This window comes from Oryctolagus cuniculus, chromosome 1 (genome assembly GCF_051225735.1).
Source record: "Oryctolagus cuniculus isolate XC-2025 breed Fujian yellow rabbit chromosome 1, ASM5122573v1, whole genome shotgun sequence".
Classification (NCBI taxonomy): domain Eukaryota; kingdom Metazoa; phylum Chordata; class Mammalia; order Lagomorpha; family Leporidae; genus Oryctolagus; species Oryctolagus cuniculus.
The window spans coordinates 135,101,517-135,173,356 of NC_142867.1; the positions used below are offsets into that span (position 1 = coordinate 135,101,517).

At 45.6% G+C, this 71,840-nt stretch overlaps 1 long non-coding RNA gene across 2 annotated transcripts; it reads left to right on the top strand.

Moving 5' to 3' along the window:
- Positions 1–30,698: 30,698 nt before the first annotated feature.
- On the top strand, positions 30,699–56,925 carry LOC149128648 (uncharacterized). 2 transcript variants are annotated; one of them, XR_016222623.1, is made up of 5 exons: positions 30,699–30,836; positions 37,386–37,516; positions 52,345–52,464; positions 53,230–53,353; positions 56,640–56,925. It is a non-coding gene; the product is annotated as an uncharacterized LOC149128648 (long non-coding RNA). The 2 variants fall into 2 exon arrangements; XR_016222624.1 differs by lacking the exons at positions 52,345–52,464; positions 53,230–53,353; positions 56,640–56,925 and adding an exon at positions 45,493–45,871.
- Positions 56,926–71,840: the final 14,915 nt, after the last annotated feature.

Here is a 71,840-nt window from a genome sequence, read left to right on the forward strand (position 1 = left end):
TGGAGTGATAGGACTTAATGACTCTTTGGACCGCGGGATTGGGAGAGTGGTAGTATTAACTTGAGAGTGTTTCAAGGCAAGAACAGCATTGTCATGAGAGGAGCCAGGAGGCACTACTGCTTGTGGGGAAAGGCACCATCAACGGACAGGAGCAGCCATGGGAATGATAACAGCTACCACTGAGTGCTTGAATCATGCCGAGTGCTTATCCTATATTGCTCACTTAATAATCTGGTGAGGTGACTTCTATTAGTCTCAATTTATAGGTAATCAAAAGGGGTACTCAGAGAGATTAAGCAAATTGCTCAAGGGAATACATCTTGCAAGCTGCAAAGCTGAGCTTCAAACTCAAGTTTGACTCCAAAACTTGTGTCCTGCCTGGTGAGCGATCAGAGGCCAGTTCCTTGTTGATTCTGCAGGACAGAATTTCCTGCACAGAGTTGGCCATTCGCTGTGCAGACCCTGGAGCGCTGGGAAGCTGTCAGAGTGGAGCTCACAACATGCAAGAGAGGCTCCAGCGCAAGCTGTTTGCAGAAGTTCCCAGAGCTTCTAGCCTTGTTCTGAACACCTATAACCTTGGCCAGAGACAATCGCAGGAAAGCTAGGAGATGTCTCCTCCTCCGTTTATTCAGTATAGACAGGGCAGACAAGGTCGCAAAATAGCTTGTCACAGCCAGCCGTAAACAAATGTCTTCATCAACAGCAGCATCAACAATTTCTATTGCCAAGTGGGTGTGGGTCAGACAACTGCTCGAGGGCCCACAGTGGACAACCGCTAAGGTTCTGGTTATTGAAGTGGGCACGTATGCCTAGTAACACAAGAGTTTGGATTGTGGAAATGTTTCAAGTCTGTCAGTGGTAATACTTATGGTAGCTTTCTATCCTGGAGAAACAGAACGGACTGACAGGACTTGCAAAACAGCACATAATTCGCAGAATTCCGTTGGTAGTATTTACTGGCTCAATATGGTTGTATTTTAAAGTCATGGAAGGACATGAACTGGGGCTTATAGGTAGAAGCAGCAGTAGAAGGGGTCCAGCAGAAGTGAGGAGGAATTTCAGCATACTGCAGTAGATAATGGTGGAAGAGTTGGGGGATACGTCTTTTCCAAAGTGAAGAGGTTTATCTGTTTACGCTGGCAAGTCAAAAGGAGAGCAGGCGACTGTGCCGTTCTTTCTGCCGTCATTGAAGGGGTTCACGCTAAATGCCTAGAAGGAGGATTGTGGATGAAGACAGGAGAGCAGCAGAACAAAGCGGAAGACACCCGTTCCTGGCAAGTCTTTAAAGAACAGAGTACATGGCAGGCCATGTTTCCCAGATTAGTGAACTCTTAGCTCTGATTTTATGGAAGTTGTGGGTGTTCTTTAATCTTGTGCTTGTGTCATTTTCAGATGGGACAACATTAACCACTCCTGGCTACTACTTTGCTGGAGAATAATTTAACATTCCCCCTTCAATGTGAAATATGAGCTTTCATAAAAATCCTTCCCCACTGTTGTTGCAGCATTTTGATGTGCTTTTATAGTTTAATAATTTTTTAATGTCAGATATTAATTCTGATCATAAATGTTCCCCCACACAATACCCGCTGGTGATAACAGTCTGTGTTTACCTTCTCATTTGTATATTTTTTGGGGAGTAATGCATTCTGATAACTCATTAGGATACATGGCTGGAAAATTCTCATTTTAAAGTAGAATGGTTTTAAGCAACATTAAAATTTAATTAGAACTCGTCACTGCATTTCATTATGGGGTTATTCTGTAATTACTCAGTAGGTCCTGGTGTTTACTAATGCAGAAGTGACGGCACATGATACTACTACATTATTGCCACATCACAGGAGAAACAATTGGAAATCGGGCAAGAGATAAAGGCATTGTTTCAAGAGCCACAGGGGAAAAACAGCCTCAGCCTACAACCCTCACTTTCCTTTAATCACCTTTTTCCACGTCCATTTAGGGCAACACATAGCATGTAGATTACCCCTCCTGTCTCCACAAAGGCTCCAGCTGCAATTTTCATAGTTTGCATCAAACCTTTCTCTCCGCGAAAGCAGGAGTGAGGTGGAGCCTGTTAGAGATAGTTCTAAATTACTCAGCTACATTATATGTGGGGAGAAGATAAACCCGCAAATCACAGCCATGAAGTGAGGTTTCTAAGAAGCTTTTGAAATTGCTATGTTTGATTCCCCTTTCATTAGGATACAGAGATTTCGTCCTGAAGAGGGAACATCACGTTAGAGAGGTGCGTCCTGTCCATCATGGCAGGGACGGGCGAGTTGTAATTTTTCTATATGAATGCATCAAAATTCTTAATTCCTTTGCAAGTTTTCCTGTATGCAGACCTCATGTTGTTGACTGTTAATCTGACTCTTTGCACCCATTCCTCATTATGCCCAAGACTACATTCCAAGTGAATGATGCAACCATCTTGATAATTTAGGTGAAAATTAGTTTAACTAAGACCTACAGATAGCAGCTGTGATTGTGTGTGTGTGTGTGTGTGTGTAGTTAATGTGAAAGGGAATTGAGGTGCAGGAAGGAGGTAACATCTTTGAAATAGATTACCTTGATAGATAAATAACCTAAGCTTTCCTCTTCATATGCACTTTTGCGTCAGAGGGATGACCATAGGCATTCCCGCTTTGTTCCTGATTTTAGTGGGGGCAAGCATTTAGGTTTTCACCCTCAAATGCAGTGTGAGCTGTCAGTGTTCTGTAGGTGCCTGCGTTAGTTTCCCAGGGCTGCCCTGACAAAGTGCTGCAGACCGGCTGGCTGCCATCACAACAGCTTCTCTCTCACAGTCGGGAGCCTGAAGTCCACGACTGAGGGTGGCAGTCCTGCTTCTCCTGGGGCTTCTCCTCTCTGCGTCCTTTCCCGGTCTTGTCCAGACTCCCTTGCCTTATAAAAGGACTCTGAGAGACAGACTGAGTCAGGGTCCACCACAACATGCACTTTCATTTTAATCTAATCATTTTTTTTTTTAATTTTATTTTTTTATTTTTTATTTGACAGGGTTAGACAGTGAGAGAGAGAGAGAAAGGTCTTCCTTCCATTGGTTCACCCTCCAATGGCCACTGCGGCCGGCACGCATGCTGATCCGGCACGCATGCTGATCCGAAGGCAAGAGCCAGGTGCTTCTCCTGGTCTCCCATGGGGTGCAGGGCCCAAGCACTTGGGCCATCCTCCACTGCACTCCCTGGCTACAGCAGAGAGCTGGCCTGGAAGAGGGGCAACCGGGACAGAATCTGGCGCCCCGACCGGGACTAGAACCCAGTGTGCTGGAGCTGCAAGCGGAGGATTAGCCTAGTGAGCCGCAGCGCTGGCCCCAATTTAATCACTTCTTTAAAGGCCCTATGTAAATTTTGGTGGGAAGTTGGAGACACAATTTAACCCCTTCAACAACACTTAAAAAAACCCCTCAGATTAAGGAAATTCCATTCTATTTCATTTTGCTGAGAGTTTTTACCATGAATGAATGTTGAATTTTGTCAAGAGATTTTTTTTTGCATAAATTGATAATATGTATTTGTTTTTCTTTAGACTGTCATAATGATGAAATGTATCAATTGACTTTTGCCCTTTAAACCAGTATATATACTTTTTGATACATGGCTAGATTTAACTTACTAATATTTTGTTGAGTATTTTTGCAAAAATATTCATAAGGTATAATGTTCTCTTTTTCTTGCCAAGTTTTTGCCTGACTTTATTTTCAGGGTAATGTTAACCTCATACAATGAGTTGATAAATATTCCCTTCTCTTATTTTCCAGAAAAGAGTCCATAGAATTTGTATTATTTCTTCTTTAATTATTTTGGTAGAATTCATCAGTGAGACCCTCTGAGCTTAGAGATTTATTTTTCAGAAGATTTTCAACCATGAATTCCATTTATTTATAGGTTATCTATTTCACCTTGAATGCATTTTGATAGGGCGTGGTTTTTGCAAAAGCGCTCCATTCATATAAGTTATTGAATTTATGTGTGTACTCTGTAGCATCTACTTATTAACCTTTTAATTTCTACAGAGTCTTTAGTAATATCTCCCTTTTCATTCTTGATATTGGTAATTTGTGAATTCTTTGCTTTTTTCTTGCTAGTCTTGTTAGAGGCTGATCCTTTTTTTTTTGCTGATCCATTTTTATTAATCTTCTTTGTTAGACTTATTGGAGACTTATCAATTTTATTGATTTAAAAAAAACTCATTTTTCATTGATTTTCCCCATTGTTTTTCTGCTTTCAATTTCACTGATTGCTGCTTTTATCTTCACGATCTCCTTTTTGCTTGCACTGGTTTATTTTGTTTCAGACAGAAGCTTAGATTATTAATTTGAGAACTTTTCTAATATGAGCATGTAATGCTTTTAATTTTCCTCTCTATAGTGCTTTGAGTTTATCCCACATTTTTTTTCTGTTGAAAAATATTTTCTAATTTCTCTTCATAAATCCTCTTTGACTATGGATTATTATAAGTACACTGCTTAATTTCCAACTGTTTGTAGACTTTCTTGTTATCTTTCTACTATTGACTTCCAGCTTAATTCTGTTACAAGGGAATGTACTGTGCAAGATTCAGTTCTTTGAGATTTATTACAGTTTATTTTATGACCCAGAACATACTCTGTCTTGGTGAATAAATATTTGAAAGGAATGTACAATCTGTTGTTGGGTGGAATGTTCTGTAAATGTCAATTAGATTTAGTTGGTTGAGGGTGCGGTGTTCAGTTCTATACCCTTTTTCATTTCTTTTTCTTTTCTTTCTTTCTTTCTTTCTTTCTTTCTTTTTTTTTTTTTTTTTGTTTGACAGGCAGAGTTAGACAGTGAGAGACAGAGACAGAGAGAGAGAGAAAGGTCTTCCTTCCATTGGTTCACTCCCCAAATGGCTGCTATGGCCGATGCTGTGCCAATCTGAAGCCAGGAGCCAGGTGCTTCTCCTGGTCTCCCATGGGGTGCAGGGCCCAAGCACTTGGGCCATCCTCCACTGCCTTCCCAGGCCACAGCAGAGAGCTGGACTAGAAGAGAACAACTGGGACAGAACCGGCACCCCAACCGGGACTAGAACCTGGGGTACCGGTGCCGCAGGCAGAAGATTAGCCTAGTGAGCCGCGGTGCCAGCCCCTTTTTCATTTCTTGTCTACTAGTTCTTTTGATTAATGAGAGAGGAGTAGTCTCCAACTTTCCTTTTGGTTGTATTTATTTCTCCTTTCTGTTTGTAGTTCATTAAGCTTTATTTGTAGATGGATACGCATTTAGGATTATTTATTATATGTTTTTGGTGAGTTGACTCTTCTATCACTTGAATTCTCTCTTTAGCTTTTGTAATTTGAAGTTTATTTTGATTTTAATATAGCCACATCAGGTTTGTTTTGATTAGTATTTGCATGGTTTTTCCTTATATTATTCTAATCTACTTGTATCATTATATTTAGGTGAATTTCTTACAGGTGACATATCATCTCATTTTTTTAAAAGATTTACTTATCTATTTGAAAAAGTCAGAGTTACACAGAGAGAGAAGGAGAGACAGAGGCAGAGAGAGAGAGAGAGAGAGGTCTTCCATCCACTGGTTCACTCCCCAGATGGCCACTATGGTTGGAGCTGCACTGATCCGAAGCCAGGGGCCAGGAGCCAAGAGCTTCTTCTGGATCTCCCACGTGGGTGCAGGGGCCCAAGCACTTGGTTCATCTTCCACTGCTTTCCCAGGTCATAGCAGAGAACTGGATTGGAAGTGGGGCAGCCGGGACTTGAACCAGCTTCCCTATGGGATGCCAGCCCTGCAGCCGGCAGCCTTACCCGCCATGCCACAGCGCCAGCCCCTCATATTTTATTGATCTCTAAATTCATTTTTTTTAAGATTTATTTATTTGAAAGACAAGAGTTACCGAGAGAGAGGTAGGGACAGAGAGAGAGAGAGAAAGAGGTAATTAATTTTATTTTTAATTAATTCTTGTATTTAGATAATTTAAAGTTTTAAAAAGTTTCTTTTTCATTTACTTCAACAGCAGAGAGAGAGAGAGAGAGAGAGAGAGAGAGAGACAGCCAGCACACCCCAGCCACTGTTCACTTCCCCAACGCCTGAGGCAGCTAGAGCTAAGTCTAGGCAGAAGCCGGGAGCCAGGAACTCCATGCAGGCTTGCACAGGGGTGGCAGGGACGGAGCTGAGCCACCAGCTCTGCCTCCTACGGTCTGCACTGCCCGGAGGCTGGAACTGAGGGTGGAGTGAGGACTCGAACCTGTGCACTACAACACGGGATGCAGGTGTCTCAGCCCCCAGGCCGCATGCCTGCACCAGGACATTTACGTTTACTTATGACGTGTTTGGATTTGGGCCCACTATCTTATTATTTGTGTTCTGTTTCTCTCCTCTGACATGTTTAGTCTTATAGTTCCCTTTCAGCTTCTTTCTTTTTGGGGTTATTTGAACAAATTCTAGTATTCTATTTATCTATTGTATCTTTGACTATGTTCTTTGCATTTCTTTTTAGTGATTGCCCTAGGGATAATAATACATGTACATAGCTTGTTACATTCTACTTAGAATAAATATTTTCCCACTTCAAGTGTGTGTAGTAAGCAATTAACTCAGCAGGCTTGAAGTGTTCATGCCCTGCACGTTAAAAAAAGGGGGTGGGGGCCCCTTGACTAGCTTCTTGGAGACAATCTCTAAATCCTTGGAATATTTTGTTTAATAAAGCTGTTTGGTATAACTGGGGCCTTGGACCTTGCCAGCTAGTTTATGCTGACAGTGTAATTTATGGTGGAGGTTTGTGTCTACATTAAATCAGTTTGACCCCTGGAGGGGCTGACCCTGAATCTTAGGCAAGGCTTGCTGGTTGACAATACTCCATACATGTCACATCTCATTGCTGGGAGAATTCAGAGGACAAGTAAAAGCTTGTCTCAGATCTGTCCTGCAGTCTGCCCACACTCATTGCAGCTATAATCCTTTCACTCTTATGAGTAATAACCTTGAGTATAACAGCTTTTCTTATTTTTAAAATGTATTTGTTTGGGGAAAGAGAGAGAGAGAGAGAGAGAGAGAGAGAGAGAGATCTTCCATGTGATGGTTCACTCTCCAGATGACCACACTGGCCGGAGCTGAGCCGATCCGAAGCCAGGAGCCAGGAGCTTCTTCCGGGTCTCCCACGTGGGTGCAGGGGCCCAAGGACTTGAGCCATCTTCTACTGCCTTCCCAGGCCATAGCAGAGAGCTGAATCAGAAGTGGAGCAGCCGGGACTCCAACCGGTGCCCATATGGGATGCCGGCACTGCAGGTAGCGATACCACAGTGCCGGTCCCTGATGTCACACATTTTAAAGAACTCAAGACAACTGTTACTACATTTAACCAGACACCATTTCTGCGGCTCTTTCTTCATTACTTTCCATCTGCTGGTTTAGTCCTCAAATGTCTGCAACAGCCAGGGCTGGGCCAGGTCAAAGCCAAGAGCTGGGAGCCCAATCTGGTTTCCCCTGTTGGTGGAAGAGACCCACACTGGCTGCCCGCCTGAGTGCACATTAGCGGGAAGTTGAATCGGAAGCGAGGGAGCCAGGACTCGAACCCAGAGCTCCAGTGTGGTATATGAGCATCCCCGAGCCTTGACTTAACTGCTATGCCAAAAGCCTGTCCTTTTTTTCTTCATCCCCGATGCTCTGGATTGCTTCCTGGTATCATTTCCCTTCTGTCTGAAGAATTTTCAGCCATTCTTTCAGTGTAGGTCTGCATGTAATGAATGATAATGTCCCCTACCTGGTAGTCCTTTTTCAAAACTGTAATTTCCGAAGGATGTTTTCATTAGATACATCATTCTGTGTGGACAGTTCCTTTCTTTCAGCATTTAAAAAAATGGTATTTCTTCTGGCCTCCACGGTTTACAGAGAGAAATCTGCAAGCATTGGAATCTGCAGTCATTTGAATATAAGTAATGCACTCTTTTCTTCTTTCATTTTTAACATTTACTTCCATGTACTTGGGCTTGATTGGAGGCTTACTCGTTCTCGAATTTGTCAATTTATATATCACTTTTTTGCCCAATGAGGGAGGTTGTTAGCTGCTGTTTCTTTTCTCAACCCTCCATTCTTTTTCCTTTCCTTTCCTTCTGAGACTCATATGACACAAATGTTAGACTCTTGGCATTTCCCATGGGTTCCAAAGGCTCTATTCAATTATATTTTTAGTCATTTCCCCTCTATTATCCAGTTCAGAAAATTTGTTACGGATCTATCTTCTAGTTCATCAGCATTCTCCTTTGCCATTTTGATTTTTAAATTTTATGTTGTTTTTGATGGTTTAAAGAAATAAAAAAGAGACAAAAATTAATATTTACCAGCACACAAGGAAATAGCATTACTCATAACTCACAGTAGATTTGTTTCTACCTGGTATCAATTTTCTTTTTTTTTCTTTGTTTATATAAGGTGAACAAATATCATGTATTTCATGTCATTTTCATTTTGCTATTAAAGCCATTGGTGGCATTAAAATTTTTATTTTTTTAAAATATTTATTTATTTATTGGAAAGTCAGAGTTACACAGAAAGAGGAGAGGCAGGGAGTAAAAGAGAGAGGGAGAGAGTTCTTCCATCCACTAGTTCACTCCCCAGATGGCCAGAGCTGCACCGATCTGAAGCCAGGAGCCAGGAGATTCCTCTGGGTCTCTCATGTGGGTGCAGGGGCCCAAGGACTTGGGCCATCTTCCACTGCTTTCCCAGCCATACCAGAGAGCTGGGTCAGAAGTGGAGCAGCCAGGTCTCGAACTGGCACCCATATAGGATGCCAGCACTGCAGGCCAGGGCATTAACTCACTGTGCCACAGCGCTGGCCCCTATTCTGTTTTTTAGTTCTGAAATTCCCACATGCTTCCTCTTTCTATTTTCTACTTCTTTGCTGAGATTTCCAGTTTTCCATTTGTCGAGGGTTTGCCTTGCCTCTTGGAGCACTGTAGTAACAGCCCCTTTAAAGTCTCTCTCAGATAATCCCAACATCTGCTCTCATGACACGGTGTGTTCATGTTATTTTCATGTGAGTTGACATTTTCTTGGTTCCGTGTGTCCATTTTCTCGATTGTGTGTCAATTAATTTTGGATTTTATTTGCAAAATGGTCTATCTTGCAAGACGAGGCTCTCGGTTGTGTTTAAATTGTAAGGAGAGGACCGATGCTTTTGTTTTAGAAGGCAGTTGACCCAGTTGGATTCAGGCAAGTTCTGGCTTGTCTTCTGTGATTCGTGGTTTCAACGTCAGTTCTGTTTTCAAAGGCTTTGAAGTTCTATTTGGATGTGCCTGTGTGTGCACCATTGTTGGACCCGAGTGAGTGCAAACAGAGGAGCACCACACATTGATAAAATTTGACAATGCTTTATTGCTGGTGGTGGAGAGCTGGCTCATGCCCTAAAGAACTCTCCACTCTGAAGCCCGAAGCAACAGGGTTTATAAAGGCAAAAACCATAAGGACTGGAGTGGGAATACATGGTTGCTAGGATCAGGGGGAATAATATATGGTTACCAGGGTCAAGCTAACCTAAAAGCTATGGGAAACTAGTATCAATTATAATCTTAACAATACCAGTGACAATCTTAACAATTCCAATTATAATCTTGACATTAATCCAGGTATTGGCTTAAATCATATGTGGGACATAGACAAATTACATTTAACCCAGGTGCAGCCTGTTTGCCTCCAAGCTTGAGCGATCATGCTAGGGGGTTTCTATGCTCTGCCAAGTGTGATGCAGGTTACTAAGTGTGATGTAGTGGACTGTCCGAGTGTTTTAGATCATAGTTTCAGACCAGAGTCTCACGGTGGCGGGGGATGGGTACCTTCCCAGAATGGAGTCCCAGGTGCTCTGAAATGGAGTCCCTACTGTCAAAGGTGTTACTTCACCACCCATTTGGGACAGAAGCAGTGGGCTATTCTGTAGTTTAGTTCTCAAAAATCCGTGACTGCTGAATGTGCAGTTTGAGGGCGAATCAGGAGCTCATAAGCAACTTGATGGGGTCACTTTCCTGGGCTCCTTCCTTTCTGTGATGTCGCTGGTCTTTCCAGTTTCCTGGTCCCATTTTTGTCTTTCTAGCCAGAAAATTGGACTATAAGTACCATAGCCTATGACCTAATTCTTGTAAGTTTACACATATCTGGGGCCAAACGGCAAGGGGAAAGGGAGAGAAAAAAATCAAAAGGTGTTTCCTGTCCTCTTGGGACCACAGCCTCTTTGAATGGAGAAGAAAGTTCTCAGTGCCTGGGAACCCTGCTTACCACTCCCTGGCTGCTGCCAGCACCGCTCCCACCATCACCCCTGCCACCAGTGAGGGGTTGCCTGCAGCCTGGGACATGACAGAATGGAAATCTCTCTGTCTCTCTCTCTGGAGTCTCTGTTGCATTTCTCAAGCCAAAACTAGAGAGCTTCTCTTGGGCTTGTCTATTCATTCCTGGGGTTGTATTTACTCACTTCTGCATTTTGGCCTGCTTCGTGTCAGCTTAATAGCTACTCCTGGAAAAACAGGACCTCACCTATTGTCCGCCATGGGTATTTCAAACTCAGGTCTTCTTTCCAAGCCTTGCTGCTGTTATTTACTTTCCAGAGCCCCCAAACAGTTGCATTCTTTTCAGATTTAATATATCAATTCAATGGATGAGACAGGGTAGAGTGGTCTTACTCAATATTTCTTTGAATTGGAGCTACTACATGTAACTCTTGAATTTGATCTATGAGGAACCAGAGCATCTAATTTACTATCGTAGCATTCTTGGTTGTAAATGTATAAAATATTTATGATCTATTGTTCCAAGGGTAATGGAAGCCTGAGTGTTGCAGAGGAGACTCAGAAAGGAGGCAATGTTTACGTCTCCTGCTGCGTGTGCACTCCTGCAATACTGCCAATGGTGACTTTCGTGAGCAGTATTGTGAATCTGGGTCACCGGGGAGTTGGCCAAATACGTCATTGGGAGCCCAGTTTTTCCTTTGCCAGCCCCAATGGCCCTGTGACATTTCTTCATGAAGAAAGGTTGCTGGCTGGTGCCACGGCTCACTAGGCTAATCCTCTGCCTTGCGGCGCCGGCACACCGGGTTCTAGTCCCGGTCGGGGCGCCGGATTCTGTCCTGGTTGCCCCTCTTCCAGGCCAGCTCTCTGCTGGGCCAGGGAGTGCAGTGGAGGATGGCCCAAGTGCTTGGGCCCTGCACCCCATGGGAGACCAGGAGAAGTACCTGGCTCCTGCCATCGGATCAGCGCGGTGCGCCGGCTGCAGCGCACCGGCCGCAGCGGCCATTGGAGGGTGAACCAACGGCAAAGGAAGACCTTTCTCTCTGTCTCTCTCTCTCACTGTCCACTCTGCCTGTCCAAAAAAAAAGGTTGCTGCATCTCTGTTGGAGGGATGGGTCAGTCAGGGCCAATCGAATAAGCCAACTATGATTAGAGTGCTGTGTTGAGAGGATGGTCATGTCTAAGTTCAGGAGGAAATCGTGCTGTGTTCTATTAGTGATGTCTGTATGGTCTGCATGAAGCTCAGTGACAAGCCTCTTCTTGGATCAAAATTTCACTGCAACAAGATCTTTTATTATCAGGTAAGTTTTTGTATCAACTTAAGGTAATTTGCTTCCTTTGCCTCACATCCCTTCTATTACCCTTCTACTTTCATTGTGGGACTAAAGGCTTTATCATCTGTTAAAGGAATTTCTAGGGGCTAGTGTTGTGGCACAACAGGTTAGGCCACTGCCTGCGATGCCAGTATCCCAAATGAGTACTTGTTCAATCCCAGCTGCTCCACTTCTGATCCAGCTTCCTGCTTATGTGCCTCAGAAAGCAGCAAAAGATGGCCCGAGTGCTTGTTCCCCTGCCACCCACATGGGACACCTGGATGGAGTTCTGGGCTCCTGACTCCAGCTTCAGCCATTGTGGCTGTTAAGGGAGTGAACCAGCAGATGGAAGATTGAGTTCTCTCTCTCTCTTTGTAATTCTGCCTCTCAAATAAATAAAGAAATCAATTTAAAAAAGAATAAATTTCTGGGAGCAGTGAGCAGATACAGAAAACGCTGGGGACAAAAAAATTAGTAGGTGCTGGTAGGCAGTCTTTCCTGGAACCCTGTTGTTCTTTCCTGTACATGCAGTAAGGCCGATCATAACCATCTGTGTGCAAGGACGCGGGAGCTTTCCAGGGTTGGAAGGGTGGATGGACAGGCTCAAAGGGCATGCGATATGATGCCGGCCACTAGGCAGACTTTCCTGGCAGGGTCAGCTATTGCTGTTCCTCTCTTCCTTTCTCCAAAAGTCACCTCTCTGAAAAGCACCGACTACATACAAATACAACTCAAGGCACCCTTAGACCCTCTGGGTAGGCAGGGGAAAAGCATCTGAGCAGGAGGAACCCAACTAGCCTGGACACACGTGAGCTGGTTCAGAAGAGTGATCAGAGCTGTGGGTTTTGGAATGACATTCACTTGGCTTTGAATCCTGGCTTCACAACTCACTAGTGGTGACACTAAGGGCAAGTTGTTACTTCTTTAAGCCTCAGTTTCTTCATCTGTAAAACAGGTCATTGTGGAGACCAGCTGACACAATCTAATGGAGAAGACGCCAGGCACATGCAGCAGGTACTTGGCAAATGTCAGTCCTGTAGACTTAGATTGTATCGGGAGTGTCAGTCACTACTCACTTTGGTTCTTCTGGCTAGTGGGGAGGAAGCACGGGGGGTTTCATAGGATTGAAGTCCTGACCTTTCTTGGGTGGGTGAACGAGTCATTATGTTTTTCACATGAAAACAAATTAGTCCTTCGAGTCAAATGTTGTCAGGGCTAATAACAATCTACTTTTTTTTATCTTTTTTGGCAATTGCCGTGAAATGTAGAACAACTGTGAATTGTATCTTTCTCTGAAACAAAAAGTTCACAGAAGCAAGTGCTAATATTTCAAGAAAATTCTTGGAGGGACTTTAATTGACACATATAAATGCTGTAGTTCTATTTGCATTTCAATAGGCATTCTAAAAGTTTCCTTTTAAATGGGCTCTAGTTCCCTCTTGTAAAACTAAAAATCAATGTCTTCTTTTTAGCAAAATGGGTGCCTACCAGGGTTCATGGTTGAGAGACATGGTGTTTCTTTTATTTCTCGCCGTGGAAATAGCCTTACCAGAGCAGGGCAGAAGTGAACAATAGAAATATATTTTTAAAATGTACTCCTGCCAAGGATTGATCAGTGGTTTAACAAAGATTAATAGCAGCATGACATTCTCTCCATAAATGCACAAGGCCACACAGCACATTCTTCGCCATTGAGAAGCACAGTCAGTCTTCTATCTCTGATTTCTCTTGGAGAACACCGTGACCCTGTTACGATGCCTCGTAGGGCTGGGCTTGCTTTCTTTCCCAGATCGAGTTAGAACAGTTCTCTGAAAAAGCCTCTAGAACTCATGGCCGGCGCCGTGGCTCAATAGGCTAATCCTCCACCTTGCGGCGCCGGCACACCGGGTTCTAGTCCCGGTTGGGGCGCCGGATTCTGTCCCGGTTGCCCCTCTTCCAGGCCAGCTCTCTGCTATGGCCAGGGAGTGCAGTGGAAGATGGCCCAGGTGCTTGGGCCCTGCACCCCATGGGAGACCAGGAAAAGCACCTGGATCCTGGCTCCTGCCATCGGATCAGCGCGGTGCGCCGGCTGCAGCGGCGGCCATTGGAGGGTGAACCAACGGCAAAAGGAAGACCTTTCTCTCTCTGTCTCTCTCTCTCACTGTCCACTCTGCCTGTCAAAAAAAAAAAAAAAAAGCCTCTAGAACTCGAGTTTCAGGAGGTGGAATTCTCATCCGGAATTTGTATCAAAGCAATTCTTGGGCAGATGTTTGGAACGTATTCATGGGCTCCTGAGAAGGGGACCCACGGTATGGACAATGGAAGTTAGCGAGGTCCACTTTGGTTTGGATGCAGTTTGAGTGAGAGCTCCAAGGTTGCAGGATTTGAAATGTAATTCCCCTTGTGAGGTAGGAAGGGGGTGGAACTTTAATCTGACTGTGGTGTTAAGAGCTGGGGTTTCTGTGGAGTGCTTAGGATGAGATAATGCCATTAGGCTGGAGCTCTCTCGATTGAGTCCTGGTGACGGTAGAAGAGGGAGAGACCAGAAGAGACACACAGGCACACGTGTGCTTCCCGACTCTTGCCGTGTGATACCACGTGTGACTCTGCCAGCAAGAAGACCATCCTTCTCCGTTGTCTATTGGGGGCTGCTCAACTTTTTTTTTTTTTTTTTTTTTAAAGATTTATGTATTTATCTGAAAGGCAGAGTTACAGAGAGAGAGGAAAGAGAGAGAGTGGGAGATCTTCCATCTGCTGGTTCACTCTCCAAATGGCTACAAAGGCCAGGGCTGGGCCAGGCTGAAAGCAGGAGCCTGGAGCTCCATCCAAGTTTCCCTTTTGGGTTGCAAGGGCCAAAGTATCTGGGCTATCTTAGGCTCTTGCCTGGTGCATCAGCCAGGAACTGGATGGGAAGTAGAGCAGCCAGGACTAGAACTGGTACTCAAATGGGATGCTGGCTTATCCTGCTGCACCTGAGCTACTCAGTCTTGAACTTGAACCTCCAGAACTGTGAGCCAAAATAGATCTACTTCACAAAAGTGTGCCCAGTGTGTAGCATTCTGCTCCTGGCAACGGAAAATGGACCAGTCCAAGGAGGTCTGTGTTCAAGTCTGACTCCAGGTCTGCTATGGTCGGTGGCAGGAAGTACTTACACAGGAGTTCACCTAGAGCCAGGTTCTTTTCATTCCGTGCCGGTCTACATTTTTTTCTCCCTGCCTTATAGTTAGGTTTGGTCCCATGCCTGAACTTTATTCAAAACTGGCATGTGCTCTCTTCAGGTTGGTCTGCAAAGCCTCCTACGCTTTATCCTTCTGGCTGGCCCCTGGCAGCCTTGGAAGCCACAAGTTGTAGATGGCAATGCTCTCATCAGCATGGGCTTCCCAGAGTGACTGTAGCGCTAACCTGTTCATTCGTTCAGTGTTGTTTCATGAACAAGAAATAAAGTTCTACTGAGTATGAGTCTCTCTCTCTCCTATACATGTATATGGAAAACATGCATATGTATATTTATATATATCTTTTAAAAGATTTACTTATTTATTTAAAAGTCAGAGTTACACAGAGAGAGAAGGAGAGGCAGAGAGAGAGAGAGAGAGAGAGAGAGGTCTTCCATCGCTGGTTCACTCCCCAGATGGCCACAAAGGCCGGAGCTGTAAAGCCAGGAGCCAGGAGCTGCTTCCAGATGTCCCACGTGGGTGCAGAGGCCTGTGGACTTGGGCCATCTTCTACTGCTTTCCCAGGCCACAGCAGATAGCTGGATCGAAAATGGAGCAGCTGGGTCTCAAACCTGCACCCATATGGGATGCTGGCACTGCAGGTGGCGGTTTTACTCGCTATGCCACAGCAGTGTCCCCTTATATATTTATAATATATAAATTAAAAATATATATTTGCTATGGCAGTTAACCTCTCTTAGCTAAGGAAATCCCCCTTTTATACTTTCAGTCATAAGCTATACATTTTAACACAGCCTAAAAGGGCTGTGTGTTGTACTGACACAGGTCCAGTGCTCCTCTAAGGATCTGGTGTAACTGTTATTTGAAAGGCAGAGTTACACACACACACACACACAGAAAGAGACAAAGAGAGAGAGAATATCTTCCACCCACTATTTCACGCTCCAGATGGCCACAACGGCCAGGGCTGGCTCATTCTGAAGCCAGGAGCCTGGTACTCCATCTGGGTCTCCCACGTGGGTGCAGGGGCCCAAGCACTTGGGCCATCTTCCGCTGCTTTCCCAGGTGCATTAGCAGGGAGCTGGATCAGAAGTGGAGCAGCGGGGACTCAAACTGGCACTTGTATGGGATGCCAGTGTCCAAGGTGGCAGCTTATCCTGACGCTCCCCAGTGCTGGCCCCTGGTGTAGCTTTTAATGCTCATACATGCCTTTCCTGGGAATCTGAGGTCTGCACTGTTGTCCAGCGATTTGCTTCTCTGGATGTCTGGCGTATCTTTCTCCTCTTGAAAGCAGTCACAATTTATTCAACCACTCATTCAACCGTTTGATGAATAAATCATCCATTCATCTGTTTAGCTGTTCCCAGATGGGAAAAGTAGTTTCCAAGACGAACAAAATGTAAGAAAATGGGCTATGGAACTGAGTGAAGTGAGAAAGGAAACCAAGAGTAGAACCAACAAAACAGAGCCAGGAATATTGCTGCCAAACTTCAGGGCCCATCCCAATGGCCCTTGCTCCCTCCAACCTCTTTCTGCTTGAGCTGGTTGCTTCCTGTCACCTCCTGCTTCAAAACCCTCCTTTCTTGGGACACCATTTCTCTAAATGTTTTCCAGTGGTCGCCCTGTCATCTGCCGTCCTGGGACCCTTGGTGGCTTCTTTTAGGCACTTGCACAGTTTGCTCTGGGGAAACTTAACTTGGATGTTTTAAACCTTTAAAAAAAATTTAAAAAGACGTTGATTTTATTTATTTGAAAGGCAGAGTGATATAGAGAAAGGGACAGGTAGAGAAAAAGAGAGATCTTCCATTTACAAGTTCACTTACCAAATAGCCACAACAGCTGCAGCTGGACTGGCCAAAGCCAAGAGTCAAGAACTCCATCCAGGTCTTTCCACATGGGTGGCAGGGGCCCAAGGCCTTGGGCCATCTTTTGCTGATTTCCAAGTGCATTAACAGGGAGCCAGATGGGAAGCAGAGTAGCCAGGACTGAAACTGGAGCTCTGATGTAGAATGCCGGCATAGCAAATGGAAGCTTACAACAGTGGCTCCTCTTAGAAAAATGTTCACAGGGGCCGACGCTGTGGCTTAGTGGATTAATGCCCTGGCCTGAAGCACCGGCATCCCATATGGGCTCTGGTTGTTCTAGTCCCGGTACTCCTCTTCCTATCCAGCTCTCTGCTATGGTCTGGGATAGCAGTAGAAGATGGCCCAAGTCCTTGGGCCCCTGCACCTGCGTGGGAGACCCAGAAGAAGCTCCTGGCTCCTGGCATCAGATTGGTGCAGCTCAGGCCATTGTGGCCATCTGGGGAGTGAATCAGCGGATGGAAGACCTCTCTCTCTCTCTGTCTCTATCTCTCTCTGTAACTCTGCCTGTCAAATAAATCTTAAAAAAAAAAAAGAAAAAAAAAGAAAAATGTTCACAGATCTGATTGGTATAAAAAGTGTTACCCCTTTGATTTTTCAATGTACGTTTCTGTGATTCCAGATATGATTGACCATTTTTCATGTTGTTTTTGGCCATTAGGGTGTTTTCTCCCTATGTCTCATTTGTTCTTTAAGCTTTGTTTACTGGTGTCTTTTTTGTGGTTACATTGTTTTGTGTCAGGAAGCAAGTCAGCCAAGCTGTCCCTTTTTTCAGTTTCAGGAAAGTCTTCTCTTGCTGCAAGCTTACAAATAGACCCTCTGCATTTTCTTCTACAGAGTCGAATAGCTACAGCAGCGCAAGCAGAGCCAGGCTAGGTTCAGCCAGCGCTCTTCTTTCTCCTCCCAAGCACAGCCTCAGCAGCACAGCCTTCCTTGCGGTGGGTGTGATCATACCACTTGTTAACTTCTGGCCGCTGCTACATCAGCAGAGATGAATCCCTGGCTTTTAAGACTTGCCCTAGGTGATCTTTTGTCCTCTTTCTCCTTCCTCTGGCTTGTAACGAGCACACCCCCAGGGAGAAACGGAGCGTTGCATCTTGAAGATGATGGGACCACATTATGTAAGGTGCCTGGATCTGAATCGTCTCTTGAAGAAGAGCCAGTCGGTCAGAAACACTGGGTTTTGACTTTTACGTAAGTTTTAAGCCTTTGAAATTTGGGGACTTACCTGTTACTGTGGTTAATTAACCTGCATAAAATATATGTCTAAAGGCCAGCGTTGTGGCACAGCAGGTTAAAGCCCTAGCCTGCAGCGCCGACTCCCATGTGGGTGCTGGTTTGAGTCCCGGCTGCTCCACTTCCGATTCAGCTCCCTGTAATGGCCTAGGAAGGCAGTGGAAGATGGCCCAAGTCCTTGGGTCCCTGAACCCACATGGAAGACCCAAAGAAGCTCCTGGCTCCTGGCTTCAGTTCAGCACAGCTCAGCTCTGGCCATTGCGGCCAATTGGGGAGTGAACCAGCAGATGGAAGACCTCTCTCTCTCTCTGGCTCTATACCTCTCTCTGTAACTCTGTCTTTCAAATAAGTAAAATACATCTTTAAAAAATGCTTACAAAAAATCCCAAATATATGTCTAATATTTACATCTCTAACACAATTGATGAAATAATTTATTGTTACATTTGCTGTGAGATAAGGATCTAATGAAATTTTACCCTTCCAAACGGATAGTCAATTTTATTTGGACAGTTTTTCTTTTCTCTACCTATATAAAATGTTACCCTTATATATTTGATTATACCATACAAAATTGCCAATTTGCAACTTAAATAAAAAAAAAATGCATTTGAGAGACAGAGAGAGAGAGAGAGAGACAGAGAGGGAGAGAGAGGTCTGGAGCCTGAGGTGGCACTCCACCATCAGATGTGGATGTCTTAACCACCAGGCCAAATGCCTGTCCCTCAACTATTTTTGACCTTTGAAAATAGCAGTTTCACATGGAGTCAATTTAATAGTAAATTATTTTCTACATGTTAGATTATTTATGGACTTTTATTCAAACCCATTGGTCAATTTGTTTCTTTATCAATAGTATACTGTTCTAATTGCTGTAGTTTTATAATATGTTGTCACATCAGGTAGAGCAAGATGAACTTTAAAATCAGTGAATCATGTCCCACAAAAAATCCTGTTGAGCTTTTGAGTAGAATTACACTAACTATTTGTAGGTAAATTTTTTTGAGAATCAACATCTCTGTAATATGAAGTTTTTCAATTGGAACTATGAACATAAATAAGCAAGATAAGACTTGTACCAAATAATTGAATTGTTTAGAAAATGGTACAATACTAAACATGCTATATAGTACACAACCTTCTTTGGAATAAGAGAAGAAAATAAAAGTACATTCTTATTTGTTTCTAAATGCATAAAGAAACTCTAGATTCTAGAAGCATAATATAGAAGATTATAAGAAAGTAATAAAAGTTTAGTGGTGATGGGAACTGGGGCGAATGTGACACTTTTCACACTATATATATATTTTTTTAAAGATTTATTTGTTTATTTGAAAGGCAGAGTTACAGAGAGGCAGAAGCAGAGGCAGAGAGAGAGAGAGAGAGAGAGAGAAGTCGGTCTTCTATCAGCTGGTTCACTCCTCAGATGGCAGCAATGGCCGGAGCTATACCCATCTCAAGCCAGGAGCCAGGAGCTTCTTCCAGGTCTCCCACACAGGTGCAGGGGCTCAAGCAGTTGGACCATCTCCTATTGCTTTACCAGGCCACAGTAGAGAGCTGGATCAGAAGTAAAGCAGCTGGGACTTGAACCGGTGCCCATATGGGATGCCAGCACTGCAGGCGGTGGCTTTACCTGCTATGCCACAGCGCCAGCCCCCACTATACTTTTATGTATTGTTTGAGTCTTGAGCCATTGACTATATTACCATTTGAAAATTAACTCAAAAATTAAATTTAAATAAATTTAATTACTTTTCTTTAAATCAATGTGACTAATCTAATTTGAATTCAATTAAAAAATAAAACAGACTTAAAAGCTTGTGCTAGAAAGCCTGAAAAAATATATATATAGAGAAATGATGATAATGATTATATTTCTTCTGAGATATACTCCTATTCATAGTTGGTTCAGTACGTAAATGAAGATTATCTTGAATTATCTTGACCGTGCACGCATTTAGAGGAACTTTTTTTTTTTTTTTTGATAGACTGTGAAATGTCACAGAAACAATAGATAAGGCAGCAGCAGCAGTAGCCTCACTTATGAATTTCCCTCAAAGGTCCCACCATGTTCAGAGTTTTCTTGAGTTAGGTTGTTAGGGTTCAAGTTTTTTTGTTCTTCTCAGGCTTCAAGACTCAGTGTACATCAAAATATTTGAGCAGAGCTGTTTTGATGCAAAGGGTTTTAGCCTTGTCCTATTAGTTCAAGTGAGATCAATTAAATACTTCTTAATAACTTCAAGACAAATTGATTCTAGAGAACTAACAAGTGACTCTCCCAAACTCACTTATTCACCAAAATAATTAAATGCATTAACAAATGTGAAGTACAGAATTGGAGAATTGGAGATGTTGACCAGTTTCTGCTGCCTTGGCCTGATCTATTCATTTATATGAAGCGTTTGGGGGTGGGTATTTATCCTAGAAGTTAAGGCACCAGTTGAGGTGTCCACGTCCCAACATCAGGGTTCTTGGATTCGATTCCTGGCTCTGGCTTTTTTCTCCAACTTCCTGCCAATGCAGAGCCTGGGAGACGGTAATGATGGCTCAAGTAATTGAATTTTTGCCAGCCCTGTGGGAGACCTGGATTGAATTCCTGGCTCCCAGCATTGGTCCCTGCTCAGAAGGGAGCATTTAGGGAGTAAACCAGTGGATGGAAGCCCTCTCTCATTCTGTCTCTTTCTGTCCGTATCTGTCTATCTTTTCTGTCTCTTTCTGTCTCTTTGAATCTCAAGTGAATAAAAAAAAAATCAAACATTCTTTCCTATGTGACTGTAAGAGTCATTATCTTTTTTTCTTTTTAATTTATTTAACAGGTAGAGTTATAGACAGAGAGAAAGGTCTTCCTTCCATTGGTTCACTCCCCAAATGGCTGCCACGGCTGGTGCTGTGCTGATGTGAAGCCAGGAGCCAGGTGCTTCTTCCTGATCTCCCATGCGGGTGCAGGGCCCAAGCACTTGGGCCATCCTCCACTGCCCTCCCGGGCCACAGCAGAGAGCTGGACTGGAAGAGGAGCAATCGGGACAGAATCCGGCACCCCGACCGGGACTAGAACCCGGGGTGCCGGCGCCACAGGCAGAGGATTAGCCTAGTGAGCTGCAGCGCCGGCCCCTTGCTAATCTTTGACCTATGTTTTTGCTCTAAAATGTTTAAGACAGCCTCATGGTAAGCCCATATGGGATGCCAGTGTCGCAGGTGGAGGATTAACCAAGTGAGCCATGGCGCCAGCCAGAGTCATTATCTTTTAATGTACATTGTGAAGAGAGTTGACAAGGACTTTATGATATCTTGTTAAAAAAAAAAAAAGACAGCTTCATCATTATCTAAGAAAGAGTATCATTTTCAAAAACGATTGACTCTGAAGTGTAGCAGGAGAGTTTATAGATATTTAGTGATGTGCATGGAAAGTTTACCTGACAATTGAGGCTGCACAATAAGATTCAGTAATAACTGTGACAGTTTCCTGTGCAGTACAACCACAGAAACGTATGGCATTACTTTTCAGTGCACAAAGGTCTTATAAAAACCTGAAGAAAGTGTAGGCCAGTGCTGTGGCATAGTGGGTAAAGTGCTGCCTGCAGGGCCAGCATCCCATATGGGTGCTGGCTCAAGACCCAGCTGCTCCACTTCTGATCCAGCTCTCTGCTATGGCCTGGGAAAGCAGTAGAAGATGGCTCATGTGCTTGCGCCCCTGCACCTTTGTGGGAGATCCAGAGGAAGTTCCTGGCTCTTGGCTTCAGATCAGTCCAGCTCCGACCCTTGTGCCCACTTGGGGAATGAACCAGTAGATGGAAGACTCTTTCTCTCTCTCTCTCTCCCTCCATTTCAAAAAAATAAATAAATCTTAAAAAAAAAAAAAAAACCTGTAGAAAATGATGTAGAGGGTCAGGGGCAGTTCAGTTTGGAGAAGATAGAATGATAGTTCCAATCAACATGATCAGCTTTCAGCAAGGTATAAAGACCCCTGACATGACTGGATTCTTAACTGAAGCTCACCAACCACCTAGGGAGGAGGCAGGAAATGAGAGGGAGCATGAATGGCTGTAGGAACTGAGAGTCAAAATAAGAGGTTTTATTAAAATGTTTTCTCCACTTGTCTTCAATTATTTAGATCCAGTCTAATATTCCTTCAAAATTAGTCTGGGGCTCAAGCTAATTTATGTGGCTGAAAATTTAAAAATAGATGTCCTATCTACCTGCACATTGCCAAGAAAGAGCACGGTACGTTTCCATAGCACTATACTGGAAGCACAACTTTTTTTCTAAGCTTATTAAAATAATATGCAATACATTCCTATGGATTTATTCCTGAGGGTACAGTTTAAAAACTTGCCATGGGGTGCCAAATCCCCACAACTGGGAGTGGGGTGGCAGGGGGGCGGGGGAGAAGCATTTTAAGTGTTAAAGTGATCATAGGGATAGGATTAAGTGTCAAAATGAAGATAGGATTAAGTGTTAAAGCCATCACACAAATAGGATTAAGTGTTTGGTAAAAATAGTAGAATTAAAAAGACAACGAACACTCCAACATGGAAGCAGTCCACACAGCAGACTCATAGAAAGACAATCACTTAAAGTAGCACTCTGACCTCAGAATCAACCCTTAAGGCCTTCTGGTCTGGCTGAAAAGCCCATGAGAACATTTCAGGCATGGAAATCCAGGACACTGTGGCAAAAAGTGTCCTAAATGAAGGACCTCAGTTGTTGAGAACCTGGTGGAAAGAAGGGGTCATCAAAGAAGGATGTACTTTTCTCTGAAGGGAGGAGAGAACTTCCACTTTGATTACGGCTTTGTCTAAAACTGATGAAGTCTGTGGTTGAAAAGGCTTCCATAGCCTAGGAAGCTCATTGTCAAGAGCCTCGGGTGATCATTGACATCATACATAAGAGTGTTAACTGTTAAATTAACAATAGGAGTCACTGTGCACTAACTTCCCATGAGGGACCTCTGTCCTCAATGAGTTGTATTATGAGAGTTAATAGTAAAACTTGTTTCCAAACATATACTTCATTTAGTGTATTAAGTGGAAAATATTCTTATGTCTCATAAGTTTTAGATAAGCCTAAGTGCCCAACACCATTGCCTGTTTCCTTAGGTGCTTCTTCAATTAATGATAAAACTTGTTCTCTAAGAAAAAAAAAAGTGTATTATGACAACAATTAAAAGAAAAATAAGAAAGTAGGAGGAAGGGTGGAAGTTAGGGAGGGAGGGAGGACGGGGTGGGCAGTATCAATATTTTTTTAAAACTGTATGTATGAGGTACATGAAATTTGTTCCATTTATATAACCAAAAAATTTTAATAACAGCAAAAAATAATGTGGAACGGGAAGAGCATTGATGTAGTATGATCCCCAAACAGAGAAATGCAGAAAGCCTCCAAATTCCCTTCGTCCCAGCCTCCTAACCCCAACCCCACTGCCCAGTGAGCCCCAGCTGCAGTAAATTCCCTGTGACTTTCACCTGGACCACTGGGCACTTGGACACAGAAGAACCAAAGAGCCAAGGTCTGAATACAGAATGCTGATCAGTAGAGGCTAGGAATAGTGAGAGGAGAGAGGGAGTTTGGAAAATAGGGGAAACAGTGTGGTTCATCAACTGTGACAAGTATACTAAAATTAATGTTAGTAAAAATAAAGAATAAAATTAATTATGGAAAAATATATTTCAAACTAGCAATAATAAGGCATTTCAAATAGTTTCAAAGAAATGATGAAAGCCTGAGGTGAAATATATGCTAATTAACGTGATTTGATCATTACATACTCTGTACATCTATCAGAGTGCTACACTGCACCTTGGAACCATCTACAGTCATTATGTATCAATTAAAAAGTAAAAATAAATTTTTTTGACAGGCAGAGTGGACAATGAGAGAGACAGAGACAAAAGTCTTCTTTTTTCCGTTGGTTCATCCCCCAATGGCTGCTGTGGCTGGTGTACCGCGCTGATCTGAAGCCAGGAGCCAGGTGCTTCTCCTGGTCTCCCATGCGGGTGCAGGGCCCAATCACTTGGACCATCCTCCACTGCACTCCCGGGCCACAGCAGAGAGCTGGACTGGAAGAGGGGCAACCGGGACAGAATCCGGTGCCCCGACCGGGACTAGAACCCAGGGTGTCTGCACTGCAGGCAGAGGATTAGCCTAGTGAGCCGCGGAGCCGGCCAAAATAAAATATTTGACTAGTTTTTTAATTTTATTTGAAAGGCAAAGAGACAGAGTATATGAGAGACAGAGACAGAGTCTTCTATCTGATGATTCACTCCCCAAATGCTCACAACTAGGGTTAGGCCAGGCCTAAGCCAGGAGCTAGGAACTCTATGCAGATCTCTCACGAGGGTGGTGGGAATCCAATACTTGAGCCGTCATTGGTGCCTCCCAGCCTGCATATCAAGAGAAACTGGAGCAGAGCCTGGGTTCAGAAAGAGGCACTCCGATATGGAATGCAGGTGTCCCAAGCGGTCTCTTAACCACCGTGCCAAAATGCCCTCCTCCAAACACATTTCTAATAAAGACTAAAATAGGTCTTACAGAGCAGAGCCCAGGAGGGTGCTTCCTCGCCCGGCTCCTGACACCCCAGGTTTAGGGACAGTTCTGTAGTTATCCAGGACGTCTCTTCACTTCTGAGTGGATCACACGCTAGTTCCCTTTAGTTTTTTGAGGAAGCACCATGCTGTTCTCCATAAAGGCTGTACTAGGTTACATTCCCACGGACAACATAGACTAGTTGGGCCTTATTTTACTCTAATGCGTAGTTCCTGGCCAGTCCTCGATGCCTGGTGCATAGCTTGCTGCTCCCCTCAGCTGGGATACCCTGGTCTTACAGCCCCCATCAGGACCCTATCATCCAGCATTGTTCTCCACTTCCTTCACCGGTGGTTCCTATTCTCTGTGCTTTGGGTCTTCCTTCTCTGTCTTCATTTTCCTATGGAAAATTTATCTTTACTCAAGGGCCCCAGTTGCACATCATCTTATTCTGGGAAAAAAATCAAAACCCCACATTTAAAAAAATTATTTATTTATTTATTTATTTTATTTGACAGGCAGAGTTAGTGAGAGAGAGAGACAGAGACAGAGACAGAGAGAAAGGTCTTCCTTCCATTGGTTCACCCCATAAATGGCTGCTATGGCCAGTGCGCTGCGCTGATCCGAAGCCAGGAGCCAGGTGCTTCTCCTGGTCTCCCATGTGGGTGCAGGGGCCCAAGCACCTGGGCCATCCTCCGCTACCTTCCCGGGCCACAGCAGAGAGCTGGCCTGGAAGAGGAGCAACGGGAACTAGAACCTGGCACCCATATGGGATGCCAGTGCCGCAGGTGGAGGATTAACCAAGTGAGCCACGGCTCTGGCCCCTTATTTATTTATTTATTTATTTATTTTTAACTTTTATTTAACAAATATAAATTTCCAAAGTACAGCTTATGGATCATTATTTATTTATTTTTAAGTCACAGTTACAGATAGAAAGGGAGAGATGGAGGAGAGAGAGAGGGATCTTCCATCTACTGGTTCACTTCCCAAATGGCCACAATGGCCAGGGCTGGACCAGGCCAAAGGCAGAAATCTGGGTCTTCCTCTGGGTCTCCCACGTGGGGCAGGGGCCCAAGCACTTGGGCCATCTTCTGCTGCTCTCCCAGGCCATTAGCAAGCTGATCAGAAGTGGAGCAGCTGCGAATCAAACTGGCACCCATATGGGAATCTGATGTCGCAGGTAGCGACTTTACATGCTATACCACAATACCAGCCCACAAAACCCCACGTTTTAATGCAGCCAACATTTATGCATTTAAGAGCCTGTCAGTGGGACAACCAGCCTAAGTGGTTATGAGCATTTCATATGGTGGGACTTTTTCTTTGAGGGGTAGCTATTATCTCATTTTCATAGACGATGCATGCATTTTAATTCCTGAATGTTCTGCAATGCTATGCCACGTCCTTCCTTCTCAATTATGTGCACAAGAGGCACAAACTAAATGAACAATTTGGAAATATTTGGCATTGGAATGCAAAATGATTTTTCCTCCAGCAGCTTATTGTACTAATTGCATTTGGTTTGGATTTGTATTAAAATCACTGTTTCTCTAGAGTGTACAACAATGGTTTCTAAGGAGAGGCAATCTAGAAATAGTTGGGACATGAGTGAGAGCCAAAGGGAAATGAAAAGTTTTCACAGGCAGGAGACTCGACGTTTAGCCAGTTATCCATCTGTGCCTGCCTTATCCTGAAAAGGATTCCGAGGAGGAACACAGCTGGGATCCTGAATGGAGACCTTTATGCCTTTGGAGGCCCAGATGCGAGATTTCAGCTCTTTGTCCAGTGCAGCGTTTTGCTGAGAACAAACACATTCATGATTTATGGATGGCCCACCATGCATCAAGTACTGTGCAAAATAGCTGACCTCGCTGATCTCATTCAGTGCCCTGAGTTATTTGCTGTGACTGTTTCACAGAGGAGGCTCAGAGAGGTTAATTGCCTTGCCCAAGGTCACACAGTTAGTACACAGCAGAAACATCCCTTGAATCTAACGTGTGTGGCTCCGATGTCTGTGTTCCTAACACCTTCCCCCAACTACCTCGGGTTCTATTATCAAGATAGGCTATGTTGGGGCCAGCAATGTGGCTCAGCAGGTTAACGACCTGGCCTGAAGCACCGGCATCCCGTATGGCCGCCGGTTCAAGACCTAGCTGCTCCACTTCTGATCCAGCGCTCTGCTATGGTCTGGGAATGCAGTAGAATGCAGTAGAAGATGGCCCAAGTTCTTGGGCCCCTGCACCCACGTGGGAGACCTGGAGGAAGCTCCTGGCTCCTGGCTTCAGATTGGCACAGCTCTGGCCTTTGTGGCCATTTGGGGAATGAACCAGTGGATGGAAGACCCCTCTCTCTCTCCCTCTACCTCTGCCTTTCAAATAAATAAATAAATAAATATTTTTTAAAAAGAGATGTTATGTAGCTATGATGTGATGTACAAAAGATACCTGAGCATTTAAAAACTTATTTATTTATTTGAAAGAGTTGCAGAGAGAAAGAGAGGGAGAGACAGAGGGAGATCCTCCATTTGCTAGTTCACTCCCCAAATGGCTGCAAGGTTTGAAGCTGCCAATCCGAAGCCAGGAGCCAGGAACTTCTTCTGGGTCTCCCATGTGGGTGCAGGGGCCCAAGCACTTGGTTCATCTTCCACTGCTTTCCCAGGCCATAGCAGAGAGCTGGGTTGGCAGTGGAGCAGCCAGGGCTCGAACCGGCACCCATATGGGATGCCGGGCACCGCAGGGGGTGGCCTCACCTGCTACGCTACAGCACCGGCCCACTTGGGCACTTTTAAAGTGGATCTTAGAGCCTGAAAGGCTGAGTTGAATGTGAAGGAACCAGGCCTTGTCCGTTAATGTCCAGTGATCCCACTTGAGAAAGGCACTGTGTTCCTTTTACCCAGACAGCTTTGAGAAAACAAGCACAATCCCAAACCTTTGACCTTTGATGATTGCCCAGACTCAAGTAAGGTCTTTTATTGATTAATTTTTTTGAAATTTGTATTTGTTTACTTGAAGGGCAATTAGAGAGAGAGAGAGAGAGAGAGAGAGATCTTCCGTCTGCTGGTTCACTGCCCAAATGGCTGCAATGGCCTTGGTTGGCCCAGGCAGAAGCCAGGAGCTTCTTCTGGGTCTCCCACGTGAGTGGCAGGGGCCCAAGCACTTGGCCATCTTCTGCTGCTTTCCCAGATGCGTTGGCAGGGAAGTGCATTGGAAGCAGAGCAGCTGGGATTTGAACAGGCACTCATATGGGATGCCAGTGTCGCAGGCGACAACTCGCTGTGCCACAATGCCGGTCCCTCCCCTAAGGTTCTGAGATACTTTTGTATCCATGGGGACTTGGCTTGACCAGAGACCCAGCTGTGGAACTTCTTGCCCAGAGTCTCACCCTCCCGTTTGCCAGTTGCCCTCCTTTGCCTTGGATCATCCACTGGTCAAGGATCCCTCAAGCGGTAATCCGTCACTTGGCTTCTGTCAGCCAGGTCTGTGCCGTAGCCCTAGGATGGGAAGGGGCACCCGGAGGCCTTGAACACCCGGCCCCTGCCCAAGGCTCAGCTGTCAGGCAGTAGCCACCTTGTCATTGTCCTCCCAGTGCAACATCCTGGACTCGGCTGCTGCTCAGCTCCCCGGTTACCATTCGACCCCGCCTGTGATCTCTGGTGCGCTCTCACTTTAAGCGTGCCACCTTAGGGGGAAACACCTCAGTACCGCTTCTCCTGTCTCCTAACAGACTGAGAAGCCAAGGCAAGCACGTGCTGTTGTTTTAGTTCAAGGCAGCTGAATAACAGTGCTTCCTGCAGTGGTCACGTTTTGGTAGTTCCTCGTTAGAGTCAATTATATGAACTTGTGCTTTTTCTCATGCGGGAGAAAGCAAAATAAGCATACAGTCACATGAGCCCTAAGCACGCATCCCCTGGCCTTGTAGAAATTACTCTGCAGATAGAGTGTGCGGTACCTAAATCATGTCAGCTCAAGTCGCTGCCTTGTCAAGAGGAGACTTGCCACTTCTGTCGAATGAGGTTATTTTAAAATTGTTTTCAGCTTGAGATTGACATACCAAATTGCCTTTTTAAATGCACTAGTTAAAGCATCAAGAATACCGTCCACTGTGTTTACTTGGGTAGTCTGCTGTTGTTAAGGAGCAAGGTTGGCATTTTTCTCTCTAACCTCGAACTTGATGGTTTTAAATGGCTATTAGATGTATCCCAGGAAGAGCACTACAGATGAATCTTTAATCAAAGCAATGTAAGCAAGCAATAACGATAAAGGATGGGTAAAATGTTTAGTTTTCAGTTAACGTATTCTCCAAGGACTGTCCTCCACTTCTGTGACCCGGCCCAAGGCTGTGTGAAACTGAAGATAGGGGCTGGCACTGTGGCGCAGTGGGTTAAAGCCTGGCCTGCAGCATGGGCATTCCATATGGGTGCTGGTTCCAGTCCCAGCTGTTCCACTTCCAATCAAGCCCTCCGCTGTGGCCTGGGAAAACAGTAGAAGATGGGCCAAGTCCTTGGGCCCCTGCACCCGTGTGGGAGACCCAGAAGAACCTCCTGGCTCCTGGCTTCGGATCAGCTCAGCTCCGACCATTGCAGTCATTTGGGGAGTGAACCAGCAGAATGGAGCACCTCTCTTTCTCTGGCTCTACCTCTTTCTGTAACTCTGTCTTTCAAATAAATAACATAAATCTAAAAAAAAAAACAAAAAAAAAAAAACAAAAAAACTGAAGATGACTTTTTTGCAGAATCAGCTTCCAAACTCAACTCTGGTGGGGATGGTTTTGCTTCAAGTTGTGCTGTGATGAGTTACTGAAGAAATCTCAATCAGAGGTTAAAAAAAATCTTAAATTCTTTGGTGTTCTTTCTTTTTTAGAGGTCAAAAGAAAACTGACTGTGCTGCATTTAAAGTTATTTCTCTGGCCTTCTCCCTCCAGCGTGTCCAGGGGTCCCATAAACATTTGCTCTTCATTCAGCCAACACATCTGTGCTGTCTGCTCTGTCCTGGGTCCTGATCTCTGCCGGAGGAGGGTCGTGACCTTGTCACTGCCAGTCATGTCCCTGGACAGCCTTTGACTTACTTTAATGATTATTTGTCTGGGGAAACTCTCTGGCTGAGAAGCAGATGTCTTAGGAGATTTGTAGTGAATGAAACCCGGGGTTTTCTTCCTCTGCTATGCCCTTCCATATGGACTCTCTTTGAGGCTGCTTTCCCATTTCTTTCTTAGTCCAAGAACAACAACAGAGGCTCTGCCATTTCCAGAGAACTTGCCTGCTTCTTCTTGTTGACAGAAAATCTGACACAAAGTAAAAGGTTGGGACTATTAGTGACAAAGAATGTTACTTGTGATAGATGGAATACCATGTTCCGCCCCTTCCAGTAAGATGTGCGCTTAGGAGAGCATTTATCAAATAATTTAGTTTCCCAATACATTATCAGGAATTACTGAGATTGGTTATGGACTTAATTACGCTTTTCTAAAAAAATGTTTTTAGTCTGCTCTCAAACATTTTGAAGTGGGCCTTTTATTATAGTTACCAAATTGTATGAAAGCATGTTGCCCTCATCGCATAAGGGTCACAGGTGGAATGCAGCGGGGCTGAAATGAAGGGTAATGGAAAAATCCACTCCTGTGCTCGCTACTTAAATGTCATGGCTGGGTAAATGGGTCTCTCTACTTCCTAGGACTCGGCTTCTACTACATTAGCCTGGCAGCAATTAGAGAGGAGAGGTTGCTCTGCAAATTGGCTCGGCGGACCGTGCAGTTCATCTTTTTATTGTGCAAAACAGAAAAAATGGCTTCTAATCAATCCACTTCAACTTTTAGTCTAAAAATTATTTACCATCCCATCAGTGGAAAGGACGGGAGAAATGTTCTCTTTGAATTAACAGAAGGGAAGCGGCATTTGTATCAATAAGCTGATTGCGATGATGGGCGCGCAGTCTTATGATGGCAGCAATAAGGAGACCGCGTCATTATCGAGGAGCCCTTGCCAAACTGATGAACGCTGTTAGGATAATTAATCTACATTTCAAGTATAATTGAATTCTTATGCACTGAGTCAGAAGCCTACCACTTCATGGCCGTACTGCTCTAAAGGGAAAAGTTTTCTTCCCAATAGAACATTAGTAACTTGGAACTTTTTGGTAAACTCTGCATTTGATTCATATTGGCTGATCAACCTCTCTGCTTTGTAACTGCCCTAGGATGCAATGTATGGGGTGCTTACATGGAAGTTTATTCCTGGCCAAGCACAGGTGAATAGAGAATTGATGTGAGGTATAGGGGAGTGGATGGATTCCTGCTTTGCCCATCAGCACCACAAGTGGATGAATGCATTCAACGCTAGAGAAAATGCCAGAATGGACCTGCGATAGTGCCCATCAGAACAGTAGATGCCTTTAAGCTGTGCCTTAACACAGCTGCAATGTGGCTTCAGTAGGAATAAAAAAACCTAGCACCAGTCGCCAGGGCTGCCCTGAAAGAGAGACAGAAAGGGTGAGTGGGTGTAGGGTGTGTGGTGGCAAGGGGGCCTGTGAGGGTCGGGCCTGTGTGCTGGGAGGTTGGCTGTTGCAGGCTGAGAAACTTGGCCTCACTGTGGAACAGAAATTCCACTGACAGCTCCACATCAAGGAAGTACAAAGGGGCTTCAAAAAAATCCTTGGAAAATGGAATTAAAAGGTACATTTATTTTGACGTAAAAAAATTGAAATCCATGCATAGTTTTCCCATAATATGCATTTTTCATGAATTTTTGAAGTCCCTTTTTATTGTTTGGCTTCTCAAAAACCAAAGGCTTTCCCATGCATTGGGCGTCCAAATTCTGAATGAAAGACCTTAGCAGAGAAGAACAAAAGTCTGTTGAAACCAAAATTTTTTAATGGGCTCTAATTCTTCTCAATGGCTAAGCCAAAATCATGGAAATCTAACATAAAAAATCAGTCCTTTTAAGGAGAAATCCCACCTTTTTTAGATGAGTGGTAATTACACAATAGTGATTACTGCAGACAATGTCACGTCTTGTTTGGTGTAGAAGTTTAAATTCTAGGCCCCTCATTGTATTTTATTGATTTATTTTTGTTAATTAATAAATTTTTTAAGGAATACAAATTTCATAACTACACTTTCAGGAATATAGTTATTCTTCCCACCATACCCACCCCTCCTCCTCCTCCCTCTCCCCTTCCCAGTCCCATTCTCAATTAAGATTAATTTTCGGCTGGTGCCGTGGCTCACTAGGCTAATCCTCTGCCTTGTGGCGTTGGCACACCGGGTTCTAGTCCCGGTCGGGGCACCGGATTCTGTCCTGGTTGCCCCTCTTCCAGGCCAGCTCTCTGCTGTGGCCAGGGAGTGCAGTGGAGGATGGCCCAAGTGTTTGGGCCCTGCACCCCATGGGAGACCAGGAGAAGCACCTGGCTCCTGCCTTCAGATCAGCGCGGTGCGCCGGCCTCAGCGTGCCGGCCACGCGGCCATTGGAGGGTGAACCAACGGCAAAGGAAGACCTTTCTCTCTGTCTCTCTCTCTCACTGTCCACTCTGCCTGTCAAAAAAAAAAAATTAAAAAAAAGATTCATTTTCAATTAACTTTGTACACAGAAGACCAACTTTATACTAAGTAAAGATTTCAACAATTTGCACACACACACACACACACACACAACCTGTTTGAGAACACGTTTTACAGTTCACTCTCATAATACAACTCATTGAGGACAGAGGTCCCTCATGGGAAGTTAATGCACAGAGACTCCTGTTGTTAATTTAACAATTAACACTCTTATGTATGGTGTCAGTGACCATCAGAGGCTCTTGACATGAGCTGCCTAGGTTATGGAAGCCTTTTGAATCCACAAACTCCGTCAGTATTTAGACAGGGCCATAAGCAGAGTGGAAGTTCTCTCCTCCCTTTAGAGAAAAGTACCTCCTTCTTTGATGGCCCCTTCTTTCCACTGGGGTTCCACTCACAGAGATCCTTCATGTAGAACATTTTTTGCCACAACAGTATCTTGGCTTTCCATGCCTGAAATTAGGTCCCTCATTTTAAAAGAAGTCCTTCAACCTTTGTGAAAAATAAATAGAACTCCACTGGAGAGGCACCCCTCCATGCTTCCCCAGTCCCTCTCGTGTCCCAAACAGGGGCTCCTCAGGTGTTGGCTCCCAGCTACAGAGTGAGAGGGAGGGGCAGCTGGCATTTGCTTTGCTTTGAGTGTGCTCTCCAAGACCTGTTTTCAATTCGCCTCTTATTACCAGGGCCACATGTGGTATTACCGCTCCAAGACAGCTTCCTGCCTTTTGCAAGTGAGGAGTGTTTGGCCAAAGCGGACATGGTCCTCTGGCGCACACAGGCTGCCAGCACCACAGCCTCTTGTTCCTTTAGTCCCCAACTCGGGGAGGGCTGCGTTAGAACACTGCAGGGCTAGCACTGGGGGAGAAGAGAGGAAGAACTCCACCCCACAGTGCTTTCTCTGGACTGGGGCTCTCCCTGTGGAAGGATGACTGCCTGGAGGGTTTTGACCTAGCACAGGGCCTCCGTGTTGGTTTCCAGACTTGCCCTCTCTTCAAGGGTTTGTTTCTATCATCTGGATTTAGTTCCAAGTTCCGATCTCTCAGGGTCTTACTTCTCTGATTGCAACGATGGGAAGGCTGGCTTAATGGAGGGCTTTCTTAGGTCCCTTCTAGCGCTGGGATTTGAAATAATTTTGCAAATGCCCGTCTCCCTCACACACCCCTGCCCCACCTCTGTATCCAGCACAGTCCAGAAAACAAAAGATGTGGATAATCAGGAGTGAAAGGCCACCCTATCCGGAGCACCATCGTACCGTGTTTTCCTACACATTTTCTTTGGAGCCTGTTGATACCCAGAGCTCACATTGTATTGCGTCTGAGTCGGGCCTGTCCGAAGATCTGGTTAGCTCTCCTCTCGTTAACCGTTTCACACACAGGCATCCCCCCAGGTCAGGGTGTGCTTGCTGTGCATCCCTGTGAACAAAACTGGTTTTTCCCTCAGAAGCAGCCATTCTCGTATCTTTGTTCAAATGCTTCGCTTGCTGAGAAGTGGGGGATTGTGGGCATTTTCATGAGAAACCGTGCAAAATGTAAAGCAGAGATGTTGTGCCGCTCATCTTCTAAGAGAGCAGGTGGGGAGGGAGCAGGTGGCCGCAGAGCACAGAAGGTGCACGGGCAGGGTTCTCCGTGACTTTCCCTGGCTCCCAGCAGGGGCTTTGCAACCCGAGGCCACTTTTTGGGAGCCCCTGGAAGTCCCTGCGACCTAGTTTTCGGGTTCTTAAGGAGGAGACGCCGCCCAAGGCGCTGTTTTGCCGTGCTTTCTGAGCCAGGTCTGCCTAGACGTGAATGCCAGGGTCCCTGGGCAGATCCCAGGGCCAGTGCTTTGCAGGGAGAGGGCCGAGAGGAGCTTCCGGGCTGCCCTCCACGGTGGAGAGGGACTACTTGCTTTTCTTCTTCTGTGAGACTGACAGTGAGGAGGAGGGGGAGGCAGGTGCCCCAGAGTCAGGCCAGAGCCTGCTGTGGGAGGTTTGCAATGCGCATTCCCAGGTCCAAGGGTTGGGTTTTGGGGGTGGGGCGGGAGGAGTGGGCTCAGCTGGATTGCTGCAGCCACTACCCACAAAAAGCAAACCCCAAATCCCCACATGAAGTATCTGAATGACATGTCGTAGGAAGTTAGGTTTTTAATAATCTGGTAATGTTTTCCAAGTTTCACGATGACGGGATTTGTGCGATTTTTTTTTTTTTAAACCCAGCATTGAACTTAATAGAAGCACTGCGATTCTTTTTCTTCGGAGTTAGTTTTACTTTTGGGAAAATATCCTCTTTCCCAGCTGGTAGGAAATTTCTCTGTGTGAGATCAAGCTGAACGCCGAGGAAGGGGAATCCTGGTGTATTTAAAGTGGTACCACAGTGTGGATGCCGTAATATTTGGTATTTAGGTGTTTATAGCCGTCCTCCCTTAATTATATCCCATATGTAATAATATACCCTTCTTTCCTTTTCTGATCTTTGTCACCAATCCCATGTTATGTGACATTGATAGATCCACCCCTGCTTTAAAAAATAGCACGCATGTCTGTAGGTGGAGTACTTACATATGAAGTGAATATGGAAAGAGGTTAGACATTTCAAATCTAACAAATAATAGAATAGTATTACATCATTCTATCATATGCTTGCAACCAAGTAACATCTTAGTATGTGTATATGTATTTGTTTTTGTGTATATAAACAAGCATGTGCACCTAAATAAGCACACATAGAAAAACACGAATAAATCCTCTTAGAATTCTAGAATATCTCAACTAACCGAGCACCAAAAAGGAAACCTGTTGAAGTGAAATGGACACTATGAGAAACGGTGACTTGATCAGCCCTTGTCCTGACTGTCGAGGAACCTTAATACTTTATCCTTTTTAGTATTTTTTTTGTTCTACTTAATACTATTGGTTGAACTCTTTAATTAACACACAATTATTCTTAGGTGTTTAAATTTTAACTGAAAAGAGATCCCTGTTAAATATAAGAGTGGGAATAAGAGAGGGAGGAGATGTACTGTTTGGCACATGCTCAATCGGACTTGACCCAAATGGTAGAGTTAGAAACGTGCCAGGGGATTCCAATTCAATCTCATCAAGGTGGCATGTACCAATGCCATCTCAATGCCTAATCAAGGTGATCAGTTTCAGTTCATAATTGATCATAATGATAGGATTAAGAGTCAAAGGGATCACATAAACAAGACTAGTGTCTGCAAATACTAGCTGATAGAATCAAAAAGGGAGAGAATGATCCAACATGGGAAGTGAGATACACAGCAGACCCATAGAATGGCAGATGTCCTAACAGCACTCTGGCCTCAGAATCAGCCCTTAAGGCATTTGGATCCTGCTAAAAAGCCCATGAGAGTATTTCAGGCATGGAAAGCCAAGACACTGTGGCAAAAACAAAACAAAACAAAACACATAAATGAAAGATCTCTGTGAGTGAGATCCCAGTGGAAAGAAGGGGCCATCAAAGAAGGAGGTACCTTTCTCTGAAGGGAGGAGAGAACTTCCACTTTGACTATGGCCATGTCTAAATAAGATTGGAGTTAGCGAACTCAAGAGGCTTACACAGCCTTGGCAACTCATGACAAGAGCCTCGGATGATTATTGATGCCATAAACAAGAGTGTCAATTGTTAAATCAACAGCAAGAGTCACTGTGCACTTACTCCCCATGTAGGATCTCTGTCCTTAATGTGTTGTATTATGTGAATTAACGGTAAAAATAGTCTTCAAACAGTACTTTACACTTTTTGTTTCTGTGTGCAAACTGTTGAAATCTTTACTTAGTATATACTAAATTGATCTTCTGTATATAAAGATAATTGAAAATGAATCTTGATATGAATGGGATAGGAGAGGGAGTGGGAAATGAGATGGTTGTGGGTGGGAGGGAGGTTATGGGGGGAAAAGCCACTATAATCCAAAAGCTGTACTTTGGAAATTTATATTTATTAAATAAAAGTTTAAAAAAATAAAAAATTAAAAAATTAAAAAAAGAATTCTTGAATATCAGGGCCAACTAGTCCTTTGTACCTAGGATGTGCCCAAATTCACTCACCTGCCAGATGAGCCGATTTTACAAAGAAATTTTATTTACTTTTTTTTAAGATTTTATTTATTTATTTGAAGAACAGAGTTACAGAGAGAGAGAGAGAGAGAGGGAGAGACAGGGAGAGAGGTCTTCCATCTGCTGTTTTACTCTTCCAAATGGCCTCAACGGCTGGAGTTGAGTCAGTCTGATGTCAGGAGCTTCTTCTGGGTTTCCTGCGCGGGTCCAGGGGCCCAAGCGCTTGAGCCATTTTCTACTGCTTTCTCAGGCCACAGCAGAGAGCTGGATGGGAAAACAAACCATGAGGACACAAACCCGTGCCCATATGGGATGTAGGCAGAGGCTTAGCTCACTATGTCACAGCGCCGGCTCCTCTTTGTCTACATTTTTTTTTTTTTTTTTTTGACAGGCAGAGTTAGACAGTGAGAGAGAGAGACAGAGAGAAAGGTCTTCCTTCCGCTGGTTCATCCTCCAAATGGCCGCTACGGCCGGCGCACCACACTGATCTGAAGCCAGGAGCCGGGTGCTTCCTCCTGGCCTCCCATGCAGGTGCAGGGCCCAAGCACTTGGGCCATCATGCACTGCCTTCCTGGGCCACAGCAGAGAGCTGGACTGTAAGAGGAGCAACTGGGACTAGAACCCAGCACCCCAGCCGGGACTAGAACCCCGGGGTGCCGGCGCCGCAGGTGGAGAATTAGCCTAGAGAGCCACGGCGCCGGCCCCTCTTTGTCTACTTTTAAAGAAGTAATACAAATCTGTTCTTTCTGCAGTGGGTGTTTTTAAAGAATTTTATAACATGCCAGCAGTATAGAATGTTTAGGCAACTTCGACACATGCTTTCTAAGCATTTAGAACTAATTTGAACTTCCACATTTTGTTTTCCAAAGAAATATATACACACATCTCTTAGCATTTGCTTTCAGAGTTAACCAAGCAGGTGCAAGTGAGTTCTGTTGTTTCAGGGTTATTTTCTTCCGGTTCTTTTCTCCACAGTATGGGGGCGGGGGGGACTGTGGCGTTGGGCAGGCAGCAGGCTCTTTGTAATGATCTCTGAGTTATTTTAGAATGCATGGACCCTGTGATGGGGATCTTGGGAAGGGGCTGTTTGATGAGGAGAAGTCCACAGTGGGTGGAAAGCTTGTCTGAGATGGTTTCTCATTCCTTGGCAATTTCTGAGCACACACCGATGTCCATTTCTGCATTAGACTCTGGGGAACCACAGAGAGCTCTTTCAAGAAGGGCCCCTGTAAATGCACGCACTCGGCGTGTCTCTGGGTTATTTATAAAGATACAGTGATGCTGAGGTTTACACACACGGGAAGGGTAAAGATGAGCCCTCAAATTTCCTAAATATGATTACGCTTCCAAATATCGACCAGGGCTTTTCTTTTACTATTCTATGCCGCTGGGCAAAGCTGTGCTGTTAACCCCTCTTTCCCATGCAGCTCCTGTAACCGGCTATCAACATTAATAAGAAAAGTCACAGCACAGCTTGGCAGGACCTGTTCTGTTCCAGATCCAAGGCTAAATGGTTTTCATGCGTTATTTCATTTAGCACTACCAACAACACCCGGAGGTAGGTATTTTTTGTTTGTTTCTTTATTTACAGATGAGCAGATTAAGGCTCAGAGAATTAAGAGGAATTAAGGGGAATTAAGAGGCGCAAGATCACATAATGAGAAACAGGATTGGGAATCACACTGAAGCCTGTTTTCAGAACCAAGTTCTTAATCTGTGAAATCGCTTGATTTCAGAGAATTTTGTTTTCATTCACCTGGATGAAACAGAGGAATACATTAAAATTTTAAAAAGTTCAATTAAAAATTTTTAATTGAATTTTTTTATTTTGTTAATTTGAAAGGCAAGGAGGGATGGGGGAGACCCCCCAATCGCCCACCCCCCATCCACTGGTTCACTCTCCAAACGACCGGCAGCCGGGGCTGGGCCAGGCTGAATCCAGGAATCAGTTCAGGTCTCCCAGCGCGGGGCGGGGACCCAAGTACTGGAACCTCGTCTGCTGCCTCCGAAGTATGCGTTAGCAGGAAGCTGGCTGGGACGAGAAGCTGGCGCTCACCCCCAGGCCCTGTGATCTGGGATGCAGGCGTCTTCACCGCGTGGTCAAACGCCTGGCCAGCGCGTGGTTTTTAACTGCGCGTAAATAAACTCATGGCAGCCTCGCAGCCGCGTTCCGGCGGAAGGCCGTCGCTGTCCCTACTTCACCCAGGAGGAAGGCGGAGCGCAGGGGTTCAGCGGAGCTGGGGTTTGGGACCAGGGATTCTGGCCCCAGGCTTGGGCTCTTCAACCCTGTATCCAGCTGTCTTTCCCAGTAGGTATGGCATGGCATTGACTGCCCTTTGGATCATGTGACAGAAGCGACAGCACAAACATGGAGTTCTTGAGCGTTGCTCCTCCATGGGGGTTTTTCTTTGAGATGATTCCTTCTGACCAGTAACAGACGGGTGTCTGTGGAGACGTGGCTGGCAGGCATCTGCCTGCTTTCTGACGACTGGCTTTGCACTCAGGATCAGCTGGGAGCTTGTTGGAAAGGCAAGTTCTCGGGCCCCACCCCAAGCCAGTGGGCCAGACTCTCAGCCTGGGGCCCAGCAAGAGGTTCAGGTGACCTCTGCAGGTGGTACTGATGCCTGCTGAGAAGGCTTCTGGGACCAGCTGGTAAAGCTGCCGCCTGCAGTGCCGGCATCCCATATGGGCTCCGGTTCCAGTCCTGGCTGCTCCACTTCCGATCCAGCTCTCTGCTGTGGCCTGGGAAAGCAGTAGAAGATGGCCCAAGTCCTTGGGCCCCTGCACCTGTGTGGGAGACCCAGAAGAAGCTCCTGGCTCCTGACTTCAGATTGGCGCAGCTCTGGCCATTGTGGCCATCTGGGGAGTGAACCAGCGGATGGAAAACCTCTCTCCTTCTCTCTCTCTCTCCTCTCTCTCTCTCTGTAATTCTGACTTTCAAATAAGTAAATGAATCTTAAAAAAAAAAAAAGAAAAGAAAATGGGATTGAAAGATACATTCCTTTTAGTGCAAAAATGTTTGAACTCTATGCATACACAGGATCTTCAATAAGTTCATGGAAAACTGTGTGTTATAAAAAAATGCGGTTTTCCATGAACTTTCTGAAATTCTTGGTATGCATGGATTTTAGCTTTCTTTCTTTTTTTCTTTTGGTACCAAAATAAATATATCTTGTAATCCCATTCTCTACTGACTGTTTGGAGCACTCTTGTACATGTAAAAGGAATCTAGGTACAGGAGGTGTTCCAGATCATAGAGGAAAAACACCCACCTTATACCAAGTGATGGGTTAGGTCAGATCAGGGAAGACTTCCTGGAGGAGTGAGTGAGATGGGTAAAAATACACAGTAGGAAAGCTTACCAGACTGTAAGGGCAGCTGAGCCGGGAAATGCCATGTGAAAGGTGGTGCTTCCCAGCTACCAGCAAGCGATGGCTCTTTGGTACCAGGCAAGGTCTGGGAGGCGCCATCCGCAAGCAGACAGCCTCTCCAGCAGGAGGCAGCGCTCAGCTGTGGCCGCTGAGGGGAGGGGCTCGGGATTCTGCCAGGGGGCAATCCCGTGGTACCCGGGCTGGTGCACTCTGGTTTAGGGGCACCTTAGTCCTTCACAATAAGCAGTGACAAGGGAGAGACTGACCGTGTGGTTGGGAGAGCTGGCAGCTGTGTTAAGGTGAGAGCATTTGCCAGTTTAAATGAACTCAAAAAAAATTTTTTTTTAAGCCGGTATTTCCTACAGAGAGTTGTAAGCGACCTGGCCTCCCTTCGGGGAGGTGAAGTGCTGGCAAAACTTTCCCCTTGCTCCTGTGGGTGTGGCGGGGGAAGAGGTTTTCCTGTCACCTTGGGTGTAGAGTGGAAGCTGTGTTGTTGCAATCAGAAGGTGAGAATCTGATTGAGCGGCTGCCAGAAATCATTGTTTGCATGAATGGAGACGGCTCCACAATTCATTTTCTTCTTCATGGGAGGAGAAATGTCAAACTCTGCACCACTGAAACACCTCTAATTAAACTCATTTGGGCTTTAATTTTAAGAACCACACTTTCTGGGAAATAGAACTGGTACAGTTTAAATATAAATCTCATCTGAAGGTTATTTCAAAAGCACCATGAAGCTCCCACCCTTTTCCCTATATACGTCTCTTTTCTTAGAATCAGAACTTTCAGCCAGTTAACACGGGGACTAAAATGTTTAATGCACCTGCTAACACAGCCTCCATTTGACTCCAGAAGAAATGGCAACGCCTGGGCCTTATTTTACAAAACTGAACAGGGAGAGAAGCGGCCCCAGACGCTGTGATTTTTATATTGGAAAGGTAGAAACTGTCAAAGGGCAAAATTCTAACAATGGAAAGCCCTTACTTGGCTTTACTTTGGAGTCTCGCATCAGGCAACATTTCATTCCCTAAAATAGGATGAGGGTTCTGATGGGCTGAGCTGCAGTTGGTTTTATAGGCGGGGAAGGGCTGAAAACAAGCAGAAACAACAGAAAGTGGATTGGTCATTTCAAAGTTACTTTCCTTGTTAGGTGGGGACCAGGAGACCGAACAATAGAAAAGTAGCTCACTGGTTAATACTGGCTCACGTCAGGTCGCTTTTGGTGAGGATTAAAGGCTTAAAGGGCGTAAGGATTAAAGTGGGGGGAATGTCTTCATCACGCCCTCCTCTTGTTTGGGAAATTTGGCTCTCCTTCTCCTGACTTCTCGGAAGGTCAGATAACAACTTAAGTTTTGACTCGGTGACATGGAACATGGGTGACTACATTTTGCTTTTTATTCAGGTTGGTTGGGCCCAGTGCAGGAGCCCAGTCCGTAACAATGACTTCCTCTAATTTTTATTTGATGAACCAAACAAAAAACCCAAGTACTGGAAGAAAAAAAGAAGAAAAAGAAAGAAAGAAAAGACTAGATCTGGAAATGCAGAGAGTTGGAGATGCAATGTTGCTTGGAATAGCCAAGAACTGTTTGTTTTGGACTTGAGAGTTAGCATTTATGGGGGGAGACGTGACAGAAATGAGCAGCACAGATTTGCAAGATCCTTATGCTATGCATGAGAATTTATTTCTGAGGGCTGGGGTTATGGTGCAGAGGGTTAAGCCTCCTGTTGCGATGCCGGCATCCCATAGTGGAATGACTGAGTGCCTGCTGCTCTCTGCTTCCCATGCGGCTTCCTGATAATGTGCCTGGGAGGGCAGCGGAAGATGGTCCAAGTGCTTGGATCCCTGCCATCCATGTGGGAGACCTGGATGGAGTTCCAATCTCCTAGCTTGGGCTTGGTCCAGATCTGGCTGTTGGAGGCATTTGAGGAATGAACCAGCAGGTGGAAGATCTTCTCTCTCCCTCTCTATGTCAAGCAAACAAACAAATAAACAGATAAATAAATTTTTAAAAAGATTTATTTATTTATTTGAAAGTCAGAGTTACAGAGAGAGGAGAGGCAGAGAGAGAGGGAGAGAGAGAGAGAGAGAGAGAGAGAGGTCTTCCATCCGATGGTTCACTCTCCAGATGGCTGCAACGGCCGGAGCTGCGCCAATCTGAAGCCAGGAGCCAGGAGCTTCTTCGGGGTCTCCCATGTGGGTGCCTTGGGCCCTTGCACCTGCATGGGAGAAGCTCCTGGCTCCTGGCTTCAGATTGGCGCAGCTCTGACTGGTGTGGTCATTTGGGGAGTGAACCATAGGATGGAAGACCTCCCTCCCTCTCTCTCTCTATTTCTCTCTCTCTGCTTCTCCTTCTCTCTCTGTGCAACTCTGATTCCAAAACCCTTTAAAAGGTTGAAAGTAAGACAGAGGAGGCTGTGAACAAATTTTCCTTGGAATGTTCATCAGGTAACCCTGGCATTAAACCATGAGAGTGCCAAGTATTGATTTTTGAAGTAAATTTTAAATAACCTTGAAATACTTTTTAGATTTACAGACAAGTTGTGAAGATTATGGATTCTCCAATGTCCTTTACCTGCCTTTTCTAACTTACACTAAAACTTACACTGTTGTCATGGTACTTTTTTTTTTTTTTTTTTAAAGATTTGTTTGTTTGAAAGGCAGAGTTACAGAGAGGCAGAGGCAGAGAGAGAGGTCTTCCATATCTGTTGGTTCACTCCAGTGGCTGCAGGTGCCCCTGTCTGAAGCCAGGAGCCTGGAGCTTCTTCTGGGTCTCCCACGCGGGTGCAGGGACCCAAGGACTTGGGCCATCTTCTACTGCTTTCCCAGGTGTATTAGCAGGGAGCTGGATCGGAAGTGGAACAGCTGGGACTTGAACCAGTGCCCATATGCCATGAGGGCACTGCAGGCAGAGACTTAACCTTCTACTCCATGGTGCCAACCCTATTTAGCCAATTCTTAATTTTAACTACTAAAATGTCTAAGACTGAGTAGCCATATCACAGTGAAGCGATTTATCATTGTTATTTAGGAGTTCTCCATTTAAAGAAGTCCATTCTCCATTCTCCAGTCCTTAGCTATTCTGACCGTGCCTAGCATTCATTGTTCTAGCTTGGTTTCCTGGCTTTCAAAAGCATTGCGATACTGAGAATTTATGCCCACGTTCCCAAGCGTCAGGAAGGCCCCCTTTCTCAGTTCTGAGCCCTCTCCTAGGGACCTCCAGAGGGCTAGTCATGGACCTCGAGTCCTTTTCTCACCCCACATCACCTTGTCCCTGAGCCTCTTACACGTATAAAACTAAGCGTACATGGTGTTAGGTCTGACTCCATCGGATGGACGTGTTCCTCATGGGAAGTTTGAGGCTGCTTGAATTACAGCTGCATCAGTAGAGTCAGGGAGTGGGTGGCAGAGGCTGGAGGGAGGGAAGACTCCACTCTGCCCGTCTTCCCTGCCCACTGTAGATCCACTGTCACTGGTGAGTTTAATATCCTTTGTTAGGTTCAGACAAGTAAGCCCAAACCAAATCCAGCCAATGGCAAGAGCCCACTGCTGGTTATGGGGGTTGAATAAATTATTACTATGATTATTATTCTTGTCACTTCTGTATAGATGGAGATATCCGACTCCTGTAGTACCCCTTGTTTGTTCCATTGCTTTTACAGGTCGATCTGAGTCTTTCCCCATTAGTTCAACTTCAGGAGCTCCTGTAGAGCCGGCTGTAACTCGTTTTGGGCTGTGCTGTGCATGCCAGACAGGGGCTTGGGGAAATGGAGACAATGGGCCGAGCATTGGTCCCAGGGGCCCTGGAACTTGTTTTTTTGACCAGTCCCTGATGTCAGCCAGCGGTGTGGTCATTTGCTGCCTGCTCAGAAGGTAGAGGAAGGCACGCACAGCTGCCAGACCCCTGGACCAGACGGTGCCTGCCTTCCTAGCAAGCTAATTACCCAGGCTGAGGCAGAGGCCCCCTTTTCCCTCTGAGTGACTTATTGCCTCCAGAAAGTATTATGTCCCTGGTATCCTCAGTGACTCACGGCTTGTCGGCACCATATAAAACATTATTTCTTCTGTCCACCCTGACACAGCGCGTGTGCTCTTGCCTACAATTCATAGTTTTACTGTACACACATGTAGTACCACCGATTGCCAATTCTTACACACAGTCTCAGACTAAAAGTGTGCAAGATGGTGAGATCCACCTGGATCTACATATATTAGCATTTATTTATTTGAAAGAAAGAGAGAGAGAGAGAACGATCTTTTATCTGATGATTCAGTTCTCCAAATCCAAGTAGCCAAGGGCTGAACCAGGCTGAAGTCAGGAGTTAGGAACTCCAGGACTCCATGAGCCACCATCAGCTGTCTATCAGAAGGAAGCTGGAGGAAATGGAGGTGAGACTTGAGCCCAAACTCTCCAATATGGGAGTGTGGGTGTCCCAAGCAATGTCTTAACCCACTGTATCCCCTTGTAATATGTTTTAAAGTCAGGTAGTGTAGCATCTCCTGCTTTGTTCTTTTTGCTCAAGATTGCTCAGGCTATTTGGGGTCTTTTTTGGTTCCATACAGATTTTAATAGTTGAATATTTTTTTAAAATTTATTTTATTTATTTGAAAGGCATAGTGATGGGGGTAAAGGGAGGAGGAGGAGGAGGAGGAGAGAGAGAGAGAGTGAGCTATCTTCTATCAGCTGGTTTGCTCCCCAAATGGCCGCAATGGTCAGGGCTGGATCAGGCGGAAGCCAGGAGCCTGGAACTCCATCCAGGTCTCCCACATGGGTGACAGGGGCCAGACTACCTGGGCCCTTGCTTTCCCAAATGCATTAGCAGGAAGTTGGACCAGAAGTGGAACAGCCAGGACTCACAACTGCACTCCTATATGGAATGCCATCATTACAAGTGGTGGCTTAACCTGCCGTGCCGCAAAACTAGCCCCAGGAGTGTTTTTCTAGTCCTAGGAAAATTGTCATTGATACCTTGATAGGGATTATATGGGCTTTGTCACTTGCTTTGGGTAGTGTGGACATATTGATGATATTGATTCTTCCGATCTGTGAACACGGCATGTCTTTCCATAACTTTGTGTTTTCAATTTCTTCCATCAATGTTGGATAGTTTTCAACGTAGAAACCTTTCACCTCTTTGTTTAAATTTATTCCTAGGCGGTTTTCATTTTTATCTCTTTGTAGTTATTGGAAATTAGATTGCTTTCTTGATTTCTTTTTCGGATGATTCACATTGCTGTCTGACAACATTGCTAATTGTTGTGCTTTGACTTTGCATCCTGCTACTTTGATGAATTGGTTATTCTAATAGCTTTCAGAAAGCTATTTGTTGGAAAGGCAGGCAGACACACACACACACAGATGGACAGAGGGCTCCTAGCTGCTGGTTCACTTCCCAAATGCCTGCAACAGCTCGGTCTGGACTGGACTGAGGCTGAGAGGGATGCGAGTACCTTAACCAGTTGGCCAAGTCCCTAGTTCTGAGAGTCTTTTGGTGGAAGTTTTGGGGTTTTCTAATGCATAAGTTTATGCCATCTGCCAACAGTGACAATTTGACTTCCTCTTTTCCAGCGTGGATGTCCTGTATTCCTTTTGCCTAATTGCTCTGGCTAGAACTTCCAGTTCTATGTTGAATAAAAATGGAAACTCTTGTCTTGTTCCAGATCTTAGAGAAAGCCTTCAGTTTTTCCCATTCATTAGGATATTAGCTGTTGGCTTGTTACAAATGGCCTTTATTATGTTGAGGTACGTTCTCTCTGTAGCTAATTTGTCCAGTTTTTATCACGAAGATGTCAACCAATTTGATGTTGGAGGTTCTCTGCAGAGAAACATTTTTATCTATCTGTTATACAGTGGTTGAGTGTTTGGTTTTGTAGCCATGTCACCGGCATTCATATCCTTGCTGTGCTGCTTACCAGCTGTGAGACCCTGGGCAAGCTACTTATGCTCTCTCTGCCTCAGTCTTTGCATCTGTGGAATGGGGATTATCAAAGTGCATAATTCATGGAGTTGTTATGAGGGATGAAACAAGTTAAAATATGTAGAGTGCCTATTGTGCTTAATAGCACATAAGAATTCCTCAATAAATGTTAGCTATCTTCGCTATCAAGAAACACTACTTCCTGCTATGGACTGAATTGTATTCCTTTCAAATTCATGTCTTGAAGCCCTAACCCCTAGGACCTTGGAATGTGATTGCATTTGAAGATGGGGGCCTTCAAAGAGATTAAAATGAGCTGTTAGGTTGGGACCCTAATGCAATGGTGAGTGATGTGCTTATAAGAGATCCTGGGGCAGCTGCACACACAAGGACAAGCATGTGGGGAGGCAGGAGGAAGGCGGCCTCCGAAGAACCCACCCCTGCCAACACCTTGATCATTGGAAGTCTGTGAAGTTCCGGTCCTGTAGCCGCCCAGTCTCTCAGGTTTTGTTAGGGCAGCCTGAGCAGAAGAATGCATTCCCCAGAGAGAAGGAACCAGCTGGTGCTCAGAGAACCCCCTGCTGCTTTGCCATGATGAACATTGCCGTCACCAGCACTCAGAGAGTGGCACAGTGAGTTTTTATTAGGGAATCAGTTTCCCCTGTTGAGGTTATTCTTTTTGTATGCATTTGTGTTCTTAAAGTTGTACTTTGATTGCCTACTTGGTAATCCTTCCAAGATGCAAACATGACCATTACAATGCAAACTTTATCCCATATCCTCAAGAAGTTTCATAACTAACCCCCCCCCCCTTTTTTTTTTTGCTTTAAGACATCTGGCATACAATTTTGGGGAGTTAAATATTCCTATATCTATTTAATGAATTAACTTGACAGAAAGAAAGGGGGAGAGAGAGAGAGAGAGAGAGAGAGATTCTGTCTACTAGTTTACTCCCCAAATGCCTACAGCAGGCAGGGCTGAACTGGGCAGAAGCCAGGAGCCAGGAATGCGATCCAGGTTGCCCATGTCCATGGCAAGAGCCCAACTGCTTGAGCCTGCAGCCTCCCAGACTACATATTAGCAGGAAGCTGGAATCAGGAATCAGAGGCTGCTATGGAACCCAGCCACTCCAGGCCGAGGAGAGTGAGGTCCTTGCGGGTGGGGACTTCCCGCAGGGTCTCCAGGCAGCTCAGGGCACCACATGGCGAGTCAGGATGTCCAGCTTAGCTCTCTCCTGTTCTCACAAAGGCATGGCTGAGTGAAGGCCCCGTGTTATGGCCTCCTGCAATCTTAATCACCTCCCTGAAGTCCCACCTCCAAACGCCACAGTCAGATCAAGTTTCCACCCTCCTAATACCTTGCAGTGGGGATTAAATGGCTTTCTTGCTCTGCCAAATAACTAACTTTAATAAAAATAAGGACCACTTGGCTTTCCCTTCTTTCCCTTCCACCCCCAGATTTCAAGCCATCTCTCCTAACACAAAACAAACAATGAGTTTTGCTGGGGGACATTCGGAAGCCACAGTGTGGTTGTGTTGCCTGGCTGGTTAGCAGGGAAGAAGTAACGGCGCCTTGGCCTCCAGATAGCAGGCTGCTCTTGGCTTCACTGCAGGGATCGGGTCAGGCTCCTGTTCTTAAAGGGACCTCGGAGCAATTGGTACATTCGCCAGTGGAGAATCGTCGTCTGACACTTTTCCCGTTCCGTGAGCATCCCCGAACCATATTTCCGACAGACGACTCTATGTGGGAGGCCTGTTTACACTACCCAAACCTCTCCCATTGGGAGGAGCAAATGTTTTTGGCAGTGTAACCAGGAAAACAGACTGCCCTCCTTCCAAGAATAAAACAAGCCCTTTTATTTATTTTTTTATTTATTTATTTATTTTTTTTTTTTTGTCTCTTTGAGTTAGTAGCCCACTGGCTAAAGCTGGATCACCCATGCTTTGGGTGCCCTAGGAGGCGTTTACGCAGCTCTTCAGTGTGCGCATGTTAGACACAGCATGTGCTTTTCCAGTTTGGCACAGCTGCCACCACTCTCTTGTCTTACACACGACATGCAGGGTTCTGCTCACTGGTGTGACCTGCCTCCTGCCTGGCTCCTCCCTGTGCTTAACTTGCAACCCTTTTTAGTTTTTAATTTTTTTTTAAATTTATTTATTTGAAAGTCAGAGTTACACATCAGAGAAAGGAGAGGCGCAGAGAGAGAGAGAGAGAGAGAGAGAGAGGTCTTCCGTCCGATGGTTCACCCCTGAATTGGCCGCAGCAGCCGGAACTGTGCCAGTCCAAAGCCAGGAGCCAGGAGCTTCCTCCGGGTCTCCCACGTGGGTTCAGGGGCCCAAGGACTTGGGCATCTTCTACTGCTTTCCCAGGCCATCGCAGAGAGCTGGATTGGAAGTGGAGCAGCTGGGACTAGAACCGGCGCCTATATTGGATGCCGCTGCTTCAGGCCAGGGTGTTAACCTGCTGCGCCACAGCGCTGGCCCAAACTTGCAACCCTTATTAAATTGTTCGGTGGGCAGGAGTTTGGCCTAGTGGTTAAGACACCACACCAACATCTGAGTATTTGGGTTTGAGTAGCTGCTGACTCTAGGTTTCTGCTAATGTAGGCCTTAGGAGGCAGCAGATGATAGCTCAATTCACTGGGTTCTTGCCATCCATGTGGGTGACCTGGAATGAATTTCCAGCTACTGATGCTGGCCCTAGTCCAGCTCCAGGCATTGTAGGTATCTGGGGAGGGCAAAGTGGATAGGACTTCCTCTGTCTCTCTATATGCCCATCTCTCTGCCTCGCAAATAAATAAACAATATATGACAAATAATATATTTAAAGTATAGAGGATACTTAGAATTAGATGAGAATATGAGGACTATCTCAGTGGAAAAATGGGAAAAAATATAAACATTCGATTTGCAAAATTAAAAAATGCTAATGACTAGTGAAGAGATAAGAGAAGTAACACTTTTAATAAAAATACATATTTAAATAAAATAGATGATTGCAATGATCAGCAATCAAACAAGTGCTAATACCTAGTGTTAGGAGGGCATTGGCTGAATGTTCGGGCCTTGGTCTTGGAATTTTAAGTGTGCCAATTGATTGTTCTCCAAACCTGGCAATATAGATTGCAAACCCTGAAATACACATGAGTATACCCTTATAATTACAAGTCTAACTCAAGAAATTTATGCTGGACAAGAACACAAAAATAGATGATTCTATTTATCTTTGCTTTTATTATAATGCCAATAGCACAAAACAACCTAAAATACAAATCAGGGTCTTGGTTCTGTTACATCCAATATTCACATGTTGGAAAAGCTATAGCTAAAGGAAATCTATAGGAAAAAAAATAAAGAAAGGTAAATTTTTTATTTGCTTATCTTTTGTGAAGGAGTTCAAACTACAGAAGAATTGGCCTGTCAACCCCCTGCAAGGTTATCAAAGTTGCAGATAGTCTAACCACAGGGGGAAAGAGGGTACCTCAAAAAAATCGTGCCCCCCCAACTGCAATCACACAATGAGTTAAGCCATGGGTTGGGATGCCAGCACCCTATGTCAGTGCCTGGCTGCTCTGCTAATGTGCCTGGGAAGGTAGCAGAAGACAGCCCAGGACCTGGGCCCCTGCCACCCAAGTAGGAGACCAGAATAGAGTTCCTGGCTCCTGGCTTTGGCTTGGTCCAGACCTGATTGTTGCGGCCATTTGGGGAGTGAACCAGCCGATGGAAGATTCTCTCTCTCTCCCTTTTTTTCTGTCACACTGCCTTTCAAATAGATAAATAAATCTTAAAAACCAGATCAATTTATTTGAATGCAAAATATTTTGAAATCCATGCATAGGAGGGGATCTTCAAAAAGTTCATGGAAGATGTGTGTTATGAAAAAGCTATGCATGGGCTTGCACCGCGGCTCAATAGACTAATCCTCCACCTAGCGGCGCCGGCACACTGGGTTCTAGTCCCGGTCGGGGCACTGGATTCTGTCCCGGTTGCCCCTCTTCCAGGCCAGCTCTCTGCTGTGGCCCAGGAGTGCAGTGGAGGATGGCCCAAGTGCTTGGGCCCTGCACCCCATGGGAGACCAGGAAAAGCACCTGGCTCCTGGCTCCTGCCATTGGATCAGCGCGGTGCGCCGGCCGCAGCGTGCTGGCCACGGTGGCCAGTGGAGGGTGAACCAACGGCAAAAGGAAGACCTTTCTCTCTGTCTCTCTCTCTCACTATCCACTCTGCCTGTCAAAAAAAAAAAAAAAAAAAAAAAAAAAAAAAAAAAAAAAGCTATGCATGGATTTTAAAGCTTTTTTTTTTGCACCAAAATAAACATTGTTTAATTCCACTTTCCATGAACTTTTTGAAATACTCTCATAGTTCTTTCAAACAATTACTATGTCTGCAAGGTGCATCACATATTTGTGGATTTTCAACATTACAGTTATTATTGTTCAAAGTCAGCACACAGGAAAAGAATAGGCTTCATCTATTTTGGAGACTATTTCTATGGAGAGTGATTTTTATTTCTTTATTTCAGGAGATAAAGTGCTTTTGCCCTCCCTCACACTACCTCATAGTAGCAATGTGCCATTTGACTTTCTCGGACACTGAGAAACAAGACTGGAATAATACACACTGATTTTTTATTTGTAATTTTTTTCTTTTGTGTTACACACGACATGCAGGGTCCTGTTCACTGATGTGATCTGCCTGGCTCTTACCTGTGTGTACTTGCAATTCTTATTAAGTTGTTCCTTGGGCAACTCAAGATACCATATCAACATCTGAGTACTAGTGGTTAAGATACCACATCAACATCTGAGTACTTGGGTTTGAGTACCAGCTGTATTTCTATTTGCTTTTATTTTTTATTTTCCATCCAAGGATTACTGCTTATACAAAATTCTAACTATACAAGTAATATTCTTTGTTAATGCCTATATACAATACTGATATATATATATATATATATATATATATATATATATACACACACACACATATATATATTAGTGCCGGCATCCCATATGGGTGCTGGTCCAAGTTCCAGCTGCTCTGCTTCCAATTCAGCTCTCTACTAATGCACCTGGGAAAGCAGTAGAAGATGGCCCAAGTCCCCGGGCCCCTTTACCCACGTGGGAGACCCGGAAGAAGCTCCTGGCTTCTGGCTTCAGATCAGCCCAACTCTGGCCGTTGCAGCCATGTGGGGAGTGAATCAGTGGATGAAAGATCTCTCACACTTTCTCTTTCTGCCTCTGCCTCTCTGTAACTCTGCCTTTCAAATAAATTTTAAAAATATCTTAAATAAATAAATAAATATAAATTTAAAATGTGCAAGAAAGAACATTGAAACCATAAACTACCCAGAAGTATCATTTTGGTATATTTTCTTCCAGAAATTTTTGCTTAGTTTGAATTTATGGTTTGCTTTTTTTTCTTAGCAAATATATTACAGGTATATTCCACTGCTATTCTATTTTTTCATAACCCTTTATTTTTTAAAATTATTTATTTATTTGAAAGGCAGAGTTACAGAGAGGCAGAGAGAGAGAGAAAGAGATTGGTTCCCTCCCGAAATGGCTGCAATGGCTGGAGATACACCCATCCGAAGCCAGGAGCCAGGAGCTTCCTCCGCGTCTCCCACATGGGTGCAGGGGCCCAAGCACTTGGGCCATCCTCTACTGCTTTCCCAGGCCATAGCAGAGAGCTGGATCAGAAGTGGAGCGGCCGGGACTGGAACCAGCGCCTACATGAGATGTCAACACTGCAGAAGGCGGCTTTACCCACTGTGCCACAGTGCCGGACCCTCATAATCTTTTAAAGGCTACATGAAAGGGGCCAGTACTGTGGTGCAGTAGGTTAATTTTCCGCCTGCGGTGCCAGCATCCCATATGGGCGCCAGTTCTAGTCCCAGCTGCTCCTCTTCCAGTAAGCTCTCTGCTGTGGCCTGGGAAAGCAGTAGAAGATGGCCCAAGTCCTTGGGCCCCTGCACCCACATGGGAGACTGAGAAGAAGCACCTGGCTCCTGGCTTCGGATTGGTGCAGCTCTGGCCATTGCGGCCATCTGGGGAGTGAACTAACAGAAGGAAGACCTTGCTCTCTGCCTCTCCCTCTTTCTGTCTGTAACTATACCTCTCAAATAAATAAATAAAATCTTTTTTAAAAAAAAGGCTCTATGAAATTCTACCATATGGATATGACACCATTTATTTACCTATTATCGGACATTGAATTTATTTCCAGTTAGAGGTTATTAAATAATTTTAGTTCCTAATGTATATTCTTATTATAAAATTTTGGTCCATATTTTAGATTGCTTCCTTAGATTTTTAGGACTAAAATTTAAAAGTGGGGCATGTTTTAAGACTTTTTACTTCATATATATGTTGCCACATTGGTTTCTAAGGTTGAGACTGAAGTTTGGACTCTGAGGACTGTAACTGTTCCTCTTAGACCTTACTGTCAATGTTAACATGAGTTTGTTATTCTACCATCTTCATTAGCATGATTTTTTTTAAAGAGATTTGTTCCCTGGGTTCTAGTCCCGGTTGGGGAGCCAGATTCTGTCCCGGTTGCCCCTCTTCCAGGCCAGCTCTCTGCTGTGGCCCAGGAGTGCAGTGGAGGATGGCCCAGGTGCTTGGGCCCTGCACCCCATGGGAGACCAGGAAAAGCACCTGGCTCCTGGCTCCTGCCATCGGATCAGCGCCGTGCGCCGGCGTAGTGACCATTTAGGGGGTGAACCAACGGAAGGAAGACCTTTCTCTCTGTCTCTCTCTCTCACTAATTCTGCCTGTCAAAAAAAAAAAAAAAAAAAAAAAAAAGAGAGAGAGAGAGAGATTTGTTTATTCATTTGAAATGCAGAGCAACAGAGAGCAGGAGAGATCTTCCCTCCTGTGGTTCACTCCCCAGATGGCTTCTACAGCCAGGGCTGGGCCAGCTTGAAGCCAAGAACCTGAAACCCCATCCTGGTCTCCCACATGGGGAGCAGGGCCCGAGCACTTGGGCTATCACCCACCGCCTTCCCAGGCCCACCAGAGGGAACTGGGTAGGATCCGCGCTCCTATATGGGATGCTGGGCGTGGGTTAATGGCTATGCTAAAATACTGGCTCTGCTTCAGGGCTGTCCAGGCAGAGTTGAACTTCCAAAGGACTCATCCACTCTGCAGTGGAAAGTACCGCAAGATCCTTGGAATCTCTTACTTCACAAGTCCTTACCAGTCCTGGGCTGCTGCATCCAGGTCTGTACCCATTGCTAATCATGCCCTCCCCACCTCTTCACTGAAAGAGCCACCATAATCCAAACTTTGTTTACCATTTCAGTACATTCCAGACTAGCTACCTACTATCTCAGACACAACATAGACAGAGCTGGTGTTCTCCCCCATATCAGCAAGCAGAAAACTCAGCTTTTTTTTTTTTTTTTTAAGATTTATTTACTTATTTGAAAGGCAGAGAGAGAGAGAGAGGGAGAGACAGAGAAAGAGATCTTCCATTGCTGGTTCTCTCCCCAGATGATGGCAATGGCTGGAGCTGGGCCAGCAGAAGCTAGGGGCCAGGAGCTTGTTGTGGCTATCCTGCGTGGGTAGCAAGGGGCCCAAGGACTTAGGTCATTTTCCACTGCTTTCCCAGGAGCATGAGCAGAGAGCTGGATGGGCGGTGGAGCAGCTGGGACTAGAACTGGCGTCCATACGGGAGGCCGGTGCTGCACCTGCTGCTGCACCGCAGGCGCTGGCCCCCGACTTTGTCTTAGCCAGTCGTGTTGGTGACAGTATACATAATTTGCTCAACATAAAAGCCCATGCCATGAAATCAGGTTTGCCTCAACATACCAGTGGGGTGATACGGTCAAGCCAGCACCATAAATGGACACTTAGCCAGGTGACCAGGTGTGTTTCCAGTTTAAAGAAGGATTGGGGGAAACACCACACATCCTTTTAATCAGGAACTCTGTTATGCCTGTCGTCCTGGTTTAAGGTATTCACCGTGCTGCCTTTCACTCTCAGAAACGCCTCGACTCGGCGACTCCCAGGAGTTCTGTAGCTCAAGCAGGATCCATTCACCATCACCTTTCATGAAGGCCCTGCCAGTCCAGCCCTTCATAATGTTGCCACTCATGTTTTAGCATCAGTAAGTACAGTTCTCACCTATTAACTGCCTAAAATGGCAAGACCTGGGTTATAGGCTTTATATACATTTTTTTTAAAAAGATTTACTTATTTATTTGAAAGGCAGAGTTACAGAGAGGCAGAGGCAGAGAGAGAGAGAGAGAGAGAGAGAGATTGAGAGAGAGAGAGGTCTTCCATCCACTGGTTCATTCCCCAATGGCTGGAGCTGAACTGATCCAAAGTCAGGAGGCAGGAGATTCTTTGGGGTCTCCCACACAGGTGCAGGGGCCCAAGGACTTGAGCCATCTTCTGCTGCTTTCCCAGGCCATAGCAGAGAGCTGGATCAGAAGAGGAGCGGCTGGGACTCAAACTGGCACCCATATGGGATGCTGGCACTGCAGCCGGTGGCTTTACCTGCTATGCCACAGCACTGGCCCCTTTATATGCCTTTTTGATCTCTTGTAATTTTCACAACAGTTCACTTAGTAAAGACTATTTTTTAAAACTATGTATTTATTTATTTGAAAGGCAGAGTTAAAGAGAGAAAAAAAAAAAAAGAGAGAGAGAGAGAGGGAACGTGATCAAGCTACCTCCTAGTGGTTCACTCCCCAGATGGTCACAATGATGAGGGCTGGGCCTGGCCAAAGCCAGGAGCTAGGAACTCCATCCGGTCTCCCACAAGGGTGGCAGGAGCCCAAGAACTCGGGCCAACTTCTGCTGCTTTCCCAGGTGCATTAGCAGAGAGCTGGATGGGAAGTGGAGCAGCAGGGACTTGAGCCGGTGCTCATCTGGGATGCCAGTGTTGCAGCCGGCAGCTTAACCAGGGGTGTCACTAATGCTGGTCTTAGTACAGACTGCTTGGATGGGCATTTTGTAGACTCACTCAGAGTCAGAAACGCCAGGCATGGCACCCAGGAATCTGATTCTGAAAGGCCCTGGATGATTCCAACGCCTCTCTGTAGTTGGGCATTTGGGAACACTACTTGGTTGATATGGGCAAGGTGGAGATGAGACACAGACACGGATCTCAACTCATCCCGAATCTGTGATACCAACATCCCGCCCACGAGGGGCTGAGAGCTGATGGGGGCTCTTAGACATGTGCATAAACACTCTCCTACGAAATCAGCTGTTAAAGCCCAGCGCAGGTGCTTTGAGAGTTGCCATATTTGCCTGGAGATGGAAGGCAAGAAAGTCTGCTATTTGGGATGGAGAAGAGTTTATCTACTAATTTCTTGGTTTGAATTAAAAAAAAATATTTGTTTATTTGAGAGGCAGAATGAGAGAGAGAGAGAGACAGAGAGACAGAGACAGAGACAGAGACACAGAGAGAAAGCAACGCATGCACCCCTGCACTGGTTCACTCCCCAAATGCCTGCAATGGCCAGACTGGGCAGGGATTAGGGCTTTAATCTGGGTCTCGCGTGTGGGTGTCAGGAATCCACTCACTTGGATCATCACCTCTGCCTTCTTGGGTCTGCATTTGCAGGAAGCTGCAATCAGGAGCCGGAATTGAGAATCAAACCCAGGCGCTCTGGTATGGGATGTGGGCATCTTAATTCCTATCAGACCTGTAGCCTACATAAAAATCACAGAAAAAGGAAACCACTTTAGCATATTCAAGCCCAGATCCTCTTTGATTTGGATCTTTTCTTGTGGAGCAAGCCTTTCACATGTCCTTGGGAGGCAGGGATTCAAAAATTGAGTTCTAATGGAGCTGGGGTTAGCAGGATAGGAGAGAGTGGGTGCAATGAGTGAAATGTTTGTGTAGAGAGTAAGGGAGTATTTACCTATAGGAGCCCGATGTTTGTGCTCCTCCACAATTTACTCGGGGACTTGAAAGGAAAAACGTTGTCATGGCAACAGTGTAACAAACAAGGCCAAATTGCATACAGATGAATCACGACTTTATATGCAAGACAAAGCAGCAAATGTTCTCCTATTAGGGCTGGCTTTATTAAGCTTAAAAAGTACAGCAAACATTTTAATGAGTTTTTCTTTTCTTTTTTCTCATGAAAAAATAAGCGAGGGAAGCGTGCAGGACGGTCTAAGTGTGGATTCTATTTGTCAGCCATGCTTTCACCACAGTGGGTGTGGGTCTATTGCCTCGGCTGCACCTGTGGGATCCCAGCCTATTTGACAGGACAGGGGCTGAGATGGGCTGGGTTTTGGAGTAAGTAGTAGAAGACACACACACACACACACACACACACACACGACGATGCACATGGCAAGAAGCTAGCTTCTTGGAAGAGCCAGTACATGGGGCTGGTGTTGTGTTGCAGGGTTAAGTACCACCTGTAATGCCAGCATCCCATATAAGACTGGTTCAAGTCCTGGCTGCTCCACTTCTGATCCAGCTCTCTGCTAATGCACCTGGGAAGGCAGTGGAAGATGGCCGAAGTGCTTGGGCCCCTGCCACCCTATGGGAGACCCAAATGGAATTCCAGGGCTCCAGGTTTCAGCCTGACCCAGCCTTGCTGTTGCAGCCATTTGGGGATTGAACAAGCAGATGAAGATCTTTCTTCTCTTCCTGTCTCTCCCTCTCTCTGTCACCACTTGTGGTGCGAGGATCCCGTATCAGATCACTGGTTCAAGTCCCACCTGCTCCACTTCTGATCCAGCTCTCTGCTACTGTGCCTGGGAAGGCAGCAGATGACGCCTCAAGTTTGAGCCCCTGCCACATGGGAGACCTGGCTGCAGTTCCAGGCTCTTGGCTTCTGCCTGAGCCAGACCTGGCTGTTGCAGCCATCTGGGGAATGAATCAGCAGATGGAAGATCACTCTCTCTCTTTTGCTTTCAAATAAATAAATCTTTAAACTAACTAACTAACAACAACAAAAAGAACCAGACACATAAATCATCCCAATCAGGTGTCAGGCAGAGCATGCAATAACTATTCACTGATGGACTGAAGGCTCTTGGTTATAAATCTCTCTCGCATCTCAGGGAAGCCTGTTAGAAATGCAAACTTCCATGCCCTAGACTGGACCTGCTGAATCTAATTGCATCTAACAGGCTCCCCCGGGGTGGTCTGTCTGCACATTAAAGTTTGAGAAGCACTGCTGAAAGAGACAAGGCTGCCACCTTAGGGGTCACAATGCCCGAGTTTTAGCCCAGCTGCTGACTGTACCAGGCTGTGTAGCCCTTCCTGGACTTCAGGGAATAGGCTGGGGGTAGGGTCGGGTGTGGGGGCTTAGTGACATACAAGCTTCCCGCTGCTCAGCGGTGCTGCAGTTCTGCGTCTTGGTGGGTACGTGCTCTGCCCTTTCAGTGAGCTGAGAGGCATGGGTCCCTGTGTCTCCTAGGTCCTGCTCTCCTGCCTTACCCCTGGGAGCTGGGGTGAGCCCTGTGGGAGGACATGACATCGTTCCACGCACCTGCGTTCCTGGTAGCCCAGTGCAGAACCCTGCTCATGATGGCAGGACAAGCAACTGTGGGAGGTACATCCAGCCTGCGAGCACTGTCTCATAACAAAACCCTTGTCCTGAGAAGGCTTTAGGAGAGCAGCTGGCTTAGCCTGCGGGCCCTGACTGCCCTCTGCAAGTCACACGATTGCAAGCAAAGGCATCAAAAACTCAATGGAAAATAAAACTGCACGTGGATTTCAAATATTTTTGCACCAAAATAAAGCTATCTTTTAATTCCATTTCCGTGAATTTTTTGAAATACCTTCATACTTTTTTTCAGAGACATCCTTCTAACCAGTAAAACACTTTAGGGAATATTTACTTTATTGTTTTTTAAAGGTTTATTTATTTATTTGAAAGACAGAGTTACAGAGAGGCAGAGAGAGACAGAGAGAGACAGAGAGAGGTCTTCCACCTGCTGGTTCACTCCCCAGTTGGCCACAATGGCTGGAGCTGTACCAATCCAAAGCCTGGAGCCGGGAGCTTCTTCCAGGTTTCCCACATGGGTGCAGTGGCCCAAGATGGCTTGCACCATCTTCCATTGCCCTCTCAGGCCATAGAGAGAGCTGGATTGGAAGTGGAGCAGCCGGGACTCGAACCGGCTTCCATATGGGATGCCAACGCTGCAGGCAGCAGTCTTACCTGCTACGCAAAGGCCCCTGTCTTTAGGGAATTGGAAAGTTTCTGCATATGAAACACACTGCTTTAAAAAAAAGCTATGTGCATCTTCAGATTTGAAACACTATTTAGTTAGGGCCAGCAGGTTCAAAGTTACATTTGGAGAGAAGCAGTAAATTCAATGCTTTATTGAACAGTAAGCTGATGGTAGGTAACCCATAAGCTACTTTATACTTCAAAAGAGGCAGAATTGAGGATTTTGAATGTTTTAATCACAAATAAATAGTAACTCTTTGAGGTGCTGCATATGCTAATTACTCTGATTATTACACAATACATGTGCACATCAAAACATCACCTTGACCCCATAAATATGTCTAGCTATGACAAGACAGTTAAAAAAGGGGCCACCATTGTGGCATAACAGGTGAAGCTATTACCTGTATCCTATATGGGAGTGCCGTTTGAGTCCTGGCTCCTCTCTTCCTGATCCAGCTTTCTGCTAATGTGCTTGGGAGGCCAGTGGAGGATGCCCCAAGTACCTGGACACTTGCCACTCACGTGTGGAGACCCGGATGGAGTTCCAGGCTCCTGACTTCAGCCTGGCCCACCTCTGCCCCTTGCAGCCATTTGCGGGGGTGGGGGGCAAACCAGTGGCTGGAAGGTCTGTCTCTTTCTCTCTCTGTCACTCTGCCTTTCAAGTAAATAAAATAAAATATAAAAAATAAAATAAAATAAAACAATATTAAAAAGGCATGAATTAATTAAAGTGAGCAGGAAAGATACCTGGCTGCCCACCTGAGTAAACAGGACTTTATATAGGAATATGTGATCTGCTTGATAGAATAGGCTATTGGTGAAGACTCCCAATGCCTCAGGAAGAGAGAGAGAGAGAGAGAGAGAGAGAGAGAGAGAGAGATCCCATATGTTGGTTCACTCCCTAAATGGTTAAGATGGCAAGGTCAAGCTGGGTGTTGGGAGCTTAATCCAAGTCTCCCGTGCGGGTGGCAGGAACCCGATCATTTGAGCCATCACTCCCGCCTCCCAGGGTCTGCACGAGCAGGAAGCCAGAGTGAGGAGCGAGAGCTGGGAACAGAACCCAGGCTCCCTGATATGGGATGCAGACATCTTAGCTGCTAGTGCAAACACCTGTCCCAGGTGGCATTTTATATTCCTTAAATAACCCATCATCCTCATTTTTTAAAAGATTTTGTTTATTTGACAGGTAGTATTACAGACAGTGAAAGAGAGAGAGAGAGAGAGAGAGAGAGAAAGAGAGAGAGAGAGAGGGAGAGAGGTCTTCCTTCCGTTGGCTCACTGCCCAAATGGCTGCAATGGCCAGAGCTGCGCCGATCCAAAGCCAAGAGCCAGGTGCTTCCTCCTGGTCTCCTATTCAGGTGCAGGGACCAAGCACTTGGGCCATCCTCCACTGCCCTTCTGGGCCACAACAGAGAGCTGGACTGGAAGAGGAGCAGCCGGGACTAGAACCAGCGCCCATATGGGATGCTGGTGCTGCAGGCAGAGGATTAACCTACTGCACCATGGCGCTGGCCCTGTCTCTTTGAATTTTTTTACTTTATAGATTACAGATTTAAATAATAATAATAATAAAAAAAAACAAGGAGCCCACCAGCCAAATGCAAAGTAGTACTCAAGTGAGCAGGGGCAGAAAGAGGCTGTGCATAGCTGTGGGGTGCACCTTGGGGGGTAGATGAGAGTTGTCGCTCCCCCAGCTTCAGAGTCATAGAAGAGCCACAAACAGGAGCCTTTCACCTCCCAGCCCGCGGGAACCGTGGAGATGCTAAATAGATTAAGTTACAGTTTGGCCTTGGTTCAAAAGTCACCTCCTTGGAGAGACCTTCTCTGGCCAGCTGTGGGTGTCCTTGCTACTGCTTAGGCTATGTCACACAACCCATTTGTATTTTCTTCACAGTGTTTAACGCACCCAACGGAACATTTTAAAAACTAATCGGTCAATTGCTCCATCATCTCCCCCCTGCTATGTAAGTGCTGTGAAAATAGGAACCATGTCCTGAACGCGCCCGATCTCGTCTGATCTTGGAAGCTAAGCAGGGTCGGGCCTGGTTAGTACGTGGATGGGAAACCAGGTCTATTTTGTTCGTTCCTTTATCCCCAGTGCCTGGCACCAAGAATTTTCTCAACAAAGATTTATTATTATTGAATCAATAATAATGGGGCAGAAAAATTAAGCCAATGTGAGGTACTTTAAAAAGTTTGTGGGATTGGGGCCAGCACTGTGGCACAGTGGGTTAAGGCCCTGGCCTGCAGTGCTGGCATCTCATATGGGCGCCGGTTTGAGACCCTGCTGCTCCACTTCCAATCCAGCTCTCTGCTACGGCCTGGGATAGCAGTAGAAGATGGCCCAAGTCCTTGGACCCTTGCACGCATGTGGGAGACCTGGAAGAAGCTCCTGGCTCCTGGCTTCGGATCGGCGCAGTTCTGGCTGTTGTGGCCATCTGGGGAGTGAACCAGCAGATGGAAGACCTCTCTCTCTTTCTCTCTCTCTCTCTCTCTCTCTGCCTCTCCTCTCTCTGCGTAACTCTGACTTTCAAATAGATAAATAAATCTTTTAAAAAAAAGTTTATGGGAAAATGGAACTAAAAGGTAGTTTTCATTTTATTTGAAAGGAAGAAGAGGAGAGAGAGAAAGAGCGAGAGAGAGAAATCTTCTCTCTGTTGGTTCACTCTCCAAATAACTGCCATAGCCAGAGCTAGACTGAAGCTAAGGCCTCCGTCCAGGTCACCCACACTGGTGGCTGAGACCCAAGTCCCTCACACGTCCTGTGCCCCTCCCATGGTGAACCTCAGCAGGAAGCTGGGTCTGAGTGGAAGAATCCGCACTCCTTTTTTTTTTTTTTTAATTTATTTGACAGGTAGAGTTACAGACAGTGAGAGAGACAGAGAGAAAGGTCTTCCTTCTGTTGGTTCACTCCCCAAATGGCCACCACAGCTGGCACTGCGCCGATCCGAAGCCAGGAGCCAGGTGCCTCCTCCTGGTCTCCCATGTGGGTGCAGGGCCCAAGCACTTGGGCCATCCTCCACTGCACTCCCTGGCCACAGCAGAGAGCTGGCCTGGAAGAGGAGCACCCGGGACTAGAACCTGGCGCCCATATGGGATGCTGGCACTGCAGGTGGAGGATTAACCAAGTGAGCCACAGCGCCGGCCCCCAAGAATCCGCACTCCTAATAGGTACTCTCACGTGGGTTGTGGCTGATATAACCCACTTCTGCATGAACCTTTTTAGAAGGACTTCATGTACACTAAGTTCCTTCTATTTGCAAAACTTGAGTTGGATGGTACACAAGTGAGGGCTTGTCCTCATCCAAGGAAGTGACAATCAGGCCTTCCCTGCCTTGGGTTCACATTCGCTGTGGGCTGAGCACCTGGCATCCCAGAGCCACCAAAGCAGACCGTTAGCAGGTGGAGACAGAGGTCGAATGGGCAGGGGACAGGCGGGCTCCTGGAAGACAGGGAACCTCTTTGCATCTGCTCGTGCTTTGGAATGTCTGTTTTTCAGCTGCATGTTACAGATAAGGAAGCCGAGTGTTCTCTTTAAGTTAGTGGCGTCCTGTTAGACCCGGGACTGGCAGCAAGGATATTAGTCGGGGCCTGCCCACCTTGATGGCATGTTGGAGGCCTGAGTAGTGGCAGGGAGGAAGAAAGGATGGGTGAAAGAGACCCTTCACCCGCACCCATGGGAAGGTAAGCCTGGCCTTTCGCTGTTCTGGGGAAGCAGTCTTTAATAGCTGCTTTGCAAGATTTAGATGCTTGCTGGGAAGTTTGTGCTCGTGGGAGAATTGTAGGCAAATGTTTTCCAATGTCACTCGTTGATTGAATAATTGCTTCCCAAAATCTGTGGGACTGAGCCTTGGGTGGGCCTGTCCTTAGTCCGCACAGAAACCAGGACTCGTCCTCTCAGCGGATGGCAGCCATGAGCCCCCTTATCCATAAGGGTTCATACAGTTCTTTCCCAGAGACCTCCAGGACATAAATAGACAGCAGCAATATGTGGGTAGCCGTATGAAGCACTCTCTAAGGAAGAAAGCAAACAGCTGTTCCCTGAGTCCATGGAGGAAGCAGATTTAAATTTCAACAAGACAACACAGGCTTGACATAGATGACAACTGTCTCACTGGAGACGCTTTCCTTAATTGGGCCTAAAAAGTGCGCCAGACACATGAGGCAGCTGTGTGTGGAATGAGGCGGCTCTATTTCGGCCGAGAACCAGAGAGGCAGAGAAGAGATTTATGGCTACTGTATGGTTTTAAAGTTTATTTATTTTTGGATTATGAAAGTAATATTTGCTCATTGTTTCAAAGAAATAGAAACACACAGAAGATAAATATTTCTCATAATCCCAATACCCAATCACAGCCACTATTAGTGGGTTGATGTATTTGTAGTGGTTTTCAGTATGTGTGTGTGTTTGGTGTAAGCACAATTGTGCATTTTGATTGTTTTCATTTAGCAACTGCTCCCGTTATTAAACATCCCCCTCTCAAAGCCCATTTTTAATGGCTGTGTAATAATCTCTTATAAGGATTATACCATAATAACTCTTACCATATCCTTAGTTTTGTCAATCTAGGTCGTTAATAATTGCTCAACATTATAAATGAGAATACATATTCTTATATATATATTCCAATATATATATTTATTTTTGAAATATTTATTTATTTATTTGAAAGAGTTGAGAGAGAAAGAGAAATCTTCTATCCGTGGTTTCACTCTCCAAATGGCTGCAATAACCTGGGCTGGGCCAGGCCAAAGCCAGCAGCCAGGAGCTTCTTCCAGGTCTCCCATGTGGGTACAGGGCCCAGGCAGTTGGGTGCTCCTCCACTGCCTTCCCAGGCCATTAGCAGGGAGCTGGGTCAGAAGTGGAACCGGAGCCCATATGGAATTCTGGCAACACGTGTGGCAACTGAACCTGCTGCACCACAGCCCTGGCCCAAAATATGTATATTTCAGCATTATAAGTTTGAATATAAATTTCAAAATTATAAGTAGGGGCTGAGGTAAACAGCTTAAGCTGCAAATCTTTCTCTACATTTCTCTCTTTCTCTCTCCCTCTCTTTTTTTCAAAAAGATTTATTTTATTTATTTGAAAGACAGAGTTATAGAGAGAGGTAGAGACAGAGAGAGGTCTTCCATTCGCTGGTTCACTCCCCAGATGGCTGCAATGGCTGGAGCTGTGCCGATCTGAAGCCAGGAGCCAGGAGCTTCCTCTGGGTCTCCCACGTGGGTGCAGGAGCCCAAGGACTTGGGCCATCTTCTACTCTTTCCTAGGCCACAGCAGAGAGCTGGATTGGAAGAAGAGCAACCAGGAATAGAACCTGCGCCCATATGGGATGCCAGCGCTCAGGCCAGGGCTTTAACCTGCTGCACCACAGCGCTGGCCCTGCCCTCTGTCTCTTTTTAAGATTTATTTATTTATTTGAAAGTCAGAGTTACAGAGGGAGAAGAGAGAGATGGGGGGGGGGGAGAGGGGAAGAGAGAGAGAGAGAGAATGCTTCTATACATGGTTCACTCCGCAAATGTTCCAGACAGTGCCAGTCCACAGCTAGAAGCCAGGAACTCCATCCAGGACTCCCACGTAGGAGGCAGGACCTGAACTACTTGACCATCAGCTCTGCCTCCCAGGTTCATTATTAGCAGGAAGCTGGATTAGAAGTGGAGGTGCGGATCAATTCCAGGCACTCTGGTATGGACTATGGGCACCCGAGGACTATCTTAACGGGCTATGCCACAATGCCTGCCCTAAATGTAAGTGTTTTAAAAAAGATTTATTAGTTTTTTTTTGAAAAGCAGAGTTACAGAGAGGCAGAGGCAGAGAGAGAGACACACACACACACACACACACACAGAGGTCTTCCATCCGCTGGTTCATTCCCCAGATGGCCACAACAGCTGGAGCTGCACTGATCCGAAGCAAGGAGTCAGGAGCTTCTTCCAGGTCTCCCACGTGGACGCAGGGGCCCAAGGACTTGGGCCATCTTCTACTGCTTTCCCAGGCCGTAGCAGGGAGTTGGATTGGGAGTGGAGCAGCCGGGACTCAAACTGGCATCAATATGGGATGCCGGCACTACAGACAGCGGCTTTACCCACTACGCCACAGCGCCAGCCCCAAATGTAAGATTTTGATCCACGGTGTCAAATTGCTTTCCTAAATCCTGGCTTACAGTAGTTCTTATGGGTAATATATTCCAAGACTCCCAGTAGACGCCTGGAAGCATTGCTAGTATGAAAACCTATATATACCATGTTTTTTCCTATCCAAACATAATAAGATCAAGTTTAATTTATAAACGAAGTACTGTAAGAGAACAACCTAAATACATAATAATAAAGCAGAACAATTATAGCAATCAACCATAATAAAGTTTGGGGCAGTGGTTAGGTAAAATAAAGTTTACTTGGGACTGTCATAATCGATATGACAACCATGACAGCTTTGAGAGGTTAATGAGTGGGTAGCAGACACAGAATGGTTACATCGTCAAAGGGATGATTCCTGTCTCAGGCAGGATGGGGTAGGATGGCCAGAGAGTCAATCCTGCTACTCAGGATTTCAAATTTAGAGAGTGTTTACTGCTGAAGGTTCCATCTAATATATAAAAATACATATATATTAGATAATATGTAAATATATAGCCTAACAAATATTCATATATTAATAATATACTATATATAAATTATAATATATAACATATTATATAATATATTATGTGTAAATATATATCAGATACATATCTTATATATTTATAATATACTGTATTAATATATAATATATTAGTTATATATTATATAAAATATATATTAGATATATATTTATTTATTTAAGAGGTAGTCACAGTGAGAGGGAGAGACAGAGAGAAAGGTCTTCCTTCCATTAGTTCACTCCCCAGTTGGCCACGACGGCAGGAGCAGAGCCTATCCGAAGACAGGAGCCCAGAAGCTTCTTCCAGGTCTCCCACGTGGGTGCAGGGGCCCAAGGACTTGGGCCATCTTCTACTGCTTTCCTAGGCCACAGTACAGAGCTGGATCAGAAGTGGAGCAGTCGGGACTAGAACCAGCGCCCATATGGGATGCCGGCGCTGCAGGCAGAGGATGAATCTATTGCGCTGTGGTGCCTGGCCCCCCATCTAATATTTTCAATTGACTGTGGCTACATGAAACTACAGAAACGTAAACAGCTAAGGGAGAAGCACTACTTTAGATACTCAACTCACCAAACTCTTCAAAAACAACTGTGCTAATTTCCTGGGTAAAACATGGTGGCTTTGAAACGACACCCCAACAAGAGGGACTCCATTTTAAAGCACCCAAGAGTCCACCTTGAGAAAGCTTCCCTCCCCCCCCCCCCCCCAAGAGATCATGGTCTAAAACTGAGACAATGATAGCACACCTCATCCTGCTGGGCAAAACACAGAAACTCTAGCACGATCGCTCAAGCTTAAAGCAGATAGGCTGCACCTGGATTAATGTTAACGTTGTCCGGGCAGCGCTATGGTGCAATGGGTAAAGCCGCTGCCGGCAGCGTCGGCATCTCACATGGGGGCTGGTTCTAGTTCCAGCTACCCCTCTTCCCATCCAGCTCTCTGCTATGGCCTGGGAAGGCAGTAGAAGAAGATAGTTCAAGTCCTGCACCCACATGGGACACTGGGAAGAAGCTCCTGCGGCCATGTGAGGAGTGAACCAGTGGATGGAAGACCTCTCTCTCTCTTCTCTCACTCTGCCTCTGCCTCTCTCTGTAACTTTGCCTTTCAAATAAATAACTAAATCTTAAAAAAGAGAAAAGAACCGTTTCTATGAAAATATGTAATGCTGAAATCGTGGACAACAAGGGTCCCCCGCCCTTTGCTTCATAGCAAGCTCCTGGCGCCTGCCTAAAGTACTAACAGCCCATAATAGTCATTTCCCTGCCTGTTGCATAGTAACGTGATTCCATAGCAATTGTTTTGGCTAAAAGTCTACTAAACTGCGTTTTTTAAGATTCCTGCTAAAACCGGAAGGAACTGGTTGCAGCTCACGACATACCTGGAGCTCGCCCAGACTGCATCACTGACCTTTCGTCTTGTTACCTCATTGTCTTGGTAAGTGACACACCTCCGATGACGTGATGACGTCTCAGCATAGGTGTGATGTCGAAGCACTTGCCCCGCCCCTTTCCTCCGCCCTATCAGAGGTCTGTTGCTTTGTTGCACCCAGCTCTGCCCTGAATACCCTGGCTCGGACGTTCCCAAAGCCGTTTTTGAATGGGGAGATTGGGGCTGCCATGTGACCTGCCCCTTCCTCCTCGCAGGCCTGTGATAACATTACTGATACTACTACTACTACTAAGGTTCTCGTCCTCGGGAGGTGGACTCGGTGGTTTAGAACGGTAAACGTGTGTACCCGAGAAGGCGGACCTGCTGTCTGACAGCAAGGGCGCTTTGCTTTTATTGCAGCGACATACTTGAATTCCTCGGATTTTATTTGCATTTCTCATATTCATTTTCCTACAAATGTCAGCTCTGTGAGTACAAGGAGTTTTTGGTCTGTTTTGTTCCTTGTTATAGCTCTAGCAGCAAGAATGCTGCCAGCCACAGCAGGTGAATGAATAAATACATCAATGAAATTAATATGTGTATTTCCCCTTTCACACATACATGTATCCATGTAGACAGCAGCAAGTCCAGGTTCTGCTCAGTAATTTTGCTTCTTGATTTCTTTTTAAAGATTTATTTTATTTATTGGAACAGCAGAGTGACAGAGACAAAGAAAGATGGAGGTGGGGTGGGGAGAGATCCATCTTCCATTGACCGGTTCACTCCCCACATGGCTGCAATGGCCAGGGCTGGGCCAGGCGGAAGCCAGGAGTCTGGAACTCCATCAGGGTCTGCCATGTGGTGCCAGGGCGCCAGCTCTTGGGCCATCTTCTGTTGCTTTCCCAGGAGCATTAGCAGGGAGCTAATCAGAAGTGAAACAGCCGCGACAGGAACTGGCACCCATATGGGATGCTGGCATGGCAGGTGGTGGCTTAACCCACTGTGTCAAAAATGCCCGTTCCTCGTGATTTCTGATGGTCTCGTTCCGGCCTGAGATTCCGTGACTTGCTTGTTTGTTATTGGTGACCTTATCCCAAGAGACATCAGCAACCGTAAAGAGAAGACAGGAGGCTCTTGTTCAGTGAATTAGAAGAACAGACCAAGTGGAAGTAAACGCAACGACTGGCTATCTTCTCTCCTTATCGTGCCCGTACCAAAGGTCGCTGTCCGAAGGACCCTCACTGAGCCTAGCCTGAGACTAAAGAAGTCTGAGATCTAGTTTTCAATGCTGATTCTGGACAATCTGAGCTTAGTTTATTGGGCACCTTTATATGGGGCAAGTATGTTGATGAGAATTCCAAGCTCCCAAATCAAACCAAAACCCCTGTGATGCTGGCAAAGCCTTCATCCTATCTTAACAAAGCCATCATCCTGAGTGCTTGGGCCCCTGCCACCCACGTGGGAGACCCAAATGTAGCTCCTGGCTTCAATCTGGCTCAGACCTGGATGTTGCAGCCATTTGGGGAGTGAACAGGCAGATGGAAGACCTCTCTCTCTCTCTCTCTCTCTTTCCCTCTGTAACTCTGCCCTTCAGGTAAATAAATAAATAAATAAATATTAACAAAAATCTGAAAACCAAGAGTCTTCAAAAAAAATTCATGGAAAGTGTATTTATAAAGAAAAAAACTATGCCTATATTTCAACATTCTTTTGAAGCAAAATAAACTTGCCTTTTAATTCTATTTTCCTCAAGCTTTTATTTATTTTTAAAAAGATTTATCTATTATTTATTTGAAAGGCAGAGTTACAGAGAGAGGGGAGATACACACACTCACGGAGGTAGAGAGAGAGAGAGGAGAGAGAAAAAGAGAGAGAGAATCTTCTGTCTGATGGTTCACTAAAAGTGACAGCATCTGTGGTTCAAGCCAAAGCCAGGGGTCCAGGACTCCATCCAGGTCTCCCACATGGGTGGCAGGGGCCCAAGTACCTGGGTCATCCTTTGCTGTTTTCCCAGACATATTCACAGGGAGCTGGATCCTAAGTGGAGCAGCCGGGACTCAAACCAGGGCTCAAATGGGATGCTGGCATTGCAGGCTGCTTAACCCACCTGCGGCGCAACGCCAGTCCCTTCCTCAAACTTTTGAGAAGTCCTGTGTACATTTGCCGCAGGAGTCTGGTCCTCTGGCTCAGAGAGAGCAGAACGCTGGGAATAAAGCCTTGTGCAGGCAGAGGAGAACTGGGCCAGCTGAAAGTTGGTGGTGGCAGGACCAAGCCAAATGCAACAGGTTTTCCTTTGTTCTGTGTAGGTCCTTGTGGTCTTGCTGTTCTGGACATACCCCAGGCTCCTGGAACTGGTGGGGAGCTCCTTGGTCCCTAAGTCCTTTTTTTGCCCGGAAGGGCAGTAGTTAAAAGGCCACCTCTCTCAAAGCCATCGCTCACGTTTGTAGCATTTCTGCCAATCTCTGTTCCTTGCAAACAGGAAGGAGATGTAGAAACAGCAGCGGTCCCCTTACCTAAGCCTCCCCTAGCCCTCTCCTTCTAATTTCCTGCCTTGAATGAAGGAAAATTGGCCTGCTGCATTGTGTCAGCGTTGTGGGCTCACACAGATACGAATGGGAAGAGAAGAGGCTCTGACTACCAGTGGGCCAGGTGTTCGCTAATTGTGAAACTGAATAATGGATGATAACCCCTCTCAGCATGTTTATCAATGCAGCTCGCTCTCTGTGATGCACAGGAGGTCACTGGAGACAACGCATGGGCCTCTTCTCTCCCCTGTTCATTAACAAGGCACTGCTGGCTGAAATGCAGGCTCCATTACCAAGGTGCGACAATGGCGGGACCCTACATCAAATCGTAATTAGGCTTGATCAGGGCTGGGGTACAGTTGCTATAATCAGAAACACTCAGAATTAATTTTAGCCCAGTAAAACGATACAGGGTGAGACGGATTTAATGGTAACCCAAGCAACCCCTTTGCTTTACTAAGTTAAAAAAAAAAAAAAAAAAAGGAAAAGAAAAAAAAATGGAGGGCAAGGAAAACCAGAGAGATGATCATTTTAGTTCTATTCGTTTTATTGCAAGCAGTTACAAGCAAATGCACCCCCGTCTGGGTTCTGGAAACCTTGGTGGGTCTCATTACCTGTCCAGAGCACATCCTGTGATATTAATTTCCTCTCCCTTTCTGTCCCTTTCTTCTGTGTTTGGAAACAGCTTGATTAGGGAAAGGATTTCAATTTGCAGGCAGAGGCGGAAGACGTTCAAGCTGGGTGATATTTCCTGTCTCTGGTAAGAGGCCGTTACCAGCCTTTCTCTCTGGGTACCAAGTGCATCTCGGAGCCAACTGGCTTAGGTGAGGACAAAGAGAGGATTCTGGAGACCTGTTGTGAAGTGGTTTGAGATGGTGCAGAGATGGGGTGGGGGGGCGAGGGGACCGTGTCAGATTCCCCACTATTGCATAGTTGTCAACGTTTTTTATTTTTTAGGGGATAGTTTCTCACTTGAAGTTAAACCTACCTGGTGAAATGTGCGTGTATGTTCATGGGTTTCCATCCTGTTCACACGTGCAGGTATTGGAATACCCGCTCATGCATGTTTCTCTGATATTTAAACGTCACCAGTGGGATGTTTGCAGCTTTTCTCCTGCCCTCTCTTAACAGATTTGTGGCTCTCGTATTACATCAGCTCCAAGAGTGGAAACAGCCTCCCCATTTTGAGGATGAGATACTGTTAAAATATGTGGAGGATGATTTAAAGGGAGAGGCTTTGCTTAGCTATATCTCGGATTGTTTTGTGCATAAGAAAAGAGCAGGTATGAAGGAAGCCCTTAGATACTGCTGGGTGGGAATGTCAATCGAGACAGCCAACCTGGAGAACCGTGTGGAGGCCCTCTAAATGCCAAAAACCAGATTTCCCGTATGCCCCAACTATCCCACGATGGGGAACAGAGCCTAAGGAAATTAAGTCAGCATACGAAAGAGATGCATGTACTTGTGTGTTCACTGCAGGTCCATTCCCAATAGCCAAGATATGGACTCATCCCAGGTGTCCACCGCCAGATGAATAGCTAAAGAAAATTGGGTATGTACACACAAGGGGATGTCATTCAGCCATCAAAGAGATGGGATTCTGACACTTGCAGCAAAAGGGATAGAGCTGGAGATGATTATGTTGTGTGAAATAAGCTAACACAAAAAGACAAATACTGCACCTTTTCTCTCATATGCAGAAATTAAAAAACAAAACCAGGATGTATATTCTATCAGAATTTAAAATAGCTGTTACCAGAAGTTGGTAAGCATAAGGGGAGACATGTTGGGAAGGTTAAATAATGAGGACTAATACACAGTAAGGTGAACAGAACAGGTTCTGGTGCTCTGTAGCCCGGTGGGCTGACTGTAGTTCAGGATGATGCCTAATGCCCTGTATATAAAACAACTGGGAGACAGCAGCTGGGTGGGCTCCAAGCACAGAGAAGTGAAAAGGAATGAAGGGCTGGCGCTGTGGCGTAGTGGGTAAAGCCGCCACCTGTAGTGCCGGCATCCCATATGAGTGTCAGTTTGAGTCCTGGTTGCTCTACTTCCTTCTTTTTTAAAAAAGATTTATTTATTTATCTGAAAGTCAGAGTTACACAGAGTGAGGAGAGGGAGAGAGAGAGAGAGTGAGAGAGAGAAAGGTCTTCCACCCATGGTTCTCTCCCCAATTGGCCACAACAGCCAGAGCTGCACTGTTCCGAAGCCAGGAGCCAGGAGTTTTTTTCTGGGTCTCCCACATGGGTACAGGGGCCCAAGGTCTGGGGCCATCTTCTACTGCCTTCCCAGGCCACAGCAGAGAGCTGGATTGGAAGTGGAGCAGCTGGGTCTTGAACTGGCGCCCATGTGGGATGCCAGCGCTTCAGGCCAGGGCTTTAACCCGCTGCACCAGAGCGCCAGCCCCTGCTCTCCTCTCTCAAATAGATAAATAAAATCTTAAAAAAAAAGGACAGCATTTGGGATGTTTGGGTTCCCAGTCCCAGGGATGCCTGGATATGTATTGAAAAGTTGCATTGTACCCACTTATGATTATGAGTTCCAGCTCCACTTATGATTGAGTTTCCTGCTAATGCATACTCTGGGAGGTAGCAAAGTGATGGCTCAAGTGTTTGGGTTCTTGCCAGGCATGTGGGGAGACCTGGATTAGGTTCTGGACTCCTGGCTTTGTCTTACTGCAGTGAAATACCTGAGACAACTATATATGGAGAAATAGATTTATTTAGCTCAATTTTGATGGTTTGAGTTCAAGATCAGTCAGCCTCTGCTGAGAGTGGTAGAGGCCATGGCAGAACATGGGCAGAGAGCTGATCACATGGTAAGCCAGGAAGTAGGGCAGCTGGGCCCAAACTCAGGCTTTTATACCAACTGGTGAGAGAGGGCGTAGCATCCATGGCCCAAGTACCTTGTACTAGGTCCCACTCCTAACTGCCATAACTGGATTATGTCTCCACCCTCTTAGTACCATCCACTTAGGACCTTGGGGTTTAGACTTCTGTGTGAGTTCAGGGACCTAATCAGATTCAAATCATACCACATGTTTACAAGTTTAACTGCATTTTGGGATAGGAGGCTTTGTGTAGGAGAAGGCCTATTGTTGGTGGGAAAACTGGTGTCTCACCTTTAATCACAGCAAACAGATTTATTTATATGCACTCTTGGTACCGTGGAGACGGAAGCATCTTTGCGGAAATTCCTTTCACACATCACAGTTTTTAATCTATGTTTACTCATAAAGTAGTTCACACTTTAAACAGTGAAATTGAGGATAAACTGGGCTGTTAGACAAATGCAGATTTTCTACATCCATGAAATATTTAATGGAATCTGAATAATGTCTTTAAAATTAAAATGTATTTTTACAAGTTAAAATTAAACAACTGGATCAAGACCATAGTGATTATTACAGAAAACAAGTATAGATGAAGGTGGAGGCTGTTAAACACAATGTGAGTGAGGGGCTGGTGCTGTGGTGTAGCAGGTAAAGCTGCCGCCTGCAGTGTCAGCTTCCCATATGGCCCTGCACCCACATGGGAGACCCGGAAGAAGCTCCTGGCTCCTGGCTTCAGATCAGCCCAGCTTTGGCCGTTGTGGCCATTTGGGAGTGAACCAGTGGATGGAGGACCTCTTTCTCTCTCTCTCTGCCTCTCTGTAACTCTGCCTTTCAAATAATAAATAGATAAATCTTAAAAAAAAAAAAAAAATGATGTGAGTGCTATCCAGTCCTTGAGATACGCCACCGCCTGGTAGTTTCATGTAATACTTCGATGCGGCCGGCTCACCGCGCTGATCCAAAGCCAGGAGCCAGGTACTTCTCCTGGTCTCCCATGGGTAGCAGGGCCCAAGCACCTGGGCCATCCTCCACTGCACTCCCGGGCCACAGCAGAGAGCTGGCCTGGAAGAGG